This window comes from Lepus europaeus, chromosome 4 (genome assembly GCF_033115175.1).
Source record: "Lepus europaeus isolate LE1 chromosome 4, mLepTim1.pri, whole genome shotgun sequence".
Lineage (NCBI taxonomy): Eukaryota > Metazoa > Chordata > Mammalia > Lagomorpha > Leporidae > Lepus > Lepus europaeus.
In genome coordinates, this window is record NC_084830.1 from 138,274,043 (window position 1) to 138,334,990 (window position 60,948).

At 57.1% G+C, this 60,948-nt stretch overlaps 1 protein-coding gene across 4 annotated transcripts; it reads left to right on the forward strand.

Annotated features, from left to right (window-relative positions):
* The first annotated feature begins 34,851 nt into the window (after window positions 1-34,851).
* ARAP3 (ArfGAP with RhoGAP domain, ankyrin repeat and PH domain 3) lies at window positions 34,852-60,671 on the forward strand. 4 transcript variants are annotated; one of them, XM_062188934.1, is made up of 34 exons: window positions 34,852-34,899; window positions 36,075-36,189; window positions 36,279-36,818; window positions 36,923-36,984; window positions 37,069-37,180; window positions 42,073-42,276; window positions 42,390-42,459; window positions 42,716-42,836; window positions 42,930-43,114; window positions 43,188-43,294; window positions 43,547-43,746; window positions 43,848-43,933; window positions 44,058-44,240; window positions 44,387-44,522; window positions 45,064-45,180; window positions 45,631-45,778; window positions 45,871-45,973; window positions 48,828-49,047; window positions 49,666-49,729; window positions 49,942-50,105; window positions 53,137-53,349; window positions 53,572-53,677; window positions 54,592-54,739; window positions 55,003-55,071; window positions 56,203-56,277; window positions 56,374-56,488; window positions 57,875-58,003; window positions 58,084-58,217; window positions 58,396-58,478; window positions 58,576-58,611; window positions 58,737-58,800; window positions 58,896-59,033; window positions 59,251-59,289; window positions 59,667-60,671. In XM_062188934.1, exons 2-34 carry the CDS (start codon window positions 36,116-36,118, stop codon window positions 60,132-60,134), a joined length of 4,713 nt encoding a protein of 1,570 aa, XP_062044918.1. In that variant the 5' UTR covers window positions 34,852-34,899; window positions 36,075-36,115; the 3' UTR covers window positions 60,135-60,671. The 4 variants fall into 4 exon arrangements, with proteins under 4 accessions (XP_062044918.1, XP_062044917.1, XP_062044919.1 ...); XM_062188933.1 differs by lacking the exon at window positions 34,852-34,899 and having other exon boundaries at window positions 35,181-36,189; XM_062188936.1 differs by lacking the exon at window positions 34,852-34,899 and having other exon boundaries at window positions 36,110-36,189; window positions 36,310-36,818.
* The last annotated feature ends 277 nt before the right edge of the window (window positions 60,672-60,948 follow it).

The window sequence follows — 60,948 nt, forward strand, 5'->3', positions numbered from 1 at the left end:
ATGTCCACCTGGCCTGGGTCTCGTCCCCAGGCTGGCGTCGCTTTCCTGCAGCCCAGTGTCATCACAAGAGCTGTTTGTCCTCCTAGGCCCAGAGTGACCTGGAAGGGTGGGGGCCCCTGTGCTCTGTCGAAGATGGGAGGGGGGGTCCCAGGCCCTCAGACCCCTCTCAGCTTTACCTCCAGGAGCACAGCAGGAGCCCCACCTCCCGATGCCCAGAGGCCCCAGCCGCTGTCGGAACGGCTGAACCTGACGCGTGTGACTGCGGGAGATGCCAGCCGTCTCCTCCAGATGTGGGCTAAAAATACAGAGGAGCCAGGGCCCCGATAATGGAGACTTTAAGAGCCTGTGACATGTGGCGACGGCTGCGCGGCCGCTAATGAGCTCCGAGCGCATCGATGCCTGTGCCCCGAGCGAACGTGTGGGCTGGCAGCAGGGACCGGGGTGTCACTCGGCATTTGTCCTTGCTGGCTCAGAGATCCAGGATGTTGGTGTGGGCCAGGGGCTTGGGGACCAGCTCCTGTGACCCCTTGACAGTCAGACAGGGAGGCAGGACGACAGGGCATCGAGAGGCCTCGAGGGACTCTAGCCATCCCTCGGTTCTGCCGCCCCCTGCCCTGCCCCCGGCTCTGTGCCCCAGAGCCCAGCACGGACCCTGAATGAATGAGTAACTGTCTCCCTCGCTGCAGTGTGGCTGGAACTGGGCTGCCCTGTTGGTGCAGGAGTGCCCGCGGCACAGGAGGCATGCTCACACGGCTCGCCGAATGCCTGAGCACCTACTCTGTGTCTTGGTCTGTTCCTCGCTGAGTGGGGAGCCAAGGACGCCTCTAGAAACCCTGCCTGAGGTGTATTCTCACCTGTGCTGCCACTAGAAGAGCCAAGGCATAGGGGATCAAAAAAAAAATACCAGCTACAGTCGACGACAGGGGCATAGCAGCGATCACCAGACGCTTAGTAGGCGCCGTACTGAGGACTCAGCACGCATTGCCTGCTTTAGTCCTCCCATCAGCTACAGGAGAAAGCTGAAGGGGCTCAGAGAGGCCTCCAGGGAAAAGCGTAGTCAGAATTCGAACCCAGGCCAGCCTGCCCCTCTGTCCTCCACCACTGTGCCACCTCTGAAAGACGAGGGGATTACGAAGAGTTTATGGCAAGACAGAATGAAAAGATTGATTTATTCTGGTGTGGACATTTTTAGAGGTCCGTGCGTAGGTTTTCATCATACGCATTTTTCATGGATTTTTTGGAGCCCCCGTGTACAGCAGGAGAGGTGAGAAGAGTGAGGCAGAACAAGCTGCACAGAATGGAGGCAAAAAATACCTCCAGGGCCCATAGAGTGTTTGATAAATTCCAGGAGAAGAATAGGAAGAAATAATGAGCATTTGTCAGAGCCTTTTATAGCATGTAAGACGCTTTCGCCTGCATTCTCGCATTTGATCTTCACCACCGGCCTGGGAGGAAGGTGTTACCATTATCTCCATTTGACTGGGGAGGAGAGCCTGGCTCCCGGGCTGGCTGCGCAGCCGCACACCTGGGGGCGGTGGTGCGGGGACCAGCGCCGGCTTGTCATCTTCTGGAGCAACCTCTCCCCAGACTGTCACCGTCACAGTCATGGCGGAGGCTCCTATGCCATGTCTGTGCTCTGTGTAATCACAGGGGAAAGGCCAGCAGAGGCAGAGGCCACATCCAGCGCCACCTCTTCCGAGGAGCCCACCCAGACCTGCTGGCCCTCAAGAATCTCACGCTTCTCTGAGCCCCCCCCCCCCCCCCCCCCCCGTCCATCTCTTCTCCCCTTTCACGGCCCCTTCCAGGGCAGAGCTGAGCCTGTTATCTCCGCGTCATCACCAAAGGTATTAGGCAACAAGAGCCAGCCTTGCCGTGGGAAAGTAAACACTGGGTGCCAGGGTTTGCTTATGGGAAGACGGGAGGGATGGCTTGAGGACAGAAAGTATGTGTGGAATGGAACCCCCACACTCTCTGGGCCCCTCAGGCTCCCAGCTCCTCTGAGAGCACAGAGCACACAGCAGGTGTGGTGACAGCCAACCCTTCCGGCATGACAGAGGGCTGCTGAGGGGCTCCTGCCCTCCCCTTGGGCCCAGTGCTCCAAAGGGAACCAGAGGTTTGGAAGCAGCTGTCCTGTGACTACCTGGGGCTAGTCAGGTAGCCCACCTGTGGGAGTGGAACCCATGGCAGAGAGAGCAGCACTACAAAGGCCTGGAGAGCAGACAGCCTGAAGCACTAGGCAGGGTCCAGGGGTCCAATCAGAACAGCATGTGACCTGGGTTCCAGGAGGATGCAGGATGGGGCTGGCGGGACGGAGGGCGGCAGGGGCTGTATCTGGAGGCACTGGGCGCGGTGCACCTGCCTCACTGGGAGGGCCCTGGTGGAGGAAGGCTCGCGAGGGGCAAGAGGGCTGGGTAGCATGAAGGGGGTTGTTCTGTGCCCACCTGCAGGCTGCCCAGTGCCCCCGTGAGAGGAGCCGGCAGCTGTCAATTAGGCAGCCTGGGTGCAAGAGGCTGCCTTTCCTCCTGCGATACATGTCACATCCGGGAATGATCAAAACAGCTCCGCTTTGGCAAAATGTCTTGTGCTGCATGTTTGTTCTCTCATGTCTCGGCGTCGCTCCTGTTGTCCCCGAGACACCTGTGATTTGCTGGTCTCCGGCAGCTGGTACCTGCTGAAAGTCTCTGCTGCCACACAGCCTACCTGGTGGCACTTCGTTCCTCCCTCTGCCCTCCCCAGAGCAGTAAATCTCTGCAGGGCACGGGCCACAGGCCACAGGGGAGGGGGCCAGCCCCCAGTCAGAAACAGCTGGCCAGGTTGGACAATTTCAGTAATCACCTCCTCCATTGGGGGAACACCTACTGTGCACCACACAGGTGCTTTGAAGGCCGGATTTTTAATCCGTCCCACACCTCCATGGTACCAGCTTATTATCTCTATTTACCTGAGGCATAGTCAGGCTGTGGATCTGGTCCAAATCCACAGTGAACAGATGTGGGAGGTAGGATTTGAACCCAGGCCTCTGCTCCCACAGCCTGCACACTTGCCACCACGCCAGACTGCCTTCCTCCAGCTCACCTGCTCCATAGCCCACTGATCCTGAAGGAATCGGCACTGGCCCTGGGGTCAGCACATGTGAATTGGCCCATCAGAGGCCAGGCCCTCCGGTCCCCGGGAACAGACGCCCTGAGAGGTTCAAGGCTCCCGGTGCTGCCGGCAGAGCGCCAGTCCTGGGCAGCCCCTCTGGCAGGCAAGGCAGCCTCACCTGTTTCTTGCGAACTCCATCACCATAAACTCTGCCACCTCCCAGCCCTTTCCTGGGGTGGCCGCTTACCAGCCGAATCTGCACTTGGAGCTCAGACTCACTGAGTTCAGTTACTGTCATGACAGCAAGTGAGGCTTGAGGGTCCCTCCCTGCTCCCTGTACCCCCCCTCCACGTCCTGGGAACTCTGCTGGGGCAGGAGCCAGAGGGCATCCAGGGCTTCCGCTTTGTGGCACGTTCCTGCGGGCCGTGCCCTGCCCATCTCACTCACCCTTGCTTCCCCAGTGCCTGGCGCCCCCATGGGTGCCAAGAAAGCTTGTGTCGAATTAGTGGCAGGATCCAGTGGCGCCACCCTGACGGGGCCGTGCTGCACTTACACCGTCTCCTTTAGCTAAGATGGTAGCCACGTACAGTTGGGCTAATTTCCCCACCATGAGGCTCTGCAGCTTGGGGGGAGGCGGCCTCAGGGCTGCACGACTGTAAGCTGGGCTCCTTGAGCTGCCTCCCTCCCATCCGGGCTCTTAATGCACCTGGTGAGGATGCGCCGGCCAGCAGCTCCTAGGACGCCCCTCCCCTGGCCCAGGGGCTCACAGGCACACCCCTCCCCGCCAGGCAGGCCACTTCTGATCTCAGGAGAGAAACCTCAGTTCAAAGGCATTTTCAATCCCATTCAAGGCAAGGAAGAGTTCTCCGTTTGCCACTGTGACCCCTCCCACCCCCACCTCCTCCTCCAACTGGCGCCAATAACGCAAGATAAATCTTTCCTCAGAAATATAATAGTTGTTCTTCCTCTTCCCGCGAAGCCTCTGCCAGGTAATTAGCATACGCTGACACCTTGATAGACGAAAAGAAAGGCATGAGATAATTCCCTTTTTCTTCAACCATTATAGTATGAAGCAGCCTTTCAATCTGCCAGCTCCCCGGCCCAGCGTGCCCGAGCGCAGCCCACCGTGTGACATGTTATTCTAGCCGATCCTACCGTCTCCGGTGTTCAGCACCGACTCCATCACACCTTAGCGTGCAGACCGCCCCCCCCCCCCACACACTGATAGCTCCTGGGCTGGAGGGGCCCGCAGGGTCAGGTGGTCTGGGAACTGTGGGAGTGATGGAGGCCATGGCTGGTGGGGCGCCCCCAGCTGGCAGCCCGAGGCCTTGCAGGGGCCTGGCTGGCTGCAGGGGTCATTTTTTGAATCTCTCTCTCTCTGCCCCCTTCTCTCTTTCCTGCTGTCCAAGGACTGGGCCTTTGGTCAGATGCTGAGAGTCTCTGCTTTCCAGGCAGCGGGGACCTTGGCTTGCGGCTGATGGTTTTGTCTCTTCTCACCAACACACACGCACACGCATGCACACACACACCCCACATCTTTGGAGGGGCTGTCCTTCCCTGGCCACGCCGATGGGCCTGGTTCCCCCTTGACCTTTATGGAGGAAGTAGTGGGGGGACGGAGAAACTTGGTTCCTTCCTTGCACAGAGCGTGTACTAAGTGCCTATAGTGTTTCAGGCTCTATTCTGGACCCTGGAGGTACAGACGAAGAAGGTCGGCAAGGGGCCCAGGCTCTTAGAGCTTGTGATCCAGGAATTAGTAGTAAAGCAGGCAGAGATGTAACTTCAGATGGTGATGTGTGCTTTTTAGGAAAACACAGCAAGTGAGGAGGGAGGGAGAGGACTATCTTAGGGGTGGGGTGGGGGCGGGGAGGTAGGGCCAGAGAGGACGTGAGATTGGAGGTTGTAGATTGGAGCTTCAGGCTAGCAGTGTGCTAGGTGAGCCAACCAGCTATGGACAACCAGGAAGAACTTCCTGGAAGTGGAACCCTTGTGAGCAAACACAGTCCCCAAGGTTCTGCGGCTGAGCCCTGTTTCCTTGAGCAGGTTCTCTCCCATCCTCCCCAGCATTGCCTCGCCCTGGTACTACTGCAGGGGAGGGAGCTTGCTGGTCCATTGGCGAGTGGGGAGAGATGGTCGCCAGGTCCACTAGGCAGTGCCGACCTCCCAGGGCCAGGCATCCTGCACCTGAGCAGACCCCCAAAGCCAGGTCAACTTTGTCCTGCCACCAGTGGCTGCCAGGGGAATCTCTGGCCCCCATTCCTCAACGCCCTTCCAGAGGCACAGGGGGCTCAGCTGCCTCCAAACTTCTCACCGAGCTCCGCTCCCCCACTATTCTCCGCACATGGAAATCCAAGTGATGTTTTTGAAAAATAGGATTATCTGTTATCCAGAATGTATCAGTTACGATGAAAAGACACCATCGAATAAACACTATCCTGGGAAAAACAAGGAAGACCCGAACAAGCGGCTGGGCCCAAGGAACCGCTGCCCGACCCCGACCTCCCCATGGGGCTGCCCGAGGCCGTGACCAAGCCTGCATCCCGCTCCTGCCTCCTCATGGGCCTCCCCTGGCATTTTCAACAAAAAAAGCGAGAGATGCAACCAAGTGCTGCACAGGAGCATGGATCTGGGAGAGGAAGGCCCACCTGGAGAAGCAGTGAGAGGAAAGGGAACCAGGGCGGGAGGGAAGAGCTTCCAGGAGACTCACAGGGGAGGGTGCAGAAGACACTGGCGCAGTCCTCGACAAGCAAGTGTGGACCCAGCACCCAGTGGGCTTCCTCACTGGGGAGGGCTGTTCCGGGGTCACCTGCTTACAGGCAAGGAAACAGAAACCGACCAAGCCAACAAGCAGGGCCACAGCTCTGAAAAGAGTGAGCCCTCCTTCAGCAGAGGCTCAGGCCGCTCCTGCAGGAGGAAGGTTCCGGAAGGCATTGTCCTAGGAGGTGACGGCTCCATGCGTGTTATTGCACCTGTACGCCCTCCAGCAGGACAAGACGTGGAGGTGGGAGACAGGGATCCTGCTGATTCTGACCCTAGTAGGCCCAGGCTAATGTGTGCTTTCATGTTTGAGTTTAAAAAATACATTTAAAGAGTAAAATATAAGTTATATAGAAACAAACTTATAGACAGGAATGTAAAGACAAGTATTTTTGTACAGCTATATGTGCTTTTTGCTTTTTAAAACAATATTTATTTATTTGAAAGGCAGAGTTACAGAGAGAGATCTTCCATCCACTGGTTCACTCCCCAAATAGCCACAACAGCTGGAGCTGGGCCTGATAGGAGCCAGGAGCCAGGAGCTTCTTTCTCCCAGGTGAGTACAGCCTTGGGCCATCTTCCAGTGCTTTCCCAGGCACATTAGCAGGGAGCTGGATCAGAAGTAGAGCAGCTGGAACTCCAACCAGTGCCCATATGAGATGCTGGTGCTACAGGCAGCAGCTTTACCCACTGCGCTAAGGTGCCAGCTCCTGTAATATGTGTTTTAAGCTATGTTATTGCAAATGAATCAAAAGTTTAAAAACTTCATGCAGTAGCAAAGTTACAGAAGGGGGCTGTGCCGTGGTGTAGTAGGTCAAACCTCCGCCTGCAGCACTGATATCCCATGTGGGTGCCAATTTGAGTCCTGGCTGCTCCACTTCTGATCCAGCTCGCTACTGTGGCCTGGGAAAGCAGTGGAAGATGGCCCAAGTGCTTGGACCCCGGCAGCTATGTGGGAGACCCGGAAGAAGCTCCTGGATCCTGGCTTCAGATCAGCCCAGCTCCAGCTGTTGTGGCCATTTGAGGAGTGAACCAGAAAAGAGAGGACCTCTCTTCTTGTCTTTCCCTCTTTCTCTCCTTGTAACACTGCCTCTCAAATCAACATATGAATCTTTAAAAAAAAAAGTTACAGAAAGCTAAGATTACTTTATTATTGAAGAAAAAGTTTTTTTTAAAAAAAGATTTTATTTATTAGGGAGAGACAGAGAGAAAGGTCTTCCTTCCGTTGGTTCACTCTCCCAAATGGCTGCAATGGCTGGAGCTGTGCTGATCCGGAGCCAGGAGCCAGGAGCTTCTTCCGGGTCTCCCACGCGGGTGCAGGAGCCCAAGGACCTGGGCCATCTTCTACTGCTTTCCCAGGCCATAGCAGAGAGCTGGATTGGAAGAGGAGCAGCCAGGACTAGAACCGGCGCCCATACGGGATGCCAGTGCCAGTGGAGGATTAACCTACTGCGCCATGCACCAGCCCCTACAAAGTTTTTGGTAAGTTGAGCGTAGCCTAAGTGTGTGGTGTTCATAAAGGCCACAGCCGTGGGCGGTCACTCCCTGCCCGCTCACCGACCTGCCAGTAGCAGCGTCCGATCCTGCAGGCTCCGTTCCCGGTTAGCACCGTGGCAGGTGTGCCCTCTCGCAGCTTTTTTACCACGGTTTTCCCATGCCTCTCCTGTGTCCGGCCCAGTTAGACACACACGTCTACTGCTGTGATACAGCTGGATTCAGCAGTCAGTACAGGGAGAGTACAGGTTTGTGCGCTAGCAACAGGAAGCGGCTCACATAACCCAGAGATGTGCAGGAGGTTACATCACGTGAGTTTGTGTACGTACAACTCTGTGATGTCTGCAGCCTGATGAAATGGCCTAACGACACATTCCCCAGGGGGCATCCCCATTTTTCGCTCGTATTTGTAAAATACACCTAAGGAAGAGCCAGTGTACCTGTGGCCTCCCTCTCCCTCTCAGACCCTTTCCTTGCGTACAGGAGTTCCTCCACTGCTCCCCAGTGTCAAGGTCCAAGGTCACAGGGCCTGGTGACAAAATCGTATGTCGATCCCTTGCCACCTCTAAGACTCACAGACTCTGAGCACAGCAATGTGGTCAGTAAGTACAGGCCAGAGCTCAGGAGGCCGTCAGCCGGTCCTGGTTCTACCACCTACCAGCAGGTGGCCTTGACCTCTGTGAACCTCTCCCTGCAAGGGGGAGGGGAGCGTCATGTCCTAGCTTAGGGAGGCCTGCAGTGTCCCTGTGGAATGCTTGTCTCCCTGGTACCCCCTGAACTCTCAGAGGCAGGGACCAGGCTCCAAGTTCATGGCTGACTCTTCAGCACTTAGGTGCCCAGTAAACACTAGGGAGTGACTTTGTGTTTCCCACTGTCCCAGGCACAGCGTGGCCATGACGCGGCAGAGGCAGACACCCCTGGCCACACTCCCAGGGTCTCTGCTCACTCTTTGCCTTCTCCTTCTCCCACCCGAGAGTCACCACTCTTCTCTCACGTGGCATGTGGAGGTGGGGACAGGAAGGCCATGGCAGTGATCTCATCCGTGCTGTGCCCGGAGTCCTCTGCCCAGGCCTCCGAGCCACCCTACCGTCTCTGCTTGTGACCCTCCAACCAAACCCCAGCCTTCGCTCTGCCTCCCTCTCGCCTGGCTCCAGTGTCAGCCAGCCCCCGCCACCCAGCCCCTGACAGCTCAGGACACAGCGTTCCCTGCCTTCCCGACCACCCACCGCATGCATCAACTGGTGCTGGCTTCCTGGTATTTGATTAGATTCTGCTGCAGGTTCTCATCTCGCCTACCTGTCACATCTCCCCAGATTGACTCTCATAATCATAACAACGCCCCTTTGCATCTGGGAACCCATCGGGCCCTCACACAAAGCATTTCCATCGCTTTTCTCGCTGTCCCCACCGCTCCCTTGAGAATGGCAGGACGAGAGCCATCATCCCCATTCACAGATAAGACAACCAAGACTCAGAGGGGCTCACGCTGCTAACGCCTGCCCCCACCTGTTCGTCCTTCCCCTTTGATTAACTGGCACCACTACCCATGAAGATGCCCATGGCAGAAAAGACTCCCATCCCCCTTCACCCCTTCTTTCTCAGCCAGACTGTCCCCAGCTCTGCACAGGGCACCTACGGCTCTCTCCGGACCACTCACTCCTCCAACTCTACCCCTTGGCCCCTGTGAGACGATCATCACAGGGGGCTGGCATTGTGGCTCAGCAGGTTAAGCTGCCGCTTGCAATGTCAGCTTCCCTTTTCAGAGTGATGGTTCAAATCCCGGCTGCTCCACTTCCAGTCCAGCCTCAGAAGCAATGGATGATGGCCCAAATACATAGGTCCCTGCCACCCCCATGGGAGACCCGGGTAGAGTTTCTGGCTGCTGGCTTCAGCCTGGCCCAGCCTTCTGGGGAGTGAACTGGCAGAGATCTTTGATCTCTGTCTGCCTCTGTCTCCCCTTTGTATCTCCCTGTCTCTCTCTTCCCGTGAGTCCGCCTTTCAAATAAATTAATGACTAAATCTTTTTTAAAATGTTCCTCCCCTGGAACATTGCCAAGGACTCCCCCCTCCCACGGCTGCCCAGCCATCCCCCACCCAGTCTGCTTCATGCTTCATATGGCCTTTGTCTGACACGTACACATTCATGGACTGGTTCACGCCATCAGCACTGGGCTACCGTCAGGGACAAAACCCACCGTGCACTGGTGCCCTCATGACAGTGCAGAGATGAGCATCCAGTAAGAAGTCATGGAGGCTGGCGCCGTGGCTCAACAGGCTAATCCTCCGCCTTGTGGCGCAGGCACACCGGGTTCTAGTCCTGGTTGGGGCGCCGGATTCTATCCTGGTTGCCCCTCTTCCAGGCCAGCTCTCTGCTGTGGCCCGAGAGTGCAGTGGAGGATGGCCCAAGTGCTTGGGCCCTGCACCCCATGGGAGACCAGGAGGAAGCACCTGGCTCCTGGCTTCGGATCAGCGAGATGCGCCGGCCGCAGCGGCCATTGGAGGGTGAACCAATGGCAAAAGGAAGACCTTTCTCTCTGTCTCTCTCTCTCACTATCCACTCTGCCTGTCCAAAAAAAAAAAAAAAGAAGTCATGGAGCGAGTGTGGAGTCTGCAACAGGGACACTCTCTACGGGGAGGAGCAAGGCAGAGCAGGGGAGCGGGGAGGGTCCTCAGGCAGGGCGGGAGGGAGGCCCTCGCCCAGCAGACATCTCAGGGAAGTAAGGGAGCCAGCCTTGGGGACCTGGGGCTGTCATGGGCAGACAGAACAGCAAGCGCAGAGATCATGCTTGGCCGGTTGGTGTTTCAGAAAAGTGCAGACTGAGGGAAGGGGGAGACCTGGCAGGAGGCCACACCCCCAGACTGCAGACCCTTGGCCCTGACCTTGAGTGAGCTGGAGCCACTGGAGCACTGGAGCAGAGCACTGATATGGTCTGACTTAGGTTTTATGTATTTATTTATTTAAAGAAGACAAAGAGAGACAGAGAGAAATCTTCTATCCATTGGTTCATTCCCCAAATAGGGACAGCAGCCAGGGCTGGGCCAGGCAGAAGCCAGAAGCCTGGGACTCCACCCAGGCCGCCCCGTGGAGTGGCTGGAACCCAACAACTGGAGCCATCATCCGCTGCCTTCCCAGGCACATTGGCAGGACGCTGGAGCAGAAGTGGAACAGCTGGGACTCTGGTATGGAATGTGGGCCTCCAAGTGGCGGCTAAACCTGCTAGCCATACCAACCGCCTCCCTCCAGCTGCGCGGGAGGGACTGCAGAGGGACCCAGCAGAAGCAGGGAGGGCAGGCGCGGGCCCCTGCTGCAGTGCAGGGGAGCGGGGAGCGGGACCCCGGCGTGGCTGCGGTCAGGAGTGGTGGATGCTGCAGCCGTCGTGGGGACGGAGCCGATAGCGTTTGCTGTTGAACTGTGGGTCGCTGGGAAAGAGGGAGGCAGGAGCCATGCCCAGGACAGCTGGGCAGGTCGCAGTGTGCCCCTCCACCAGGTCCCCACTGCTCTCTCCCTTTCTGTGGATCATCAGGGTCTTCAGATCGGAACCCCCTGCTCATCTCTCAGCCCCCCCACGCGCCACGCTTACCTGCAGCAGGTTAACCTCAGGCCAGGCCTCGGCCAAGCACTTTATAGCTGCGTGGGATCCATCCGCCACAACAATCCCTTGAAACATGAACTACTCGTTACTAAAATGCCCATTTCACAGAAGGGCAAGCTGAGGCACAAAGAAGTTAAGGGAGTGGACCCAGATCACCCAGCTGGTGAGTAACAGACCAAGGATTCGAGCCCAGGCATTGGACTCCAAAGCTGTTTCTTTAGGCACCCTGGGTAGTTCCATAACCAGCCATGACTGCCCTCCCATGGCAACTCCACAGGCCTAGAACATTCTCCCTCCCATCCCTCACAGCCCACTCAGCTCCCACCCAAGGTCGTTGGCAGATCACCTTCACATGGCAAACCAGAGAGGGTGAGTTATTCTCCTGTGTTCTCTGGCCTGAGGCCCCTCCGCTGGGGTCCACCCCGTGGGCAGCCTCTTTGTGGACTGCTGCCCCCAGAGTCGTGACCTGTTGGCTGACAGATGGGACCGGAACATTCCATGTCCAAGACAAAAGCACTCTCTCCACCCTCTGCCTCACCAGGCCTATGTGTGCGGCCACTTGGCCTTCTCCTGGCCCCCGCCCCGCCCCCAGAACCCATCATGGCAGCTGGAGTGCACGGAGCCCACTGTTCTGCCCGCACAGAGCTAAGCACGGCTCAGGGACGATCTCATTTAATCCTCCCAGCACATCCAAGAGGCAAACCGGATTATCCCCATTACACAGAAGACTAAACTGAGGCCGAGGGTCAGGAAACACCACGGGGCCAGGATGTGCCCCCTCCCCCATGCTAAACCAACAGCTGACGTTGGAGCTGCCGGCCCACCTTTCCCAGTGCCTGCTGCGCTCCGCACAGAGGCCGGGGAGGGGGCTCCCTCAGCATCTCCCTCATCCATCTCCCTTTCACACCCTTTATAAAAGCCCGAGATTGACCGATGGAGGGGCGTGATTTCCCCGGGAGAGCCGCGTAGCTTACACGGGAACATTCCAGCAGGAGCAGGCCCCCAGGACAGCGGAGGCGGCGCGCGGTCTGAGAGGCAGGTGCCCAGGCACGGGGCACGCTGCGAGCCTTTATTTATTTATTTCCCTCCCGCAGCCTTCGCCTTTCATTAAAACAGCCTCCGGATGGAGGTGCAATCAAACATTCATTAGACAAGCAAGGTACATTTTAAAAAAACCAACAACGCCCAAGCGCGCGCGCACACACACACATCCACGCACGCAGCAATAATCAATCTGCGGAATGAAACCGGGCCTCGAGGCGAGAAAAGCAGCCTGCGTGCCTCCGCCTCGCGGCTCCCGCGCCGGCTCCCGCCCGCGTGCCCGCCGGGGGCCCGGGGCCGACCGCCTGGAGCTGCGGCCCCCCGCCAGTCCAGCCTCGGTGGGGTTCCCCGAGAGCCCGCGCCTGCAGCCGCAGCTCTGCCCGCCGCGAGGGCTCCCGCGCCGGAGAGCTCTCGCATCTGTTCTCAGACCCGGACTCGAGACCTGGAGCTGGGCGCTGGGGGTCGCCTGTCTGCTCCGCGCAGCGGGTACCGGCCCCAAACCCGCTGGCTGGGGGCGTAGAGATTGGGGGTGGGGGGGTGTCTCTGTCCAGCGAGGTTGTCGCTGGCCCTCCCCTCAATCAGGACCGGCTTCCTGGAGGAGGGGACAGCGGCGGAGCCGGGAACAGGGGCAAGGCAGGGACTCGACAGATGGGGAGTAGGAGGCTCTTCCCGACATATGGGGCTGCGTGGGCGGCAGGAGTCCGGGCCGCGCAGGGGGCGGGGAGAGGTGCGCGTGGCTGCGGGGACACACGCTGGAGTCGGGGGTGGGCGTGCGGACTGGACGGCGAGCCGGGCAGAGCCGGGGAGGTGGCCCCCAAGGTGGGGGCGGGGAGTGGGGGCGGCCCTGGATGCGCTCACCTCGGAGCCTGCGGAAAGCCAGGCGCGCTGAGTGCCTGGCACAAGGGCGCCCCCTGATGGCGCCTGGCGCGCCAGACACGGTTTCCATGTTCTGAAATCTGGTCAACAGAATCCTTAATCAAGCGCTTCCTAGAAGCGGCGCTGGGCTGAGGTCTCCGTTGGCAGACACTTTTGTGCCTGTTCTGCAGTTAAAGGAATGGAGACCCAGAGAGCCAGGGGTGGTGGGGGCGAGAACCAGGACTCCAGTTTCCGCCTTGCATCCCTGCTGTGTAAAAGATCCCTACTGTGTGCTGGAGGCTGCTGGTCCTGCCTGGTCTAGGTGAGCATACAGCACACAAGTAAACAAACAAATGAGAAACACAGTTCCAGTGCTGCGGAGGAAATAAACCCAGGTGTGGCGCTCAGCAGCCACGCCGCTCTCTCTGCCCCCCCCCCCCCTGCTCCCTAGGGGCCTGGGATTTGTCAGCCTCCGCTTCAAGGCAGGCAACAAAGGAAGGTGGCTCTGGGGTGGAACCCAGGCAGTGGGGGTGCAGATGCCGCAGGCCAGGAGCCGCTCCCCTCCCTGGCACACCCCCCCCCCCCCGCCTCGTGTACCCACCAGCACCTGCAGCCCCAGCCTTTCCCACTGTGGCCAACCGCTGAATTATTTCCTCATCTCCACCCGATGAGTGTTTAATCTGTCTTTCTACAGCAGCCTGGCTGCCGGCGCCGGGATTATTACAGACTTCTCTGGACATCCATCCTGCCTCCCCTGGCCGCTCAGACCAAGAGAGGCCCTAGGGTGGGGGTGCGGGGCCAGGCCCGGTTGTGGGGAGATTTCAGGGTGCACCATCGCCTGCTGTGGGCAGGAGCCGGCAGCATTCAGGCGTCAGATGCTCGGGTTTCAGGGGGCACTGGCCCTTCAGTGGCTGGGCTGCAGCCTGGGTGCAGAGATATGCGTGTGAGGGGACAAAGGTTGCAGTCTGAGCTCTGGAGGTTGGGCTGTGACAGGAGGCCCCGGTCGCGGTCCCTCAGGGCATCTTTAAAGCTCTAGAGGGACAGATGAGAGGACAGAGGGGCTGAGATGGCCTGGGGCACAGACAGGTTGGCTGCAGGGCGGGCTGACTGATGAGCGTGTGTGTGTGTGTGTGTGTGTGTGTGTGTGTGTGTGTGTGTGAGCCCGGTGGCAGCCTGCGCCTGGAGCCTCCGCTCAGTTGCCCGTGTCGGCACTTGCTCTTCAAGCCACTGTCTGTACAGTGGGGGCAGGAGTCCCGGCTCTGCCGCCTGGAAAGATTTCCCATGAAACTCCAGTGGACAGAGGAGCCAGCCCACGGGAGCCGGCTCACGGGCAGCGCTGCTAAGGGTGTGAGGAGGTGGGCAGATGCGCGCTCCCGCACTGGAGCAGCGACAGTGTCAGAGTGCCCTCAGACACGCGGCTTACACGCAGCCCCCGGTGCCGCTGGGCCAGCCGGACAGCAGGGCACAGCGGCCCCTGCCACAGTGCCGGCGGCTACTTGAGGCTGGCCTCTGTCGGGCGCAGATCTGAGTGCCACCCATTGCCCTGGGCCTTGGGGCTGTCTCCACTCCCGCCTCCTCCTCCTCCTCCTCCACGGAGCCTCTCCCCACCGCCTTTGTCTGTGCGATCCCCCCCCCCCCGCGGTGTTCTTCCTTTCTCCACTCTAACCCAGAGACTTCGTCTATTGATTCGTCAACTGTAGATGATCAACATGGAGTTACTGAGTTGACGCCCAGCCCAGCTGACTCCTGGCCGCAGCTAAACCTCACTTCTCAGGAACGGCCTCCCCTGTGATGGGGGCTGGCCAAGGCCTCTGGTGTCCCCTACGGAGACCTGCCATCCCTCCCCTGTGAGAGGCGAGCGTTCGTGGCCAGCTCCTTTGCCAGAGTCTGAGCCCCAGCAGGGCTCGTGGGGGCTTCTCATTCACAGCACTATTCCCAGGACCTGGCACATAGTAGGTGCTCAAGAAAGACTGCCAATGAATACTTAGCAGATGCACAGCACCCGGCTTGCAAGTCTCCTGCTTGAACCCCTCCCACAGATGGCCCCTGCCCACTGTAGAGAAGGCCTAGGCCTCCAGGACCAGCCCTTGGCTGCCTTCTCCCCTTCCTCCCCTCCCCTTCCTCCACAGTCACCTGCTTGCAGGCCAAGCCCTTCTCAGCCTGGGTTGCCTGGGGAAGCAGAGCCGCCCCTGTGTCTGATGTGCACTCCCAAGGGCAGGGGTGGGCCTGGCCTTGGGTGCCCTGGGCCCATTCTCCAAAGAACACAGCTCTGGGTCTGCAAACACAGTGAGCCTGGCCACTTCTGTCCCCCCAGCAGCCAGTCTGGCTTAGCAAATGCCGAGTCACTGCTGCCTGTCTCCAGCTCCCCCAGCCTGCGGAGCTGCCAGCAGCCAGCCCATAGGAGCCTCCCCCGGCAGCCCCCGGCAGCCCGAAACCCAGGAGTCTCTGCCTTCCTTCCTGCAGACTCCCACCTCTGCTGGGCAGACTGGAGGGCCCCCACCTGGGGGGCAGGCCGGGGTGGAAGCAGCAATGCTGCCCCAGCTCAGCGCCACCTCCCCACTCCACTCCCAGGACCAGGACCCTGGACGCAGGCTGCCAACCCAGCCTGTTTCTCCACTGGGCCCTTCCCGCTGTGGGGCTGCTGAGGAGCTGCTGGCAGGGCTGTACCTGCCAGTGGTCACTAATAAGGAAGCCCCGCACACTGCCCGCAGGGAAGCGCAAGCGCTCGGACGCATACAGCCCTGAGCACATTCCCAGGCATTTTTATATATGCTATTGCATACTACCTCCCCCAGGAATCCTATTGGGGAGGCACTGGGGAGGGGATTAATGCCTTTGTGTGTGAATGGAAGAAAAGCAAGCCTCAGAGAGGAACGCGTCTTGTCTGAGGCCACACAGCCTGTGGGGCCCGGGCTTGGCACGGACACAGATTCCTGGCAGTGCAGGGCTCTTAACTGTCCCTTTGCCCGGGACTCTGAGGCTGTGGCCTGGGCCGACCTGCGCAGCCCCCTCCCAGCTCTCTGCTCACTCTGGTTTCTGAACACAGCAGTGGATGTTGAGCCTGGGTACAGATCATGAGTGACTTCGCTGCCAACACGACCGCTTGACACCGTGGATGGTGGCTCCATCTCGTGCTCTGGGATAGCTAGCACAGGCTCTAGAAATCCAGGAAGACTTCCTAGAAGGGGCACCCTTCATCGTGAAGGATGAGTAGGAGCGGGCAGCCGAGAAGGAGGAGGGAAGAGTGTGCCAAGCAGAAGGAGCTGGAAGCAGAAGTCTGCTTGGGGAGCCTGCAGAGGCAGGAAGGCTGGAGCACGGGCAGCCGTGGTGAGGAGAGAGGGTGGCAATGGTGGTAGCACAGGGACCTGGGCAGCCGTGGAGGCTGAGTGCTGCCCACTTAGTATAGGGCTTTTTCAGTCACCTCTGGCACGTGGGGAGAGCAGCCTTCTAGGACACCCTCGGACGAGGTGGGCGTCTGTGGCTGGACCAAGGTGTGAGAGCTGCAGCTTTCTCAGAGCAGTCCCTGCGAGGTCCCGATGAGGAAGGGCGTGCAGCCAGTGCCAACAGCCATGCAAAGGCCGGCCCTGCAGTTAAAGAGGAGACACCGGGCAGCCGCATCCAGGCTGGCAGAGCCGCGCTGTGCAGTAGGAGTTCTTTTTAATATTTGTTTATTTGAAAGGTGGAGTTAAAGAGGCAGAGAGAGAGAGAGAGAGAGAGAGAGAGAGAGAGGTCTTCCATCTGCTGATTCACTCCCTAAATAGCTGCAACAGGCGCAGCTGGGCATATCTGAAGCCAGGAGCCAGGAGCTTCTTTTGGGTCTCCCCTTTGGGTGCAGGGGCCCAAGGACTCGGCCATCTTCTGCTTTTCCAGGCCATAGCAGAGAGCTGGATCGGAAGTGGAGCAGCCGGGACTCGAGCCGGCATCCATATAGGATGCCAGCACTGCAGGGGTGGCTTTACCCACTGTGCCACAGCGCCAGCCCCATGCAATAGGATTTGACCCAACAGGCCAGATGGCTCAGAGAATCTAGGGGCTCTGCTGCTGGGACCCTGCAATTGAAATCCCAGCTCCTAGTAGCTTTGCATTCATGGACAAATTACTTAATCTCTCTGGTTCTCAGTTTTCTCACATATACAATATGATCACTGTGAGGATTAAACAAAAAATGTTAAATACTCTGCATATAATGGCCATTCAGCCCATGCAACCAGTGTTGTCACTATCATTCTTGTTATTTTTCCCAGCTCCATAGCGGGACATCTAAGGTGCAGGATGAGGGAGGAATCCCATTTAAAAAAGTAAAAACAAGTTGCAACATGTGCTTCTCTGTCGTCTCCACGTTCACGAATTGTGTGAAATTTCATCTGCAGCTCTTTGCTCAGAGTGTCACCCATCCCAAGGCGCAGGGCGATGCTGGGTGGCACAGGAATGACAGGGGTGTTCCAGCAGCCTGCAGCGGGCTCAGGGCACTGTGTGGGGCTTTCTCAGTCCCTGCAGCGGCGGGATGGTGAGGGACACTTTGGGGTCTGGAAGTGGCTCCACCTGCCCCTGCTCAGAAGAGAGAGTCGGCCATGTTTGTCTGCAGCAAATGCTCTGAGCGGATTCTGTAGCCCTGGCTCCAGGAGTTTACAATCTCCTGGGGTTCTGAGCTAATCTAGATCGTTTAAGCCTGGCCATTAACATTTTCAGGTGTTAATCGTGAGGATAGAGCTCACGGTTAGAAAGGTGAAGCAAAACCAAGAATGCGCCCTCGGAGTCCCGTTAACCTGGTTCAGGTCATGTCTCTGTCAACACAGCATGGGCCGTACATGAGCTACCTCTCTGGGTTCTGGCTTCCCCATCTGTACACCCACCCTTCAAGGACTCTCAAGGACTGTGCTAAGATTCAGTGAAACGGGGCCAGCGTTGTGACTCAGCTGGCTAAGCGGCTGCTTGCAACGCCAGCCTCCCATATCCGAGCGCCTGTTGGAGTTTCAGCTGCTCCACTTCTGATCCAGCCCGGTGCTGGTGCACCTGGGAAAGCAGCACAAGATGGCCCGAGTGCTTGAGCCCTTGCCCCCGTGTGGGAAAGCCAGATGGAGTTCGAGGTTCCTGGCTTCGGTCTGACTCAGTCCTAGTCCTTGCAGCCATTCGGTGAGTGAACCATAGATGGAAGATCGATACCCCCCACTGCCTTTCAGGTGAGCTAACTTCTCTTTTTAAGGTGCGATGAGACAAAGCGTATTGAGCACTTGACACAGTGGCTGGCCATGACCGGGGCTCAAGATCTAGCAGTCAGTCCGTGCTAGCATGACACTCTCCTCGTCTGGGAAAGTTCAGCTAATCATGCAGCCTCTGATGGCCCACTACTGCGGCTTCAAGCAGTAACAAGTCCAAGTCCAGGCACCTAGGAAAGCCAGCCCGGGAGGGTACAGAGCACTCCACGGTACCCGAGGGGCAGGCTGGGCCCTGGCCTCAGCCATGGGAACAGAGAAGGAGGTTAAATCGGCTACAGGATGGCGCCATGGCTCAATAGGCTAATCCTCCACCTTGCAGCGCCGGCACACCGGGTTCTAGTCCCGGTCGGGGCACCGGATTCTGTCTCGGTTGCCCCTCTTCCAGGCTAGCTCTCTGCTATGGCCCGGGAGTGCAGTGGAGGATGGCCCAAATGCTTGGGCCCTGCACCCCATGGGAGACCAGGATAAGCACCTGGCTTCTGGCTTCGGATCAGCGCAGTGCGCTGGCCACAGCGGCCATTGGAGGGTGAACCAACAGCAAAAGGAAGACCTTTCTCTCTGTCTCTCTCTCTCTCACTGTCCACTCTGCCTGTCAAAAAAGAAAAAGAAAAATTGGCTACAGGACTGGCGGGCAAGGGGCCGTGGGCTGGTCCTGTTTTGGCCCTGAGCAACGCACAGGGTGCAGGGCTGGGGCAGGGTCATGTCTGCACAGGAAGTGTTGGCGATTGGGTTCTGGTGGAGGCCGAGGCAAGGCCGGTCATTTTCCAGGCCTTCTGAACATTCAGAAACGTGCAGCTTAAAAAAAAAAATAGCACACACACACAAAAAATGGTTTTTGCAGCCGTTTTGGCAGTTGGGGAGTAATTTACCAAGTTCAAGTTCAAGTTCAACTTAATGAAGTTGGGAGTAGGCAGCTTCCTTGGGAGTTGTGCTTCCCAGCAATCTTGGGTCACCTAGTCACAAAGAGAGCCGGGTGGGTGGTCGGTGGGGAGCGTGAACGGTAACAGGTTTTGCGTTTGTCATCAGAATGGGCCCTCCGGGCACCAGGCTAGTGCCATGGCCGCTCAAGGCTGTATTTGTCAAGCAGCCACTGACACAATCAATTGACCCCCTTACACACCGGTGTTTATTAGCCATTGTATAAATATTTCACCCCTCCCCGGCTGACACATAATCTCTTCTTTGCTGCCTCTGACAAATGAACATTTCTCTGTAGACTCTTAAATGAGTATGTGTCACAGCTATGTCACTGATTAATTTTTTTTACCACCACGAACAACGATGCATAGAAATGTAACTTATATTCATTTCCCGGCTTGAGCCCAGCTGTCTAAAAAATTCCACCAGCAGCTCCGACTGACAGACAGCTATCCGTGCGCTTGGGCGCGCTGACATGCGCTTGTGTGACTGCCAGCTTGTTAATTACTGGCTTTCTCTTCCGGCCTGGCTGCCGAGTAACCAGCCACAAGGACCTTAATCACCACTGGGGCCGGGAAGGGCCGGCTGCAGGAGGCTCCAGGGGCCACTCCCCAACCCAGCCTAACCACACACTGTTTCTTCCTCCAAGTACTGGCCGCCTTTTCCTCTGGGCCCTGGGTTGAGAACATCCCCGAAGTCGGTTCAGTAGGCTCCTTGCCACCTTCAGCTCTTCACCGACTGCTCAGGGAGGTCCTGAGGGTGGACCCCGGTCTTCTCTCCCAGCACTGGGCAACGCTCTGGAAGTAGCAGTTGTCGGGAAACCAGTAAGGTGCAGTGGGCTGAACAATGCACCGTCCACCTGATGTGTGTCGGTCATCCCGCCTTTTCAGTGGATGTTCTTGGTGCACCTGCTAGTGCTGGGTGCTCAGCCGATGAGCAAGACAAACAAGCCTATAGACCTGGGCCCAGCCGGGAAGAAAGATGGCCGTGGTTTGGAGGAGAGATGAGTGTGTGGTTGGACTGGGGTGGGAGCCAGCCCCAAGAGCCTCCTGAAGCCAGCCTGTGCGTGCCTGTCGGTGATGAAGCTCCCCGTGGCTCATCCCACCCCAGGAGCTGAAGGAAGGGTCTTGCCTTGTACCGTGCAGCCCACGAGGAGTGGCCTTTCGACAGGAGCCAGTGCCATCTGACCACAGAACCTGCGCGCCTGACCATCCCAGTGGCCACCCCCACCCCCTGTCCTTTGCTTGGGCTGCCTCAGTTTCTTTCCCAGCACAGCTCTCCTTCCTGTCTTCCCATGCTTCCCTCTGTCCAGCAGACTCTCAGGTCATCTTGGGCTACAGAGCAGATTCAGCATGCCAGCCCCCACCCGCCCCTGTCCATCTGCTGCCTCCCCCTCCCCACCCACACCCACCGGCCCAGGCCTGAGCCTTCGGCAGGTGTCTAAGCTGCCCCACCCCCATGCACCTGTGTCCTTTGCACCTGTGTCCCTCCCCTGATGACACATAACCACTGGCCGGGAGCCAGGTGCGTAACACCTGGGGACACTTCTGATAGACTAACAAGCTCACACCAGCACCACAAAGTTCCCAAGAGACTGACCTGAGAAATGAGGACCTACTCACCCCCCACATCTAAGACCGAGCCGGCTCGGGCAGCTCTGGGGGCAGGGGCACACATCCAGGAAACTGAGGCACCCTGCTCCCACCTCTGTGGCACCCACACGAATTGATCCAATCTCCTGATGGAAGTGGCAAAGCAGGGTGTGGCCTGGGAGTGGATCTCAGTCTCCCACCCCACATCCCAGGGCGAGTCACTCCGTTTCCCATCTCGTGCTCTGGGGATGCTGCTGCTTATCTCACAGAACTCTTGTGAGGTTGAAAAGAGCCTGCCTGGGGCAGCACCCAGCACAGTGCCTGCAGCACGGCAGGTACACAGGTGGTGCACAGGCTCTGACTCCCCGTGAGGGATCATGGGGGCACCTGTTGCTATCCCAGCTGCTCTGACACAGAAGGTAGCCCCTCGGACCCCTCCTCCAGGCCCCAGTGGTGTGGGAGGAGGGGCAGGGAAGAGGTGAAACTGCAGGGGTAGGGCTGCCCCGGGGGTCTGCTGTCACTTCCATTCAGCATCATCCATAAACGATGGCCTCACGCAAGGATTCAGTCTCCGAGGCACAGAAAGAAGTGCAGGAAAAGCCACAAAACCCTTGGGGTCAGGTACCACTGATGAAGAGATGGAGCCCCCGCAAGGTTAACAAACCCACAAAAGGTCCCAATAGAGGCAGAGCCAGGGCTTGGACCTGCTCTCTCTTATTCCCAATATCTGGCTCCTAACCCTTGCTTTACCTTCTCCCCACTCTGCCCACCCAGCCCCCACCCATTCTCCAGGGAGCAGCTGCAGCTCTGTGACATCATCACAAGCCTGCTGCTTGACGTCAGGGCCCTGGTGGCGCTGAGGGCAGAGTGAGAGGAGGGAGAAGCCCAAAATGATGCAGAGCTGGGTTTGGGCCAGGTTGACAGCGGGCCCAGGGCAATGCAGGAGAGGGGCCCACACACTGACCCTTTGCTTGGCGGCTTAGCTGTGCCGTCCTCCATACCTCTCTTTGTTCCAAATGGAGCGCTGAGCCCCGGAAATCAGGACAAAAGCACCACCCACAGCCCTGGTCTTGATGACTCAGATTCCACCTCCCACAGCCTCCTCCCGTGTGTGTTTCTGAATGTGTGTACCCGCGCGTGCGCCCAGCCTGCACGTGAGCCGGCTGTGTGTGTGTGTGTGTGCACATGCGTGTGTGTGTGTGTGAGCCCACACGTGCACACGCTTGGCTGTGTCCATCTGCACATCCATCTCTGAGCCAGAGCCCTCCAAATGTGACAATCAGCAGGGCTGGGCTAATCTTAGCTGGATGGCCACGTGCACCTTGTGTTCAAAGCACAGTTGCTGTGGAATCTCTACAGTAGCCTCCCGAACTAGGGACTCTTTATTCCCATGAAACAGGGGCTCAGAGAACTTAAGTTGCTTCCCTGAGGTCACACAGCCAGGGCTTGGTCAAATTAGAAGCCAGAGTCTGTGCCCGCTAAGATGTGCTGTCCTTTTGACCTCCCCCACCCCACAAAGATTTTCAAAGTCAGTCCCTGAAGGTCATTTGTGACCAGAAGCCCGCATGGGTCCCCGAAGGAAGGAAAGGCGGCCAGAAGCCAGAGCTTCGGAGAAGGGGTGTGAGAGCAGATACACAAGAGGCGGGAGCAGGAGGGGGCAGGGCAGCTGTCTCGGAACAGGTGTCAGAGAAGCTGTGACAGCCACTTAGAACCACAGTGGCAAGCCTCCTTTACATGGCGATTTGCATATATTTGCATGCATTTGCATCCCCAGATCTGTGGAATTGGCCTTAATGGTTCCTGCCTCGGAAGACTGGCAGAAGCTAGGAGGGTGGGAGTGACAAGGAGGGCCTAGGGAATTCTGGAAGGGAACGAGGCAAGAGGCAGTGCGGGAGAGGCCCTGGGCGCCGCGGAGAGACAGGGAAGGAAGAACCTCTCCCAATACCCTGGGGAGCCCCCTTGTTGCCCCGAGCCCATTGCCCGGGGGCAGCAGGAACCGGGGTAGGGACACAGAAATCCAGGACAGCCAACGACGCAGGCTGGAAGCTGGGCCGGCGCGCCGCGGGGAGAGCTTCGCACTGCGTCTCCCGGCCGGGGACCGCCCACTCGGCCGCCGGAGCTCAGCTGCTTGGTGTTGGGGCGCCATCTAGTGGGTGCATGCGGGGACTCGCCCTTCTCCAGCCGGCACCCGCCGCGCTGGCTTGTTTACGGATTGTAGGAGACCTGCGTGTGCCCAGCAGGCGCATCATGGAACTTTGTTCACGAATCCACGGTCTGAGTGGGAGGGAGCTCCCCATGGGGCTCGGGTCAGGCTAAGAGGAGTGGGCTAATACAGCTTCATAGAGAAGAGCTTCGGGCAAAGTCAGAAAACTGTGGCTGTGCCAGTGACCAGTAGTGTGACCCCCGAATCGGTTTCCTCACCTGTAACGTAGGGGTGGTAAGAGTTCCCTGTGATAAAGAGGGACGTAATATACGTGAGGGGCTTATTCACAGGGCAAGCACAAAGAGGAAGTGAGTGGAGTGCCTGAGAAAGAAAATGTGGGGAGGTGGGGCTCGCGGGAGCTTGAGACTTCCTGGGAAGTTGTGCCCGAGTCTTCCTTGCTTCCTGCGGACCTGGCCCTGCTTAGGAGTGCAGCGCCTGGCTCACGAGGAGCCCTGGGTCAGCAGAAGCTGTTGTTATCATTGTGGTGAGGGTGCCAGGGCGTGAAAGTAGATTGGGGGGGGGGGGGGCGCTAGCGGTGAGGGCTCCTGCCCGGGCAGCCAGGAGCAGAGAGAAGGTCACACAGAACTCGGGGGACCTCCTCCACCGCCCAGCCACCAGCTGCTAGGTGTGGAAGGGACACAGGCCTGGCAAGCAGATGGCCAGCGGGGTGCACTGCTAAGAGTTGGAAGTGGGCAGCTGCCACAAATGGCCCTCCTGGGGTGGCCCTCATGGACAGTGGTGCAGGCAAGTCCCAGTGGACAAGGCTGTGAGCAGCACACCGGGCACCAGCTTTGTCCAGACAGGTGACCTGGCTCCTGACTCCTAGGGCACAGGGAATGCGGTGTTTGGTGAGGGAACCAGTGACAAAGTGGCCCAGGAAGGAGGTAGATGGAGGGAGCTCTGGGAGTGGCCCACGTGTGCCTTCCTCCAGGACTCAAATCCTCCACAGGGCACGCACTGCAGGAGGCTTCCAACAGGCTCCTCTCTTCGTATGCCTCGAGGCCTGCGGAACAGCCCCAATCAGAGCATCCTGGAGGCCACAGGTGCACCCAGCAGCGTGGGCACCTGTGCAGTTGGCCTGCCTACGCTGTCACCCGCCTCGGGAGACACCTGCACCCCATATCAGAGTGCCTGGGATCAGGCGCCACCCCCACTCTGACCCAGCTTCCTATCCGTGCTCACTCTGGGAGGCAGCGAACGATGGCTTGAGTACTCGGGTCCCTGCCACCCACGTGGGAGATCCAGATGGAGGTCTGGGCTCCTGGCTTCAGCCTGGCCCACCTCCGGCAGTTGTGGGCATTTGAGGAGTGAACCGGAGGTGGAAGCCATCTCTCTTCCTGCCTCTGGTGGCAGGTAGATGCCACTGAACCTTTTGCTGGCTCCTAGGAGGGGTCAGTGAGTCATCCTTGTTGGAATCAGCGCATGTTCCAGACTAAGGTCCTCTTTCTTGTCCGCTGTATTTCCACCAAAGGAATCGTCATTGTAGTCTCAGCTCTTGCATTTAGGTCTTGGATCCACTGCGCATTCAGTTTTGTATGATCTGAGGTAAGAAAGGGAGAGGACCAACAGCTTTACTGGTTGTGCTGCATCCCCCAAAGCAGCCAGATGGGGGAACAGTGTACAGCCTCCTGGCCAGAGCTGCTGGCCAGAGTGCGCCCCCTGCGGGTCTGGCCCTGTGTTTGACAGCACTGCGTGCCCCATGCAGCGGCGGCACAGGTCCTGCAGTCAGCCGAGGAGGTGCAAGTGGCCTGTTTGCATTCTCACACTTGCAGAATATTTGCTTCCTGTCCTCAACACGTCAGGCTGTGCAGTTTAAAGCCGCAGCTCCCATGGAAGGACGCAGGGAAGTCCCCAGTGAGCTGGCAGCCGTGACTGACGCCTTCTCCCCTCAAGCGCCTCGTGGCAGCGGGCCAGTAGACAAAGAGGGCCTCGCTGCAGGGCTGAGGTCCTGGGTCCTGACCACCAGGAGGAACCAGGGCTGCGGGGAGGGTGCAGGCAGAGACGGCAGGGGGTGGGGGGAGGGGGCGAGATGTGTGGGCCCAGCCAGGGGATTCACCACAGTGTCTCTTAGAGCCTCGGCCCCCACAGTCACTGACCAAGGACAACCTCAATGAGGACGATTCTGGGAGGGCAGGGCAACCCAGGGATCAGACCTCTCGGGGCAAACAGTTACAGAAACTCATCAGACAAGCGGCCTAGGTCTGCAAAGGGCTAGCTGAGGGCGAGAGATCGTATCAGCCATGAACCCAGGACAAGCGACAGCGGCAACTGCGGCTTATGACATTAGCTCTCGGCCGTTATCTTCCTTTAGATCACATCCGGCACCACTATCTTGTCTCTCTCTCTCTCTTTTTAATTATTTGAGAGGCAGAGAGACACAGACAAGCAGATAGAGTTCCCACCTGCTGGTTCAACCTTCCACCCCCCCCACCCCCCCACCCCCCGCCCAGTACCTGTGACAGCCAGTGCTAGGGCTGGAACCAGGAGCAGAGAACTCAGGTCAGATCTCCCAGGTGGGTGGCAGGAACCCAGTCACTTGAACATCAGCACTGCCCTCCCCCTCCCCCGGAGTCTGCATTGGTGGATGCTGGAGTTAGGAGCCAGAGCCAGGAACTAAACCCAGACACTCCAAACATGAGACGCAAACTGGCAAGTTAACTGGCATCTTCTTTTATATATATAAAAGCAGAGTTACACACAGGAAGAAAGGGAGAGACAGAGAGAAAGGTCTTCCATCCTTTGGTTCACTCCCCAAATGGCTGCAATGGCTGGATCTGAAGCCAGGAGCCAGAAGCTTCCTCCAGGTTTCCCATGCGGGTGCAGGGGCCCAAGCACTTGGTCTATCCTCTGCTGCCTTCCCGGGCCACACCAGCAGGGAGCTGGATTGGAAGTGGAGCAGCAAGACTCAAACCAGCACCCATAGGAGATGCCAGCATTGCAGGTGGTGGTTTTACCCACTGTGCCACAATACCAGCCCCAAGTGGTGTCTCAGCCACTATGCCAAATGCCCACGCTGGTGCTATCTAGAAGAAGGGTCTTGTCTCTAGTGGACTGAACCGCCCCTCCTGAGGTAGCAGTGAGGATGGCTGTGCTCTTGCAGGGAACTAAATGGAGGGGCCGTGTTGTGGAATGGGAGTCAGGTACGGTGGGAGGGCAGGGGTGCGCTGGCTGGAGGCACAGCGCTTTCTGTGCATGCTTCCCGTCTGCCTCCTTGCTCTCTGAGGTCGCTCTTCACTTCCAGATTAGATAACAGGCCACTTGCTGTTACAGGTGTCACCAAGTGCAGCATGACAGAACCTGGAGGCACAGGAGTTAGCCCTGGGGGGACAACCTTGACCACGAGAGACAGGTCACAGGTGGTGGGACACAGGTCACAGTCACAGGTGGGAGCCTCCTCCTGCCCTCTGGGGAAGGCCTGCCCTATGATGGGAGACCACCCCTGCCGAGCCACCTGCAGCGTCCCTGAGAGGGTGGGAGGGCCTGGGACACCTGGCCTTGCCGCTGCCCTTGCTGTGTGTCCCTTCTCCTCACCCTCAGTGCCCCAGGACCTGGATCCTGAGCATGGGCTCTGCTTTTAGCAGCCTTGACCAAGACAAAGGGCTTCCTGAGAGCTGTCTCCACCGTGGTCACTGCTGGGGCCTGCACCTTGGTGCTCTCCTCTGTGGGAGGACACCAGGCCCATCCTCTGCACAGACCACGGCCCCAAAGCAGCAACTGGGAAGCAGTGAGCAGCCCTCCCCAAACCCCCAACCTGATGTTGCTCCAGCCGGGCTCTGGAGTCTTGTCACGGCCGCACAAGTAGGCTGGGACGATCTCCCACCCCCTGGCTACTCCCAGCACCTGGGTTCATGGACACTGCAGATGCAGGAGGCAGCCTCGTCTCCATGGTCTGCAGCAAGCTAGGGCAGGAGACTACAAAGAGAGCCCTGCCCTCACCCGGGTTTCCACTCACCCTGACCTGCACTGAAAGTGTGTGTATGGCAGGGGAGCACCAGGCTGGGGCAGAAGTCTGGGAGTGGCCAGTGGGCATTTGGCACAGTGGTGAAGGTGTTGCTTGGGACACCCTCATGCCATATGAGAGTGCCTGGGTTCAAGTCCTGGCTCTGCTCTGATTCCAGCTGCCTGCTAATGCATGCCCTGGAGGGTAGCAGGTGATGGTTCAGACAGCTGGGTCCCTGCCACCCTCATGGGAGACCTGGATTGAGTTCCTGCCTCCTCTCTCTCCCTCCCTCCCTCCCTCTCTCTGCTCTTCAAAATAAATTCAAAACAAAACAGAAAGACTGTGCTCTGCTATGCCCCTCCACAGGTACAATTTTTTTTTTTTTTTTTTTTTTGGACAGGCAGAGGGGATAGTGAGAGAGAGAGAGACAGAGAGAAAGGTCTTCCTTTTTGCCGTTGGTTCACCCTCCAATGGCCGCTGCGGCCGGCGCATCGTGCTGATCCGAAGCCAGGAGCCAGGTGCTTCTCCTGGTCTCCCAGGCGGGGGCAGGGCCCAAGGACTTGGGCCATCCTCCCCTGCCTTCCCAGGCCATAGCAGAGAACTGGCCTGGAAGAGGGGCAACCGGGATAGAATCCAGTGCCCAAACCGGGACTAGAACCCTGGGTGCCAGCGCCGCAAGGCGGAGGATTAGCCTGTTAAGCCACGGTGCCAGCCGGTATAATTTTTTTATTATAGATTTTTAACAGAAATAGGGAGAAATACACACTTCTGTGTGTATGCTGCTACTAACTTCAACCCAGAAACAGTGTCCTTCCTGTCTACCTGCCTGTCTCCCCTCTCTCAGCCCTAAGCCCTGGCTCTTCTCATGTCACTTTCTGGAGGCAGGAGGGAGGACAGAGGCTCTGCCATACCACTGGCTCCTTGGTTCTGAGACATGCTGCTCGTGGGGGGGAATCCCTGGGGCCTGGGCCTAAGGGGGGGCACTATCCCACCCCACCTCTTGTTTCTGGATCCCTACTGCCCTTCAGAGGGTGTCTGTGTGTTTTCATTTTCTTTACGGAAAAATGCACAAGAGAAAAAGTGAGGGCAGGCATTTATCTGCAGTAAACTGGGCTCATGTGGCAAAACAAATGTTATCTGCTAGTTCCTGGGAGCATGCCTGTCATTCTCCCCCGGCCAAGCCCCATTTCTTCTGCATTTTCAAGGCCAAGAGGAAGGGAGAAGGGAGGAGGGATGGAGCCCCAGGCGGGCTGCCCAGGGAACACGAATGGGATTGGAAGGGCCCCGTCTTGGACAGCTGGGTGCAGCATATTTTTCTCTGCAGGGCTCCAAAGCTGTCATGAGATCCTCAAAAAAGTTTCAGATCTGTCTGTGCTGCCCAGTATGGTGGTCAGTAACCCTATGTGGCTATTTAGGTTTAAATTAATTATAATGACATAAAGCAATTCATTCAGCTCTCCTGGCTCAGGAGTCTCCATGGCCATATGGGGTTACTGGCTTCCACAGTGGACAGCACAGATACAGGCTCTGTCCGCCATTGTAGAAAGTTCTATCAGATAGCACTGCCTATTAACTTTATGCATAGGAAAACTGAGTCCCAAAGAGGAGATGACCTGTCCAAGGCCCCAAGGGGACTTAGTGGTAGCTGTCCTACTAGATACCTTTCATAAAATGCCTTGCATGAAAATATCTTATCAATGCAGCTCATGTCAACATGCCTAGGGTGGAAGGAGACAGGCCCCAGAGTTGGGGGGGGAGGCGGCAGGGATGCATTCTTTGTTCCTCCCCTGCCCGCTTCTGGGGGCTGCCTCAGTCCTCCAAAATAAAGAAGGCTTAGAGGCCTGGAACTCCCCTCCCCCATGATGACCTCATTCTCGAAAAAATGTGAGGGGGGCAGGGGAAGGAGCTGGGAGTGGGTAAGCTCTGGAGCCTGGCCCTCAGGCCAGAGTGATGGAGGTGAGGAGGGCTGTGCTGGTCCTAACTGGTCTTTGTGCAGCCATTTTCCTTACATTGGAACCTAAACCTGCCACCTCCCACCCAGTGCTGAAACCTTCCCTGGTTACCTGCGGCTCCTGGGATTGAGGCCCAACCCCTGAGGTCCCTTCCCTCTCTGCAGGCCCCCAGCTCCCTGTGCTGGCTCCCTCTTACCAGACTGTGCTCCTGCCCCAGGGCCTGTGCACCCATGCTCCCACCCCACTTAACTTGCACCTCTCATTCTAGTCTCCAGTGGGGCTCCCTGGAGAAGCTGTCCCAGACTCCCAGCCCAGATCAGCAGCCCCTGTTACAAATTCTTACAGTGCTTCCTTCAAAAGAGTCATCCGACTCCATAATTAGACATTTATTTGCGGTTCTTTGATAAACGTCTCGCTTCCCTAGCAGATCATGTTCTCCACTGTCTGCTGTGCACACTGTGCCGTCTCTAAACCCTCGAGCAGCGATGGGTCTAGCAGAGACGCTGAACACAACCATGAGAAATCAATGGGATGACGGAGTGGGGATGCCTGTTCCTGCAAGACAAAATGCTCCTCGGAGCCCACCCTTCTCCCCCTGTGCTGGCCCATCTCACCAGGTCACATGTAGGCAATGGCCGTGCCCTCGGCCAGCAGGAGAGGGTGGGCGGGGGAGGGGTGGGGCCTGGAGGCCGTTGGATAGGCAATGGAAGCGATCAAGAGGTGCAGGAGCGATGGGAGATTGGACGGAGTGGCGGCAGAAGTGGCGTGACTGGGAGATGGTAAGAATACAGCGAGGCGTGGCACGTGGTTTAATTGGCCGTCGGATGCCACAGACTGATTGACTAAAACATATCCAAGGGCTCTGCCAGGGCGGTGGGGAACAGGCAAGCTGGCTGGCTGTGTTCCAGTTACCATGGAAGTGACTGGTAAAAATAGCAGCAAGGACCGGGAAGCCCTCCTGGAGCCCGTGCGTCAGGCCCATTCCACGTGCTAGCCATCTCTTTCCATGGACTCATCTGCATGACGCCCCCGCGAGTCAGCCCCTGCCCTCATCCCAGCCGTGCAGGGAAGGAACCGGAGGTGGAGGGGGCCACAGAGCCTGCTCGGGTCACACAGCTGCTGGAGTCAGGGCTTCGCTTTAGACTTGGCTCTGGGTTACTACATAGGTAGCCCACCATTTTGCTAAACAAATGAGCCCCCTAAGTGACTGTAGAAACCTATCGTTCGTGCGGGGAGCAGAGAGAGACGCACAGGGAGGCTCTGGAGAATGCCCCTCCACTACTTCTGCCCCTTTCTCCACTTGCTGGCGCTCCGTTTGTCCCACGTGTCAGAGTCCAGGTTGAAGGTTCCCCAAGGTCCTGCCCTTCCGATTCCTCCCTCTCTGAAATGGCCAGAGAGACTACGTCAAGCCGCAGAGGAGAGAGAGAGCAAGGGAGATAGTGGGTAGGAAGAGCTTGGGGCAGGTGCTGTATTGAAGAGTGAGAAGTCCCAGAAAACCGAGGTTCTGAGAGCATCATGGAAATGCTGCTATCAGCTCTAGTCTTTTAAGGGCTGAAACGCTGAAGAACCTGCTCAACTTTGTTGCTTCCGCCTTGCATCTTATCTCTAAACTGTGGCTGACCCCTGCCTTCTCTGCCACGTGAGCCCGACAGCTCCTATTTGAGTAACACCAGAGGAGCCAGATCAGATGAAGACGGTCAATAACGCAGTCTCTCTGCAGCCACGGTCGCGCTGTGTCTGTGAGGTCTCAGGGTTAAGGTCTGGAGAGTCCCTTCCCAGCATCCTTTGTGCACTAGGCCCTGAGGGAGCCACAGAAAGCAACGTTAAAGGAGAAGCAGCTCAGCCTACATGAGCAGCTGTGCCTACGTCTGGAGGAAGGGAGTTCCCTTCCACACCTGGCACTGCTGATCGTGCTATAAGCAACTCCATGGACGGGGGACCCCTGACAGCTCCTTGGGGACGACGCTCCTCCAAGGGTCACCGGCCGCCACCCACCTGGCCTCAGTCCCCTTCCTGCAGCCTGCTTCTCTCACACTCCCATCCCCCGTCTCTCCTCTTAGGAAGCCATGGGCTCGTCCAGGACACTCTGACCACGCTCCTTCCCCAGGGCTCAGACCAGCAGCCCTCCCTGCTCACCTGGCAAGCACACAGCCTTACTAGGGGATGGTGGGCCCCAGGGCTCTGCCCCATTCTCCAGTATTCAGAGAAAAGATCAGGCTGCAGAAAGCCTTGTGCCCCTTCCTTGGGCCTGCTGACCTCCCTTATTCCCTCCACCGCGTGGCCAGGGCTGACATGTAGGGCCTGGGCAGTGCTCTCCCAGAGGTGTGGCAGGCAGGGGCAAGCCTGCCCTGCAACTCCTGGCCGCAGGTTTCGGAAAGGATCTCACTGGCCCCAGCTTCAGGGCCACTGAGGTCAGAGATGCCCGCTCTCCTGCCCCCAGTGACCCTGTCATCAAAGGCTCTCTGAGCCCCGCTGTGCACAGACTATAAGGACCTCCTTGAGTCTGCCCTGTCCTCTGAGTGGCAGAATGGGGGGGGGGGAGGGGCAGGCAGAGAGGGACAGACAACGCCAGAAGCAGAGACACACAGAGCAAGACCCACAGAGAAACCACAGAGAGACTCAGAGAATGGAGAAAAAAATACACGCAGAGGAAGACAGCAAAAGGAAACAAAACACATAAATAGGAAGAGCGAGCGATGGGGAGAGAGAGGAGAGAACTGAGAGTGTACTCCCTCGTCGTTATTTTACCTGAAATGCCTGTGAGAGACCACTGGAGGAGGAGCAGGCTCACAGTCGGGGAGTGAGGCCCCAGCAGTCGGTGCCTGGTGGAGGCTTCGAAGAAGATTGAATGTGGCAAGCGGGAAGCAGGGAGTTCCGGAGAGCGTGCCCGTGCCCTCCCCTGGCCTCTCCTTATAAAGCCGTCAGAACTTGATTCTGGGGCCCCACCCTAGCAGCCGGATCCAATCCAAGCACTTCCCAAAGCCCCACTTTCAGACACCATACATGGTTGAAGTCTCTGCCCTTAACCCAGCAATCATTAATTCATTAACCACTAATGGAAGACTTTGAGGTTTAAACCCCACATGAATTTTGGGGAGCCAGATCCTATTCAACCCATAAGAGAGATCTGGGGAGAGAGAAGGATGATACCACCGAGGCCCAGGACCCCTTTCCACGCCCTCTGGGCAGTAGGGGCTGAGGGCTGGACTGGCTCTCCCACTCCGTGGCTGATCTGGGGAAAACATTTCATGACTTTCACTAATCGCCAGCTAAAACTTAGCATTTCTTTCAATTATGACATCAGCAACCAATCAGTCACAGTAGCTACAATTACAGCTTTGTACCAGTGGAAATCACCCGAAAGTGTGTTTTCGTATCATGTTACAGTTCTTTCAGATCTTTTTTTTTTTTTTTAAGATTTATTTATTTATTTGAAAGTCAGAGTTACACAGAGAGAGAGAGAGGTCTTCCATCCGCTGGTTCACTCACAAGTTGGCCGCAAGGGCTGGAGCTGGGCTGATTCGAAGCCAGGAGCTGCTTCTGGGTCTCCCATGCAGGTGCAGAGGCTCATGGACTTGGACCATCTTCTACTGCTTTCCCAGGCCATAGCAGAGAGCTGGATAGGAAGTGGAGCAGCCAGGTCACGAATCAGTACCCATATGGGATGCCGGCACTGCAGGTGGCATCTTTACCCGCTATGCCACTGCGCTGTCCCCAAGATCTTTTGAAATCTCCATGAGCTCTGCTCATCACTGCTTCAAAATTATATAAGATACCAACCTACCACCAGATTTTATTTAGAGCATTAACAAGAAATCTCGTCTATACTATGCCACGTTGAAATAGGTTTATAACTGTACGGCAATATAATTGGTTTCCTTTGTAGTCCTATATATTTTATTTAAAAAATATTTGTTAATTTATTTGAAAAAGAAAGAGAGAAGGGAGAGATCTTCCATCTGCTTGTTTACTCCCTAAAGGGCTGCAACAACCAGGTCTGGGCTAGGCTAAAGCCAGGAACCAGGAACTCCATCTGGGTCTCCCACAAGGGCAGCAGGGACTCAAGCACTTGAGCCACATCCTGCTGCCTTCCCAGGTGCATTAGCAGGAAGCTGGATCAGAAGCAGAAAAGCTAGGACTCCACTATGGGATGGCAGCTTAACCTGCTGTGCCACAAATACCAGCCCCTTCAATGCATTTTTAAATGCATGATTCTGAGACAGGTCCATACTCTCTACCAGGCTGCCAGAGGGGACATGGCACCTTTTTTTTTTTTTTTTTTTGACAGGCAGAGTGGACAGTGAGAGAGAGAGGGGCAGAGGCAGAGAGAAAGGTCTTCCTTTGCCGTTGGTTCACCCTCCGATGGCAGGAGCCAGGTTCTTATCCTGGTCTCCCATGGGGTACAGGGCCCAAGCACTTGGGCCATCCTCCACTGCACTCCCTGGCCACAGCAGAGAGCTGGCCTGAAAGAGGGGCAACCGGGACAGAATCCGGCACCCCGACAGGGACTAGAACCCGGCGCCGCAAGGCGGAGGATTAGCCTACTGAGCCAAGGCACCAGCCGACATGGCACCTTCAAAAGAAGTTCAGAGCCCTGATTCAAGCCCCTAACTAGGACCCCAGCAACCACCCCTGCAAACTCCTTGTGCCCTTTCCTGCCCTTTCTCTTGCAGGGTTAGTCTAAGTCCCCCAAGAAAATGCCACCAAGACAGGGCCAAAATGCAAGGCTTTGCTTAGGGGACTTGTCCCTGAGAGACGCAGGGAGAAATCTGCGCCTGGGATAATTACGAAGAGAGGGGAGGAGGGAAGGTTGGGAGAGAGCAGTGGAAGGAGAGGCCTGCAAGGTCTTTGGGAAATCCTCCAACTTCCCTGTGTCCAGGCATGGGCCAGAACCCAGGATCTCTGCTGAGCAGCCCTGTGAGAAGGAGGACTCCTTCCAGGGCACCTGGGACAGCCGCCTGCCCAGGGTGGGGGTGGAGCTTGGTAGTTACAGAGGCTTGGAGAGTTGGCTGGGTTTTAGCTGCAGGGCCTTGAGCAAGTTATTTACTGTTCTCCTTATCTGTAACATGGAAGTGATAAAATTCCCTGTCTTAGAGGGGCACTGTGAGGACTCACCAAAGTGTGCAGAGCAACGCTGCCCCAGGAAGGAAGCTTGTTAGCTCTCAAGACCTGTGTGCCATTAGTATGGCCACTTTAATTATTAATTATTGTCATCACTCTCTTTCTCAAAGGCCCTGGGAAAGCTGGGCTGCAGGAGGTCGTGGGGGACAGACCATAACCCCAGCTCCCTCCATCTGCCCTGAGGAAGGGGTCTTCCCCTAGCCACGGACCGTTCCTGTGTCTGCTGACTCACAGCCAACTTCCTCTCCTGCAAACAGGAAAACACAGCCGGCCAGCGCCCCTGCCTCCACCCCCTCCACACCACACACAGCTCAAAACTGGCCCTCCTCTCACCGGCAGGAGCCTGGGCTCTGGGGGACAGGCTCCAGGTCAGGGCCCCTGCATGGTGGTGGGGGGGAGGACCCGTCTCTCCTAAGGCACCGACGACCCTCTCAACCCTGGCTGTTATGTAGGGTGCGAGAATGGGAGAATGGGGAGAGGGGCTTCTCCCAAGGAGAATGCGGCTGTTCCCACGGCCGTGCTCGCTGTCCTGCAGGCTTTTATTGATCGCGAGAAGCCTAGGCTGGGCCCCTTGCCCGGACCTCTGTACCCCGTTGCCCTGAGGGGCTCCAGAGGGGCTCTGCAGCTTGAGGCTGTTCCTATCCGCGACTTCTGGATGTCCAGCTTTCGTCCCTCGTTAAACCGGGTGCCCCAATCCAGTCACCTTGCTGGGTGCAGGAGATGCGCCCTGGGGACTTGGGTTTCCACCTCTTCTCCGTCCTTGGAGCAGGACCTGGAGGGGATGCACAGGCGGCCTCCGCAGCTTCCCTTTCTTTCTTCCTCGGTCCCCATCTCCTTCTGGTCCCTGCCTCTTTGTCCCTCTCCCTAGGGCAGTCTCGGCCCCCCACCGTGTTCTGGTCCCTTTCCGGGGAGCTCCGAGCGCGCAGGGCCTGCGGTAAGTGGGGCGGTTGGGTAAGGAGCGCAAAGCTGGGGCTTGCACAAGGAGCGGGCCCCCGGCCCGCCGAGCCAGCGGGCCGGGCGGGGCGGGGCGGGGCCGTCGGGGGAGGGCAGAGGGGAGGCGGGGCCGGCGGCCGGGACCCAGGCCTCGGACGGCGCGGCGGGCACCGCGGAGCGGACGACGGCCGCGCAGCTAGGTGAGGACCCCCTGCGCCCCGCGGTCTTGCTTCCCAGACTCCTCCCCGTCACCTCCTCGAGGGCCTTCGTGGGCGCCCCGGGCCCCTCCGCGCCGGCGGCCTCCCCCTCCCCGCCGCGCGCGACCCGCCCCTCCTGGCCGCGGCCCGGCCTCTGCCCCCTCCCTCCGGCCCCCTCCCTCGGCTCAGCCCGCGCTGCCCCGCGCCGCCCCGCGCCGCCCGGCCCGCCCCCGCCGCTCCTGTCCGGCCGAGCACCTCCTGGCTCTCAGTCCCGTGCGCCCAGGCGGCCTGAGTCACAGGGAAGCTGGGGGCCCTGAGTCAGGGCCCAGGCTCGGCACCCCGGCCCTGGATGCTGAGAGAGGCCAGAGCTGATGCTGGGACGAGATCAGGAGGCCCGGCCACGGGGAGAGAGCTCTGCAGACGGAAGCCCAGGGTCAGACACAGCTCAAGACCTGGTTAGAACTGGGAACTGAGGCAAGAGCAGCCTTCACGGCAGAGCAGCACAGAGGAGCGGGCGGGCAGAAAGAGAAGGATTTTAGAGGGAGTGGGGTAGGGGCAGGAGCAGGGTCAAGTTGTTAATCAGACATATGCAGGCACCGGGCCCAGGGGCTGACTGGGAGAGACCTGAACCCCAGGGCAGGGTAGGCTCAGAGAAAGCAGAGAGAGGGTGGTCACTGCACGCCAGTGAGTCCCTGCAGAGTGTGTGGGCGGAGCGTGGAGTAGACCCTAGGGAGCTCTGGGACCCTGGTCCCTCCAGCCCAGTTCTCCACCCTGGGCCAGTTCCCCAAGTGGCCTCTATCCAGACCAGGATCCACACTTTGGGACTGGTCAGGGCTCTCTGGGCAGCCTGACCACAGCAGGCAGGATGTGGGGGCGGCCAGGCTGGAGAGACAGGAAGGAAGTCTGAGTGGAGACAATAGGTGGAAGGGGAGGAGGAACAGGGAGCCTCCAGGATTAGGATGTCCAGCTTGGAAACCAGCAGGAGTGGGGTCTGCCCCGCCTTGCTCCGTCCTGGCCTGCCCATCTTCCCACCCTGTGTCAAGGGCAGTACCTGGCCGCATCCCCCTGCCCACTCAGGGTCCCATGCCCTGTAAGGCATGGGCAGAGCCTTGAGCCAGGCCCGGGGTGGGCAGGAGCCAGGGAAGACCCTTCCTCTCTCCAGCCTCCGTTTCCTCAAGTGCGTGTATAGGAATTCTCGTGTAACGAGAAGCCCTTTCTGATGTTCCGGGAGGGCTGTCCTGGTGTTCCAGATTACTGGCCTTCAGGCTTTTATTCTCTGGCGGAAGACTGGAGGTCGGTACTCCCTGTGCAGGCCTTAGACTGTGGGGCAGGGCGGGGGGATCTCAGCCTGAGCCCTCCCTTCACCCTGCCCCTCCCCCCAGCAATGGCCTGAGCCCCATGGCTGCCCCTCAGGACCTGGACATCGCTGTGTGGCTGGCCACGGTGCACCTGGAGCAGTATGCAGACACGTTCCGGCGGCACGGCCTGGCTACAGCAGGTGCAGCCCAAGGCCTGGGCCATGAGGAGCTGAGGCAATTGGGCGTCAACGCCACAGGGCACCGGAAACGCATTCTGCGCCTGCTGCAGGCGAGCAGTGTGGAGGGCCCTCTGGATCCCAAATCAGATAGCACCATGGAGCCATCCCCCAGCCTGGACCCCCCAGCCCAGACTCCCAAGCCTGTGCCCAAGCCCAGGACAGTGTTCAGTGGGCTCACTGGCCCTGCCACCACCCAGAGACCTGGGCCGAGCCCAACCTTCCGGGGCCCAGAAGTGTCCAGGAGTCCAGAGTCCAGCCCGAAGTCCCCTCCACTCCCCACCTCCTCCTCTGGGCAGCCGTCATCCTCAGATACGGTGGAGATGACGCCCAATGCCATCTACTTCGGCCTGGACTTAAGAGGCGGGGCCCAGGCAGCCCAGGACATGTGAGTGGGGTTGGCTCCCAGGGATCGGATGCTGGGTGGAGGCAGGGCATGAAGGCTTGTCCTTCCTCCTGTCTCCCGTAGTAACTGATAGACTTGTCCCTCAGGGTCCCAGACAGCTCCCAGAAAGCCGCCCCCACCCCTGCCCTGAGACCCGCCACAGGAACAGGTAGGTGGTTTGTCACGGGTTTGGGGACCTTCAGGTGAGTCCCACCTGATTGCTCTCCTCCGTCTCCCCTCCGCCCCTTGCCAGTGCACATCATGGATCCCGGTTGCCTGTATTATGGTGTCCAGCCTGTGGGGGCGCCAGGGGCCACTGACAGAAGAGAGGGCAGAGGTGTCTGCCAGGACAGGGCTGAACACAGGTGCGTACTCTGCAGGCTGTGACGGGAGGCAGAGGGGCGTGTGAGGAGCAGCTGAGCTGCTGTATCCAGTTAGCCATCGACTGTGCATTGAATGCCAGTGAGTGCCAGCCCCGCACCCAAGGTACAAGGTGAACGTAACTGACCCAGTGCCACTCTTGGGCAGCTTAAGACTCAGCTTGAGACAGGCGATAAAACAAACAGACAAATGGATACATAAACTAAAATTGCGAGAAGGGCTTTTTGTTCTTTCATTCAATAAATATTTACTGAGCAGCTATCACGTGCCCCGTGTAGGTACACAGACCTCCCTGCCCTGGTGGAGAGAGAGTGAAATTTTTTTTTTTTTTTTTTTTGACAGGCAGAGTTAGACAGTGAGAGAGAGAGACAGAGAGAAAGGTCTTCCTTTCCATTGGTTCACCCCCCAAATGGCTGCTATGGCTGGCGCTGCGCCGATCTGAAGCCAGGAGCCAGGTGCCTCCCCCTGGTCTCCTATGTGGGTGCAGGGCCCAAGCACTTGGGCCATCCTCCACTGCCTTCCCGGGCTATAGCAGAGAGCTGGACTGGAAGAGGAGCAACTGGGACAGAATCCGGCGCCCTGACCAGGACTAGAACCCGGTGTGCCGGCACCACAGGCGGAGGATTAGCCTAGTGAGCCGCGACGCTGGCCCATTCATTCTCTTTTTAAAATTATTTGATTTACTTGAGAGACAGACACAAGAGACAGACAGCGCTCCCACCCGCTGGTTCACTTCTTAAATGCCTGTAATGGCTGGGACTGGGCCAAGCCAAAGCCAGGACCCAGGAACTTGGCCCAGGATTCCCACATGGGCAACAAGAACACAACTGACTTAAACCGTCACTGCCTCCCAGGTAGCGCATCAGCCAGAACCTGGACTCAGGAGTGGAGCAGGGACCCCAACCCAGGTACTCCACAGCAGGACACAGGCATCACAGCCACTGGGCCAGTGCCCACCTCACTGTCTCCCGCGCCCTCTCTGATCAGGCGTTCACTGCCGGCCCCCTGAGGCAGCTCCTGACAAGGTCTCCAGCAGCAGACGGCTTGGCAGCGCAGGACACAGCTGGCCCCTCCTCCTTACACACTTGCTTCACTTGGCTCCCAGGACATCACATTTTCCTCTTATTTTTTTAAGATTTATTAATTTGAAAGACAGAGTGACGAGAGGGAGAGGGAGAGGGGAGAGGGAGAGGTCTTCTGGCAGACGCCACGGCTCAATAGGCTAATCCTCCGCCTGTGGCGCCGGCACCCCGGGTTCTAGTCCCGGACGGGGCGCCGGATTCTGTCCCAGTTGCCCCTCTTCCAGGCCAGCTCTGCTGTGGCTGGGAGTGCAGTGGAGGATGGCCCAAGTGCTTGGGCCCCTGCACCCGCATGGGAGACCAGGGGGAGGCACCTGGCTCCTGGCTTCAAATCAGCGCAGTGTGCCGGCTGCAGCGCACCAGCCACAGCGGCCATTAGAGGGTGAACCAACGGTAAAGGAAGACCTTTCTCTCTGTCTCTCTCTCACTGTCCACTCTGTCTGTCAAAAATAAAAAATAAAAAATAAAAAAAAAAAGAGAGAGAGAGAGAGAGAGATCTTGCATCCATTGGCTTATTTTTCAAAGGCTCGCAGCAGCTGGGGCTGAGCCAGGCTGAAGCTAGAAGCTGGGAATCCATCTGGGTCTCCCACGCGGGTGCCAGGGACCCAAGGACTTGGGCTGTCGCCTGCTGCCTAGGTGCATTAGCAAGAGCCAGAGCTCAAGCCGGCACTTTGATGGGGATTTCCAGCATCCCAAGCCAAGGCTTAACCTGCTGTGCTGCAACACCCACACGTCTCCTGGTTTTCTTTCCACTTCACCAGCCTTTCCTTTGCTTTCTAGTCGGTTTTACTGATTCTTCCTTTCTCCCACCCCTCTTAATAGCCGACTGCGCCAGGGCTGTGGTCTCAGCCCTCTTCTCCGCCCACACTCACTCATCTCAGTGCTGACACCCGGCGCACCCCCCTCTCTCAGCCTCTAGACCTGTAGGCCAGCAGCCTACTCGCCATCCCTTCCTGGCTGTACAACGCCTACCCCATACTCAGGGAAGTCTCAATCTACTCCCCAGCCCCGCCTCCCACCTGCTTTACGAACTCTTCCCCCGTCTCGGACCACGGCAACTCCACGGCCTTTCACTCGCTCAGAACAGTCCTGTCCAACAGTGGTGGTAAATTTTCTAGTAGCCACATTAAAGAACTTAAGACAGGTGAAATTAACTTTAGTAATAGCTTTTATTTAACACAGCCAACTCATTAACATTTTAGTATCCAGCCATCATAAAAATTACTATGGCGATGTATATCTATATTTGTTATATTCATCCGGTATTGCTCTTCTCATCCTGAGCTGCTGAGGTCTGGCAGGTGTTTTACATTTACAGCACATCTCGGTCCACTCACACACTCCCTACGCTCAGAGCTCACTGGTGGCCACCACACTGGACAGCGCAGGCTCTGACCACGGCCCTCCCCAGTTCTCAACTGCTCTTTCTCTCCCACATCCCAAGTTGGTCTGACAGCCTGCCTTCAAAATATAGGCCTTCTCGTCAGCCCCACCATCACCATCCTCCGGGGTCTCTCACTTCCATTACTGCAGTAACCCCAAAGGTCTGCTTCTGCCTGTTGCACACCATCCCAACACAACACTGGAGGGCACCATTCAGAAGTAAGTCAATTTCTACCCCCCCCCCCCCGACTTCCCATCCAACTTGGAGTCAAATCAAAAGGCCCTCAAGGTCCCACCTGATGGGGCCCCTTTACCACTCTGGCATTATCACCACTCTCCGGGTCTATGCTGCTCCATCTCCCCCAGCTGTGCCACCACCTCCTCAGCTCCCAGATTCCCCTGGGCACAGGCCTTGGGTGAAGCCTTATCCTGGCCATGGCCCAGGTGTCCTCATGACTCACTCTCTCATCTCTGTCAAGCTTCTACTCAAATGTCACATTCCTAACCGCTCTAACTCTTAATTAAAAAAACAATGTCTCCCCCACCCATTACCCACCAGCCCACCTACCCTGCTCTGTTGTCTCCCATGGCACTTAACACCTGGTAACAAACTACTTATTGTGCTACTAATTCACCTCTTGTCCTCACTTGGCTAATCCTCTGCCTGTGGTGCCGGCACCCTGGGTTCTAATCCCGGTTACTCCTCTTCCAGTCCAGCTCTCTGCTGTGGCCCAGGAAGGCAGTGGAGGATGGCCCAAGCACTTGGGCCCTGCACCAGCATGGGAGACCAGGAGAAGCACCTGGCTCCTGGCTTCGGATCAGCACAGGCACCAGCCGTAGTGGCCATTTGGGGGGTGAACCAACGGAAGGAAGGCCTTTCTCTCTGTGTCTCTGTCTCTCTCACTAACTCTGCCTGTCAAAAAAAAAAAAAAAAAAAAGAATGAATAGAGGGAGAAGCGTTCAAAACATACAGATTATTTTTTTTTTCTAAAAAACAAAATGAATTTATTTTGGATGACTGCAGTCACAGATTGTGGTTTTGATGAGTTTTCAGCAATAAGCCGAGTGTTGGGCTGATGGTTCGTAGCAGACCTGAAGTCAGGGAAAAGTTTTTCCGTAGGAAGGAGTGTGATGTATGTTTGTGAATAGGAATCATCTAGTGGAGAGAGAGAGCTACGTAGGAGAGAGAAGGGGAGAAAGTATGGAGTGATGTCTTTGTGTAGGTGAGAGGAACAAGATCAAGTGCACAGAGGAGGGTCTGGCGTAGACAGGGGTGTTTATTATAGTCACAGGAGGAAGGCAGAGTAGGTTCGTGAAATTGGGCAGATGTGGTGCTGGGAGTCTGCGGGGGTTCTCTCTGATTGCTTCAATTTCTCAGGGAAGTAGGAAACAAACAGCATAGCTAGAGTAGTGGTTCTCAGCCTTAGCTGTACCATAGCCGGGGGGAACTTTTAAAGCTACAGGTGCCTGGGCCTCACTCCCAAATTTCAGTGTTTGAGCTGGAGCCCAGGGACTGATTTTTTTTTTTTTTAAGTTTCCCAAGTGATTCTGTGCTGTTGAGGTGAAAACTACTATGAAGTGAAGAAAATGCTAGAGGACTCCACCCAGGGTGGTTGAGGAAGAGCTCTCTGAGAAAGTGGCCTGGAAGAGGAGAAAACATAGCCCAGGAAAGCGTGGAAGGAAGCGTGTTTAGGCAGAAGGAACAGCATGTGTAGGGGCTGTGTAAGAGGGAAGAGAACCTGGTTGGATGGTCACAAGCAAGGGTAGGGGTAATGCAGGCAGGGACTGGGGGAGTAGCCATCTGCACCAGGAGCCTTGTGTACGAGTCCTTGCGGCTTGTGGTAGGGAATCTGGGTTTAGCCTAAGTGCAAGTGGGACATTATTGAAGATTTTCACACTGGAAAGTAAAATGATCTCATTTGCATTAGTTGGAAGAACACGCCGTGGCTGCAGGAGCGTGATGGTAGGAGGGGGTGGCTGCCAGAGGGGGGCAGGAGTAAAAGCAGGTGACCAGCTGGGCAGCTCACATCGCCCCAATGAGAGCTCCTGAGAACTTAGTCCAGGGAGAAAAGGTCAGGAACTTTCTGGAGAAAGCACCAATAAGATGCATTGATTAGATGTGGGCAGTCAAGGTGGGGAGCTGTCCACACAGCCTGCCTGCAGCGTTCTCACCCAGTGAGAACCTCTCAGCAGAGGCAGAGAGGAACTGAAAGTTTCCCATTAAAAATCCCAACTAAGATCAGCGAGCAAGCTCCATGTGACTCTTTCGGGTTCCCAACCTGTTCCCCTGATGAAAAGCAGACCCAGTCTCTGCCAGGCAGTCTACTAGGTGCTGGGGGTGGGAGAGAGATTACAAAGAGGGTGTCCAGGATCTTGGATCTAATGCATGCCCCTCCCGTCCTGGCTCCTACAAGGCTCAGCAGGCAAGACCTGGAAGCACGGGAGGATGCTGGCTATGCTAGCCTTGAGCTGCCCGGGGACTCCACACTCTCACTGCCCACGCTGGACACGGAGGAGACCAGTGATGACCTCATTTCACCCTATGCCAGCTTCTCTTCCACGGCAGACCCGCCCACGCCCCTGCTCAGTGGCTGGCTAGACAAGCTGTCCCCTCAGGGGTGGGGTTCCTGGGAAGACAGCGGGGGAAGGGGGAGGCTGGGAGTTGGTGCTGGGTCCAAGTGCACCTGACCCTGTCCAACCCCAAACTGATCTTGGCTCCTTCCTTTCTCAGAAACTATGTCTTCCAGAGACGCTTTGTGCGGTTCAATGGGCGGAGTCTCATGTACTTTGGCAGTGACAAGGTGGGGAGCCAGGGGATGTGTCATGGAGACTGGGGAGAGGGAGGGGAGAGGGCCGAGAGAGGCTTGGATGGGAAGGAGAGGAGCCTGTGGCAGGGAGTGGTCCCTGCACAACAGATGCCAGCGTCTAAAGCAGCTGCTCAAGTGGCTGTACCCACGACTGGGGGATTGGGTGTTGATGGCGCGCAGGCCGGTGCAGGACCAGGGGCCGTGCACGTGGTCCGCTCCTTTCCCCACAGTCACGGGACTCTTTCTCCAGGACCCCTTCCCCAAGGGTGTGATCCCTCTGACGGCCATTGAGATGGCCCGCAGCAGCAAGGACAACAAGTTCCAGATCATCACTGGCCAGAGGGTGTTCGTGTTCCGCACAGAGAGCGAGGGTGAGAGGCCGGCCCGCCAGGTCAGGGCTAGAGGGAGGGAGCCCGAGGGAACGCACAGCCCGCTTACCCACCGTCCTGTCCCTCACCCCCCAGCTCAGCGGGACACGTGGTGCTCCACGCTGCAGTCCTGCCTGAAGGAGCTGCACCTCCTGGGGTCCCCCCGGCCCCCCCAGCTGCCGCGACCCCTCCGCACAGGCATGCTGGAACTGCGCGGACACAAGGCCAAGGTGTTTGCTGCCTTGAGCCCTGGAGAGCTGGCACTGTACAAGAGTGAGCAGGTGAGGAGGGCTGGGCGGAGGCTGTGGGGCCTGGCCTGGTCCGTCCTGGCGCCTCACGCCCCCACATCACCAGGCCTTCTCTCTGGGCATTGGGATCTGCTTCATTGAACTACAAGGCTGCAGCGTCCGGGAGACCAAGAGTCGAGGCTTCGACTTGCTCACACCTCACCGTTGTTTCAGGTGGGGACCAGACTGGGGGAGGCAAGGCTGGAGGACTCTGGGGGGAGGCCCAGGGTGCAGAGCACAAGAGGCCTCTGTAGTGGGATGGTGGTGGAGATGCACTGATAGGAGTCCAGTGAGCAAGAGCTAGGCACCTTGAGGGTCTGGGCTGGCCCAGGTACGAGCTGTGGTGGCTCCTGCAGGGACGGCCAATGGGATGGGACTTTGGGCGGGTGGGCGTCCATGCCCACGGACTGGCTGTCCACCCCTTAGCTTCACAGCCGAGTCTGGGGGGGCTCGGCAGAGCTGGGCGGCCGCTCTGCAGGAAGCAGTAACCGAGACCCTGTCTGACTACGAGGTGGCTGAGAAGATCTGGTCCAATCGGGCAAACCGGCACTGTGCGGACTGTGGGGCCCCCCGCCCGGACTGGGCTGCCGTCAACCTGGGCGTGGTCATCTGCAAGCAGTGTGCGGGTGAGGGCTGGGGCCTCGGGCCCAGAGTGGGGGTCAGATGGGCTGCCCCTGGGCCGGCAGGCTCAGGGGGCCTGTGCCACGTGCCTCTCACACCCTAACAGGTCAGCATCGGGCCTTGGGTTCTGGGATCTCCAAGGTGCAGAGCCTGAAACTGGACACGAGTGTCTGGAGCAATGAGATAGTACAGGTCTGAAGAGCAAGGCGGGAGGAGTGGAAGGGGAGCCCCCACCAAAGGCTTTGGGCCCAGCTTGGGGGCAGGATGGGGACCCCTGAGTTCCTGTCACTTGCCTTTGCCCCTTGTCATCCTGCAGTTATTCATCACCCTGGGCAATGATCGTGCCAACCGCTTCTGGGCAGGGGCACTACCCCCAGGCGAGGGGCTGAACCCAGACTCGACCCCTGGCTCCCGGGGAGAGTTTATCTCCCGGAAGTACCGGCTGGGTCTCTTCCGGAAGTCCCACCCTCAGTGTCCTGATCACGGCCAGCTCCTCCAGGTCAGAGGGACAGGTTGGGGCTGATGGCAGTGGTGAGGGGGTAGTCTCTGGGTTTGGGAGCAGGAGGCTGTTGGTGGGGATCGGGGGTCTGTTCCTGGGGCTCTCAGGTTGGGTTTGGGGCTGACAGAGCCCTTCTGTCCCTGCAGGCACTGTGTGCAGCTGTGGCCGGCCCCAACCTGCTGAAAAACATGACCCAGCTCCTCTGTGTTGATGCCGCTGAGGGCGAGGAGTCCTGGTCCCCTTCAGCCCTCAATGGCAGCTGTCCTAGCCTTCTAATCTCAGGTCATCCGCCCAAGACTCTTCTTTGTCCTCCTTGGAATTTGTGGTCCCAACCTCTGGCGTGGTTCTTCCAGGGGGCCCCTACCACACAGAGACCCAGCCTGAGCAGTTTCTCTAGCCCTTTGGAGTCTCAGATCTAGTTTCCTGAGGTCACGAGATGACTGATAATGTCCGTGACCCGGGGTGGGTCTGGGTGTCCCAGGAGCTCGTGCTGGGCCCCCTGGGCGGGGTCACCCCGTAGGCCAGGAATTTCAAAGTAATGGTCAGCTTCACCATGCTGATCTCCTCTGGCCAGGCCAGAGGGGCTGAGACCTCTCAGGGTGGCCTATGCTGTCTGCGTGGCTGGCTGGTGAGGAGTGGCAGTGGACAAGGGCTGGAGTGGAGGCCTTCCTGTCCCCTCGCTCCCCTCCCACCCTCTTCTCTGTCCCATTGGCCATGCCACCGGTAGAATTGGGCCTCACTGACTTTCTCTATTTGATCCTAAAGGGGGTGAGGCCGTCCCCCAGCACTGGGCTGACCCGACTACCTCTCCTTCCCCTTGCAGACCCCTCGCCTGGTGTGTACAATGAGGTGGTGGTGCCAGCCACTTGCAGCAGCTTCCTGTACTGTGGTCCCGTCAGCAACAAGGCTGGACCCCCTCCCCCTCGCAGGGGCCGGGATGGTGAGGGGCAGCCGAGGGATGGAGGGCATAGGGAGGGACCGATGTGGGAGTGAGTGTAGACACGTGGACTGGGAGCAGAGGGCTGGGATGGGAAAATGAGGCCGTGCTCTGGAGTGGGCTGGGGCACTTGGGGTGAGAGAGGCGCCGTGTGAGGTGGCAGCCTGGGTGACAGTTAAGAGCCTCTGCTCTGGAGCCAGAGTGCCTGGGTCAGATCCCAGCTCTGCTGCTTCCTACCTCTGTGACTTGGGCAGGATGCCCAAGATCTGTGACTTGATTTCCCCATCTGGAAATTGAGCCTGGATATAATTTCTACTCCCTAGGATTATTGTAAAGATTATATGGGGGTCCTACCTGGGCAGAAGGTTTGGCACAGAATAAATATCTGGTAACGGGCTCTATGGCAGTGGGGCCAGGGGCCAGCTGCCCACTAACCATCTCTGTCCCCTTTAGCTCCCCCCCGCCTGTGGTGTGTGCTGGGAGCAGCTCTGGAAATGTTTGCTTCTGAAAGCAGCTCTGAACCCCTCAGCCTCATCCAGCCCCAGGATGTTGTGTGTCTGGGCGTGAGCCCCCCACCCGCTGACCCAGGTGACATGGACAGGTAAGACCACCCCCGTACTGTGCTCACTGTACTGCTCATTTCGCTCTCCCTACTCGCTGGCCTGACAGCCTCCCCCGGCCTCATCCCTGCAGGCTCCCCTTTTCCTTTGAGCTCATCCTCACTGGGGGAAGGATCCAGCACTTTGGCACGGATGGAGCGGACAGTCTGGAGGCCTGGACCAGTGCCGTGGGCAAGGTGAGGAGGCACGCCCCTCCGCGTCCACTGCGGCCCAAGGTCGCCCTGGCCCTGTTCTGTCTGCTCTCACTCCTGCAGCGGCTCCCAGCGCTTCGCTCTCAGCTGAGGCTGGCCAAGGGCTTGTTCCATGCCGGGCTCTGTGTTAGGCACTGCCTACTCACTGTCTGATTTAATTTTCACAACAGGCCTCAGACCTAGGGCTTGTTAATGTTCTACACATAAGAAAACAAGCCTCGGAGGTTATAAAGTGAAAGTCACAGAGTTAGCAGGCACCAGCAAGCAGGAGGAAAACCGGACCTCTGCCTCCAGAGCTCAGGCCCTAAGCCTCACGGAGCCACAGAAGAGCTGCTGCTCTCCCTGGGCCCCGGTTCTCCAGCAGGCCCAGAGGCACAGCCAGCCTCGTGTGTCCCAGCTTCTGCATTGTTAGACAGTCTCTGCATCTGGGACCCGATTTCTGGAAGTAAAAGTTCAGGCCCTGCTGTCAGACATCCTGGGAGTTGAGTCCTACGGCTCACAGCCTGGGAGCTGCTCCACGCCTGGAGAGTGGGTGTGAAAGTGTCTCCCCTGCAGCGGAGGATGGAGTGACATGTGAGGCCCCCCCACGGTGTGTGGGTGTTGAAGTCATAATGAGGGCGGTGGTGAGGATGAGGATGGTGACAGTCTCTCCCGTCCTGTAACAGCTTTGCCTGAAGCTGCGCTCCAGCTTCACCTTTTCACCCTGGCGCCTGCCTTCCCTTCTGACAGCTTCTCAGAAAGTCGTGTGCAGCCTGTGGCTCCTCCTTAACCCCTTGCAGCTGCCTTCCTCTGCCCACCTCTCCCAAGCTGTGCTGACTGCCCATTTCCAAAACCCAAGGGTATCTTGAGGCCCCACCAGGCTCTCGGCGGTGTCGGACACGCCTTGGCTGGCGATGCTCCGTGCACTCTTGACAGCCCCCACAGATTGTTTCCCGTCCTCAGACGGCTTGGCCATGGCCCTCCCAATTGGGTCTCAGTCTCCCAGAATGGCCCCGAGTGCCTCTGAGGACTGGCATGCCACACTGGTCTGGGGACTCTTTGTTATGGTCCATGGCAGGATAAGCACTGAGCTGAAGCATCTAGAATCTTTATAGCCATTTCACAGAGTCATTTTATGTGCTGGCTTCAATTTTAAAGCTTAAAATCTTGTATAGCTTTGTTTCTTCAGTCTTCCAGCAATTTTTAAAAACATTTATTTATTTATTTGAGAGGTAGAGTTATAGGTAGACAGAGAGAAAGGTCTTCCACCCGCTGGTTCATTCCCCAGATGGCTGCAATGGCCGTAGCTGGGTTGATTCGAAGCCAGGAGCCAGGAGTCTGGGTCTCCCATGCGGGTGCAGGGGCCCAGTACTGGGCCATCCTCCGCTGCTTTCTAAGAACGTTAGCTGGGAGCTGGATTGGAAGAGGAGCAGCTGGGACGCGAACTGGCACCCATATGAGATGCCGGCACCACAGGCAGAGGCTTAGCCCACTACACCACAGCACCAGCCTGAAGATTTATTTATTTGAGGGCAGTTACACAGAGAGAGAAAAACAGAGAGAGAGAGAGAGATCTTCCATCTGCTGGTTTACTCCCTGGCAACAGCCAGGGCTGGGCCAGGCAGAAACCAGAATGTAGGAGCTTCATCCAGATCTCCCATGTGGGTGGCAGGGCCCCAAGTCCTTGAGCCATCTTCTGCTGCTTTCCCTGGAGCGTTAGCAGAGGGACTAGCAATCCATGTTTACTTTATTTATTTATTTATTTATTTTTTGACAGGCAGAGTGGACAGTGAGAGAGAGAGACAGAGAGAAAGGTCTTCCTTTTGCCGTTGGTTCACCCTCCAATGGCCGGCGCGGCCGGCGCACTGCGGCCGGCGCCGCACTGATCCGATGACAGGAGCCAGGTTCTTATCCTGGTCTCCCATGGGTTGCAGGGCCCAAGGACTTGGGCCATCCTCCACTGCACTCCCTGGCCACAGCAGAGAGCTGGCCTGGAAGAGGGGCAACCGGGACAGAATCCGGCGCCCCGACCGGGACTAGAACCCGGGGTGCTGGCACCACAGGTGGAGGATTAGCCTAGTGAGCCATGGCGCCAGCCGGGAGATTTTTTTTGTCTCTCCCTCTTTTTGTAATTCTGCCTCTCTGCCTGTTTATTTGAGAGGCAGAGTTCAGACAGAGAGAGGGAGAAACAGAGAGATCTTCCATTTGCTGGTGGCTCTCCAAAAGGCTCCAACAGCTGGAGCTCAGCTGATCTAAAGCCAGGAGCTTCTTCCAGGTCTCCAGTGTGGGTGCAGGGACCCAAGCACTTGGGTCATCTACTGCTTTCCCAAGCAATTAGCAGGGAACTGGATCAGAAGTGAAGCAGCTGGGACTTGAACTGCTGCCCATATGGGATACTAGCACCTCAGGTGGAGGCTTAACCTACTATGCTACGGCACTAGCTCGAAAAGTAAATCTTAAAAAAAAAAAAAAAAGGTCTATAACAAATTCCTGATCCTTTACCACGGGTAGTTTGAGAAACACTGCTTTGGGGTCCACCTGAAAGACCCCTTCCTCAGGGGGCTGCTCCCAGATCCCCCACCCTGGGGTGGGGGGTTCCCCAGGGCGGAGGACTGCAGTTGGAGCATTTGGCCCCCTGATGAAGGGCCCAAGGCTGCCACACGGGAGCAAACTGAACTGAATTTCTTTCCTCTCTTTCTCCATCTCCTGTCTCCTCCTTGGGCCTTGCCTATGTTCTCTCCCCATTGCTTTTCATTCCGCCTTTTCCTCTTCTCTCCATCCTCCCTGCTGTTCCCTCGCCCTCTGCTTTCCCTCCCCACCCCTGCCTCCTCTCCCCGTGCCCTCGGCCTCCCCTCTGCAGTGGTTCTCCCCACTGAGCTGTCACCAGCTGCTGGGCCCTGGTCTGCTGCGGCTGGGCCGCCTGTGGCTGCGCTCCCCCTCCCACACAGCCTTGGCCCCCGGCCTCTGGCTGTCAGCATTCGGCCTCCTTCGTGGTGATCACCTCTTCCTGTGTCCAGCTCCGGGCCCCGGCCCCCCGGCCCCAGAGGACATGGTGCATCTCCGGCGGCTGCAGGAGATCAGTGAGCAGGGGTGGGGACAGGGATGAAGGGCGGTTGCGGAGGTGGGCAGGACGGTCCCTATGGGAAACTGCAGAATATAGTAGCTTCAGGTACGAGCTCCCAAGTCAGACTCTCCAGATTGAGACTCTACACTGTATCATCTCCTAGCTGGGTGCCCTCTCTATGCCTTAGTTTGCTCATCTTTAAAGTGGGCACAATAATAAGACATTGCTCAGAGGGGTTTAGTGAGGTTCAGATAAGGTCAAACACATAAAATACTCATCACAGGGCCTAGCGGGAGGCAGCTTGTTAGTCCTCAGTAAATGCTATGCCTTATGAATGTTACCGTTACCAGTTTTCTTTGGTGTCACTTGCTGGTTGGGAAGGTGATTGAGTACTGTCACTGTTGTCCTTTCTCCTGAAAGAGGAGGGAAGGGGGATAACACTATAGCACTTTGGGGACAAGTGGCCTGGGTTGGAGCTCTACTTTGTCACCTGAGGCAAGGTGACATCCGTACAGTGGGTGCAGGTTATGAGGTGTTGTTGGGAAGGCTTTGGGCCTGCAGCTGCATACCTTAGGCATGGAGCAAGAGTAGTCACTGTGATGAAGATGATGACAATGTCCAATAATTCTCCCAGGTGTAGTCCCTGCAGCTGACACCCCAGACAAGAAGGAGCATTTGGTCCTGGTGGAGACAGGAAGGTAAATGTTTTGCATGCCTGCCCTGACCCGTCCCTCCTTTCTGGAGCCCACCACAGCCCACTTCCCCAAAGTTGCTTCCCCAGTTCAGGGACCGTCTGGGAAGAGTGTTGCTGCCCCCTGCTGGTGTCTCTGTAAAGTCACTTTCCTGTGCTCCTGGGCCTCCTTCCCAAGACCCCCTGGAGCTGGCTCTGACTCAGACTCTTGGGTCTCAGGACCCTGTATCTGCAGGGAGAGGGCCGCCTGGACTTTGCAGCATGGAACACAGCCATTGGGGGAGCAGCCGGTGGGGGCGGCACAGGGCTGCAGGAGCAGCAGATGAGCCGGGGGGACATCCCCATCATTGTGGATGCCTGCATCAGTTTTGTCACCCAGCATGGTGAGTATGCACCGGCTGGAAGGGTGGGGGTGGAGATTGTGGGTGCCACCAGGTGAGGGGTTCAGTCACCTGGAAGAGCTTAGCTTCCAGAGACTGCAGCCCGATACCACCAGCTGGCAGCGTGGCTCTCGGCAAGTGGACTTAATCTTCCAAGCCTCAGTTGGCTCGTCGGTGAAGTGGGGCTTAAGGTCCTCATTTTCCAGGGTAGTTGTGACTGTGATCTAGTGCATGTCTTTGCCTTGAGCACAAGGCCTGGCAGGTAAACAGCACTGCTGGGGCATGGGCAGGAAGGGAGAACACAGCACAGCAAATAGGACTGAGCGTGTAGAGTTGTGCAAACAGGAGGGGCCGTGCAGCACATCCCAGAAGACCAGGGATGTGCTGCACTCCTGTGAGATTTTCCAAGTGCCATGTGCAGGGTCAGCTATGCAGGTGGTCCCCAGAATTCTTTGTGAGGTTCTGGCCTCTGTTCTCCAACTAAAGACCAGATAGAACCTCTCTGCCGTGCAAACCCTCTCTCAAAGGGTGGACTCTTGAGAAGGGAAATTTACAAGAAGCCATTGGGGACGGTCAAGGCAGGGAAGGCACCCCCATGAATCCATGAATAGGTGTGCTCACTGGTGGACAGCCGCAGCTTCTGATGCTCTCCATGCCCTGGCGGTGCCTGCATCCCGTGGCTGTGCCTACACCAGACCTCTCTCTCCTCGGTCATCTTCATGTTCAAAGGGGCCCAGTGAGGAGCCCTGGAGACAGCGTGGGGGTCACAGCCTGCCCTCCAGGCGCCCTGTGCCACCACTGTTCATTCAGCAGATACTTGTCGAGCTGCTGCTGCGAGCCAGACGCCAGGCAGACGGCGGGGAACAGGGAAGGTCCGACGAAGCTCCGAGCCTAGTGGGAGAGACAAACCCCTGTCCGTTCTTGGGATGTGTGGGAGTCGTGCTCTATCTTAAAGTCACAGCAGACACTCAGTGAATTCTGAATACTGCTCTGGAGTAACGACAGGCTTAGTTTTTTTCCTGTGAGCCTCTGGTTACATTTTCATCAACGGAGCAATACCCAGTAGGCTTGCTTTATGTGTTTTTCTGTGTTAAGACAGCTTATTTCATATACATTGTTGATTCATTAGCACTGAACTCCAGGCCGGTGTGACTGTAACTCATGCCTGAACCAAGCTTGTCTGACATATGTATTTGCTCTGCAAGGCACATCACGGTTTCCTCATGCTCAGGAATACTAGGCGACAATTCAGCACTACACTTGGGGGCTGTTCCAAACAGTGGAATCACCAACAAGGAGCACAAAAATCTGAGCAATGTACCTGTAAATGTACCAGGAAAAAGACATTTGTTTACAGGATGAGATCTTAGCTGGAAGCATGCATGGTGGTGGCTGGCTGGGTGGAACTAGGGAGGGGTAGGGGTGGGGGTGTGGGGAGAAGGGAGATCAAACTCTTTCCCACTCCCTGTGAGCTTGGGCTTGCAAATGACTGTGAAAGTGTCAGAAGTACAGTTGGCCCTCTGTCCTCAGATTCTGCATCTATGTATTCAGCCAGTCTCCAAAAATATTTGAGTAAGAAAAAGTATCTATTTTAAAATTTCATTTTATTCGAAAGACAGAGAAAGATCAATCTTCCATCCAGTGGTTCACTTCCCAAATACCTGCAATGACTGGGGCTGGGCCACACTGAAATCAGGAGTCTGAAACTCAACCAGGTTCCTTACATGGTGACAGGGACCCAAGTACTTGGGCTGGCATCTGCTGCCTCCCAGTGCATTAACAGGAAGCTGAATCAGAAGCAGAGGAGCCAGGGCTTGAACCCAGGCACTAGCAACTAAGCCACAATGCCAGAAGTTTGCCCTGTGCAGACTTTTACTTCTCGTCATTGTTCTGTAAGCAATTTAGTATCACAATAATGTACGTACCATTTGTGTTGTATTAGACTTTATAAGTAATCTAGAAATGATTAAGAGTATACAGAAGGATATGTATAGGTTATATGTAACTACTATACCAGTTTATTTTATTTAAAGATTATTTATTTGAGAGGCAGAGTTACAAAGAGAGAGGGAGAGACAGAGACAAAGATCTTCTATCCACTGGTTCATTCTTCATATGGCTGCAATGGCTGGAGCTGGGCCGATCAGGAGCCAGGAGCTTCTTGTGGGTCTCCCATGCAGGTGCAGGGGCCCAAGTACTTAGGTCATCTTCCATTGCTTTCCCACACAGTAGCAGAGAGCTGGATTGGAAGAGGAGCAGCAAAGACATGAACCAGCGCCTATATGGGATGCAGACATTGCAGGCAGAGGCTTAACTTACTACCCACAGCACTGGCCCTATATACCTTTTTTTTTTTTTTTTTTTTTAGCTTTATTTTATTTATTTGAGAGGTAGAGTTACAGGCAGTGAGAGGGAGAGACAGAGAGAAAGGTCTTCCTTCTGTAGGTTCACTCCCCAAATGGCTGCAATGCTGGAGCTACTTCCGGGTCTCCCACATGGGTGCAGGGGCCCAAGCCCTTAGGCAATCTTCTGCTGCTTTCCCAAGCCACAGCAGAGCTGGATTGGAAGACGAGCAGCAGGGACTAGAACCAGCGCTCATATGGGATACCAGTGCTGGAGGCAGAGGATTACCTACTGCGCCATAGCGCCAGCCCCCGCCATGTACCATTTTCTATAATGGTTTCGAGTGTCCACAGATTTTGGTATTTGCACAGGCAGGGGTGCGTCCCCGATAGATACTGAGGGACAACCTACTGATCTGGGGGGGTTACAGATGAATTTTAGTGAGTTGGGCAAATGCTCAAATCCGGAATCCGCAGATGTGAGGCTCAACACTATTGTGATTTCAGAGCGTACGTGCCGGGGATGCTGTGTGTGGGGCAAGGTCGGGAAGGGCTTTCTGGGAATGAGGACTACAGCAGGGACTGTGGAGGGGCAGATTTCCCATGCCACACAGGGGCCTACAGAAGGGCTGCTGGGTGGCTGGTGGCTTGTGTCTGCGCAGTGGCGAGCAGGCAGGGCTGGCTGTTTGCAGGGCTCCGGCTGGAGGGTGTATACCGGAAAGGGGGCGCCCGCGCCCGCAGTCTGCGACTCCTGGCTGAGTTCCGCAGGGACGCCCGGTCCGTGAAGCTCCGCCCAGGGGAGCACTTCGTGGAGGACGTCACTGACACGCTCAAACGCTTCTTTCGAGAGCTTGATGACCCCGTGACCTGTGCACGGTTGCTGCCTCGCTGGAGGGAAGCTGCGGGTACTCCACATCCCTGCGAACCAGGGCCCGGCCACGATCTCCAACCCCATGCCCAGAATCCTGGAGGCTGTCTTGCGGGGTTGGGTAGCCCCCATCCCCAGTGTCTGCCCACCCTAAGGGGGTGGGAGGGAGACAGAGGCACATCAGTCCTGGGGTTGTTTCTCTGAAACCCTTTCCCTCCACTCCTGGATCCTCTCCAGCCTGCCTCCGTTCCTTCCCCAGAGCTGCCCCAGAAGAATCAGCGCCTGGAGAAATACAGAGACGTGATCGGCTGCCTGCCGCGGGTCAACCGCCGCACGCTGGCCGCCCTCATTGGGCATCTCTATCGGTCAGCATGGCCAGACCCCTGCAGACTCCCTCCCTGACCTCTCGTCGCCCCCAGCTCACCCGGCGCCCTCCCCTCCCCTTCCTTGCTGCATTCCACAAACGGTGGTTATGTGAGAATGTCCTAGCATGAGCGTTTGGAGGATGGATTCAGGGCCCAGCTACCACCTGGCTCCTTCCCAGCCGTGTGACTTGGGAAATGTCGCTTTCCTCTCTGGGCTCCCTTTTCCTCCTTTCTGAAAGGAAGGAGGTGTCACGAGTAGTATCCACCACATAGATAGTGATAATTCAGTGAGATGAGTCTCATAAAATCCTCCGCACCTGGCATGTCGTAAACCTTCAAAAAAAATGTCAGCCACCAAGAGTCTTTTGCTTCATTATTCTGTATCATGGAGAGGGTTAGCAGTTAGACATGCAAGGGTGAGTAAGATGGAGATCTACCCTTGCCAGTCTTTTGGGGGTACTTGCCTTATGGGTGGTTCTGGGGTAAAGCCCTGGCTGGGTTGTACAGATGACACCACGTTACCAGGATAGACCAAGTATATGACCAAATCCAGCCCATTTCCTGTTGTTGTTAATGAGTTTTCTACATAAAGGATAAAGCCATACCCATCCACTTAGATACTTTCTGGAACCCTTTTGTGCTACCACAGGACCTTAAGCAGAGACTGTGTGGCCTGCGAGCCTAGAATATTTTCTGTCTCTTTATGTAAGAAGCCTCTGGCCCCTGCCACATTTGTAATCACCCTGCCTCAGTCTGCCCACTAGCCTGTGAGCTCCTTGAAGCCAGTGTGTGTCTTACTGCTCCATCCCATGCCCTTAGCCCAGGACCCGGCAAACAGCAGGGGCTGAGTGAACGGATGTGTGGAAGTAGGGATGTACAAGCTGCATTCTCGTGACCCTCATGCCGCCCTGCAGGGTGCAGAAGTGTGCGGCTCTAAACCAGATGTGCACCCGGAACCTGGCCCTGCTGTTTGCACCCAGTGTGTTCCAGACGGACGGGCGGGGGGAGCACGAGGTGCGGGTGCTACAGGAGCTCATTGATGGCTACGTCTGCGTCTTTGATGTGAGTCCTTCCTGATCCCTCACCTGATCTCTTCCCTACCCCTGCAGGATCCAGAGTCTACCCCCAACAAGCACCCCCCACCCTGCCCCAGGCCTCAGGTGACCTTCCGCATCAGGAACCACCTCCTGGAACCCTGGGCCTCTTTCTCCCACAACCGTACTGCCAACACCCTTTTCCCATTGGTTCTTAGCTCTTCAGGCCTCCAGCCCTCTTATCCAGGTGCCCTTGGCCTTGAGATCTGCCCTGCTTGTCTCCTTTCACAGATCGATGCTGACCAGGTAGCTCAGATTGAGTTGGAGGTCAATCTTATCACCACCTGGAAGGATGTGCAGGTAACTTATCCTGACCTTAGACTGCTGAGTGGGGCAGAAAAGGGGACATCGAGATGAGAAGCTGACCTGCCCACTTGGGGAAGTTCCTTTTCAGCCCAGACTTCCTTCTGCACGCTGGCCCGCAGCTCTCTGGGGGACAGGGGAAACCCCAGGAGGAAATTGTTGGGGAGTGAGTTTGGTTAGCGCTTGCTCCCTTCATTCCTCTGTGGAGTTTCTTCCTTATAAGATGGTGCACCATGAGCAGCACCGCACTTCAACATGTAAGCGATCCAAGAAGGAGTGAGAGCATCAGCAAAGCCGCGAGGATAGAATAAATACAATGCAAATGTTAGCTGAGGGCTTGCTGTGTTCCGGGCACCTCTAATCCCATTTTTAGTGTCATACAACTCCAAGTATTACATAGTCCCTTTTTTTTTTTTTTTTTTCAAATAAAGAAGTCACTCAAGGTGGCGCTGTCCAGAGCGTCAGGGTTGGTAACCAGGCTGTCTGACGGCAGATCTGTCTTAGCCACGGCCACTGCTTTGTCTTGCAAAGCACTGTACCCAGCCTACAGATGCAGTTCCACCTGTAGAAGTCAAACAAACACAGAGAGCAGTCTCAGATGAAGGAACTCTTATTTGAGAATGAACAAAGAATGGGGTTGCAATCTAGGACATGCATGCACAGGGTGGCCTCTGGCGTGTCTGGAGAACAAAAGGAAGGTTGGGGGTTTAATCAGGACAGAGACATCTATGCAAGTTATTTCCAAAAAAAAAAGGTCATTGGCACTGTCGGTGCTTACAGGAGCTGGCCAACTCTGGTTTATATAGTTACTGTGGAAAGCTATTTTGAGGTCATGGTTGGCAGATCGATCTTCAGTTGAAAAGTCAACAATAAGGCAGGCTGTCTGGTTAGGTTGGTTTGGCACTTCCTGGAGTAGGCGTCCATGGCCTGAGTGTTTCCCCTTTCAGTGGAGTGTGACTAGAATGGCTGCATTTTGCATAACAAATTTTCATACCACTCCTGGAGTTTTCCCTTTCAAGGGCCTGGGTGATGTTGGTGGCGGTGGCAGGGAGGCAGTGAGGGTTGGGAGACCTTTGTGGCCACAGGGAAGTCTTTTGTGTCCTCCTGACTTCTTCACCCCTCCCACAGCTGTCCCAGGCTGGAGACCTCATCATGGAGGTCTACCTAGAGCAGCAGCTCCCAGACAACTGTGTCACCCTGAAGGTCAGTGCCAAGGGGGCTGGAGGGTGACGGGACTGTGGTGGGGGCAGGGGCAGTGGCCTGACCAGCAGGGGTTCTCTGCTCTTGCCCTGACCCCAGGTGTCCCCAACACTGACTGCCGAGGAGCTGACTAACCAGGTACTGGAGATGCGGGGGACAGCAGCTGGCACAGACCTATGGGTGACGTTTGAGATTCTCGAGCATGGAGAGCTTGGTGAGTGTGACCGTGTTACGTGCATGTGTGTGCATGTGTGCTCGGGGGCGTGTGGTTAAGGTCTTCACTGACTTCGTGGTCACCACATGTAGTGGACATTCTATTCTGGTCATCCATGTGAGGGGACATTCAACACGACACTCCTCCCTCAGCTTTAGCGAGCCCTCCAGCTCTGGGTCTCCCTGCTCACCCAGAGGAGACGCCGCCCCTTCTTTTGCTCGATTCTGACCCAGAGTACAATTCTGGGCTGCTTTCCCTTCTCTGTCTACATTTTCCTTGGTTCAACTCTTCCATCTTCGTGGTGTTAGTGCCACTAATATGCTGAGACTCAAGTCGTATCCTGGCCCAGACCTCTCTTCTAACCTCAGGACTTACATATCCAATGCCTCTTTGATGCTACCACTTCTCAAGGCATCTCAAATTTAAAACATCTCAGACCAAATTCAATTCCTAGCCCTCTCCCCTAACAAAAAGTGCAAGTCACTTTCCTTCCCAGCTCAGTCCCTGGCACCACTCACCCGGTTGTTAAGGATGGAAACCTCTGGATGCCTTCTTTTCCTTTATCTGTATAACCAACCCAGCAACTAGTCCTGCTGATTCCATTAGAATCTCACTTCTCGTACACCTCTACCGCTGGCGCCACCCTGGTCAAAGTCACCATTATTATTATTCTGCTTCCCAACATCACCTACTCCAGTGTATGGCCCTGGGAAGGAAGAGTTGGGCAGCGTTCCATTCTTGCCTCCCCACAACCCAGTGTGCACACAGCAGCCAAATGAACAATTCAGGCCTAAATCAGAGCACTCATTCCCATAGCCCAAACCCCCCGACAGCTTCCCACTCAACTTCAGATTCTTTATCACGGCTCAGAAGACCCTGGGCTAATTTTCAGGCCTCATCGCACATCACTGGTTCCCTCATCTGTCTTCTTTGATGTAGCCACATTGGCCGTTGAGTTCCCCAAATACATCTTTCCTGATTCAGGGCCTTTGTTCTCATATTTCTACCCCCTGATCTTAGCGTGGCTTCCTCTTCCTGATCCGTCAGAGCTCGGAATCTCATCCTTCGGATGCTACTTCCCAAAGGAAGGACCCTATCTCAGCCGCTGCCCTGCTGCTCTCAGCTTGTTTCTTCCAAAGCAGTTGTTGGTCTGCGGTGCTTTTGTTTGCACACCTGTTCGTGGCGTGCTCCTTCAGCCAGCTGTGGGCTTTGTGAAGGCAGGCCAGGTGTATCACCCTCACTGTGGATCCCAGCGCCAGCACAGTGCTAAAACAAACATGTGTGGCTGCATGGTTAAATGGATGAATGAATGAATGAATGAATGACTACTGGGACATGAGTTGAGGGCTATGATGATTGGTACCTGTTCCCATCTTGCCCCTCCAGAGCGGCCACTGCACCCCAAGGAAAAGGTCCTGGAGCAGGCCCTACAGTGGTGCCAGCTCCCGGAGCCCTGCTCAGCCTCCTTGCTTTTGAGAAAAGTTTCCTTGGCCCGGGCCAGCTGCCTTTTCACAGGTGAGCCTCCTTCCCCGACCCAGCATCCTCCAGGCCTGCCTCCCAGGCCTTTCCACCCAGCGCCGCTTGTCTGCACCCAGGTATCCGGCGTGAGAGTCCGCGTGTGGGGCTGCTGCGGTGTCGTGAGGAGCCGCCCCGCTTGCTGGGCAGCCGCTTCCAGGAGAGGTTCTTCCTGCTGCGTGGCCGCTGCCTGCTGCTGCTCAAGGAGAAAAAGGTGAGGCCCCGGGGCCAGAGGGGAGGGGCACGACGGCACCTGCCCTCTGCTCCAACCCCTGTGCTCTCACCAGCCTCGCTGCTTCTATGACCTTGACCTTTCTGTCTCTCCACACTCCAACCCTCCTATGACTTCTTGACCTCAATAGCCACCTCACTGACTCCATTCGTGTTCTCAGAGCTCTAAACCGGAACGGGAGTGGCCTCTGGAAGGTGCCAAGGTCTACCTGGGAATCCGCAAGAAGTTAAAGCCCCCCACGCCGTGAGTGTTCTTCCCCAGGCCACACTTCCATGCCTTCCTGCCACCATCCCTCCGTCTGGCATTTCCGGTCACTGCATCACTGGTCTTTGCCTTCCAGATGGGGCTTTACGTTGATACTGGAGAAGCTGCACCTGTGAGTATCTCTCAGCCAGGCTTCTCTGGCCCAGCCCTGCACACGAACCCCGCCCCTCCCCTTCCCTCCTCCGCCCTGACAGCCAGGACCCCCTCTCCCCATCTGTCCTTCTCTGTCACCTGCAGCTACCTGTCCTGCACTGATGAGGATGAGATGTGGGATTGGGCCACCAGCATCCTTAAAGCGCAGGTGAGGGAAAGGAAAAGGCTGGGGGCTGGGTCCGTGGTCTCCCTGGGACCCAGCTATATCCCTCCGTGCCTTCCAACTGCTTGTCCTCTCGCCAGCACGATGACCAGCAGCCAGTGGTCTTACGTCGCCGTTCCTCCTCTGACCTTGCTCGTCAGAAGTTTGGGACTATGCCTTTGCTGCCTATCCGTGGCGATGACAGTGGAGCCACCCTCCTCTCTGCCAATCAGACCCTGGTGAGACCTCGAGGCCTGCGCCAGGCCCCGCCCGATCCCCGCCTTTCCTCTTGGCATGCTGCAAGAGGCATTGCTGTGCCTGCCAGCCTGGCACCCCCTCTGCTCACGGGGCCCCTACCCTCCAGCTCCTCTGTGGCCCCAGTCCCCACCGCACCCCCCGCCAGGCCTCACTGTGTCTGTCTCTCCCTCGCCTCCTCTGCATCCCACCTGTGCTCAGCGGCGACTACACAACCGGAGGACCCTGTCCATGTTCTTTGTGAGTACTGTGCCTGCTCCGGCTATGTGCCTGTCCCCGGTGTGTCTCTGTGTTTGTCCTGATGGAGGCCTTCAGAGCGTGTAGGGGTGTGGGGGTAAGGGCCGGGTGGAAGGGGTGAGGAAAGTGAGAGGTGGTAGGATGTGGTGAGGGGAGGAGAAAGTGGTTGCAGAATCTGAGTGCCTTCTGGAGTCAAGCCCCGGCTCTGCCACTGTGTGACCTCGGGCAGACCGCTTCACATGTGTGCACTCACTTCGCTCTTCTGCGGTGTGACCCACTGCACAGGGCTGTGCTGTCATTCACGCCAAGCGCTCTGCAGAGTCTGGCCCGAGGCAGGCCTCAGGAAACGTGAGTCACTGACTCTGGCCCTGCCTTTCCAGCCAATGAAGTCATCGCAGGGGTCTGTGGAGGAGCAGGAGGAAGTGGAGGAGCCCGTGTACGAGGAGCCTGTGTACGAGGAGGTGGGGGCCTTCCCCGAGCTGACTGGGGACACCCTGAGCTCCTTCTCCAGCACACAGGAGTGGGCAGCCATGCCAGACACCCCCCTTACCAGCCAGAGGTCCTTTGAGCAACCCCCTGCCTCCAAAGCGAACATCCTGGGCCAGGAGGAGGGGCCGCCTGAGCCCCCTCCGGGCCCCCCTTCAAAGAGCAGTCCCCAGGCCCGGGGGTCTCTGGAGGAGCAGCTGCTCCAGGAGCTCAGCAGCCTCATCCTGAGGAAGGGGGACACCACTGCGTGCCTGGGAAGCCCCCCGCCCCCCAGCCCCACTGGGCCTCCCCCACAGACACCGGGCTTCCCCACACACGGCCCCCATTCTTCCAGCCTGCCCTCCAGCCAGCCCTTCACATGACTGTAGGACGGGCAGTCTGAGGGTGGCTGCCCGGAAGGCCCACACCGTCACCATGGCAGGCACTGTGGGGAGTCTCCTCGACCCTGTCTGGGAAGACTCCAAAACAAGGTGTGGTGCTGGGCACGGGGCGCTGGACCGGGGGCTCTGGAGGCCGTGTGTCCCTGGGCAGGTCATGGCCCCGCTCTGGGCCTCAGCTCGTGTATGTGTATCACGAAGTCACAAACCAGGAGAGCAATGGACATCAAACTGTCTTTCTCAGAGCCTCATTAAGCCTCACTCACATACTCTCTCTCCCTCAGTAAGGGCAGCTCCTGCTTTATATACTTGATACGTAGGGGTTCTACTACATTAAAGGAAAAAAAAAAAAAAAGGTTTAGAAGCCAGAAGCCTGGATGAAGTCCAGGGCTATCCTACCCTACTTCCTGCATTCTGGGACTTTGCTGAAGTCCTGGCATGGGAGATTGATTGGGGTTGGGAGCTGGGGCAAAGGGGAGCCAAAAAAGGAAGTGTCACTATTAATAAACCTTGGAACCAAAAGGCTATGGTTGTTGTGTTCATTCACTCAACACCAGATTGTTGCCAGGGGTTCCTGCTCTTAGGGATCCTCCACTGTAGAGGGGAAACAGAAACAGATGGATGATGAGCTTGTGCTGCAATGAAACTTAACCGAAGCAGGGCTGGCATCGTGGCGTAGTGAGTAAAGCTACTAATGCTGTTCGTGTCCCAGCTGCTCCACTTCCAATCCAGCTCCCTGCTAATGTCCTGGGAAAAGCAGCAGCAGATGGCCTGAGTGGGCTCCTGCTACCCTTGTGGG

What these genes read in the sequence shown, in the direction of transcription:
- ARAP3 (XM_062188934.1), top strand. Translation starts at nt 36,116, where the DNA reads ATGTTCCGGGAGGGCTGTCCTGGTGTTCCAGATTACTGGCCTTCAGGC. An exon ending in TCGCTGGAGGGAAGCTGCGG is followed by an intron (nt 53,350 to 53,571) that starts GTACTCCACATC and finishes TTCCTTCCCCAG; the next exon opens with AGCTGCCCCAGAAGAATCAG. An exon ending in GGCCAGCTGCCTTTTCACAG is followed by an intron (nt 58,004 to 58,083) that starts GTGAGCCTCCTT and finishes GTCTGCACCCAG; the next exon opens with GTATCCGGCGTGAGAGTCCG.